Source organism: Quercus robur, chromosome 2 (assembly GCF_932294415.1).
Source record: "Quercus robur chromosome 2, dhQueRobu3.1, whole genome shotgun sequence".
In the NCBI taxonomy this organism is placed as follows: domain Eukaryota; kingdom Viridiplantae; phylum Streptophyta; class Magnoliopsida; order Fagales; family Fagaceae; genus Quercus; species Quercus robur.
The window spans coordinates 56277672-56349760 of record NC_065535.1 but is presented as its reverse complement, the minus strand read 5'-3'; the positions used below and the strand labels follow the sequence as shown (position 1 = coordinate 56349760).

The 72089-nt window shown below is 38.4% G+C and overlaps 5 protein-coding genes across 6 annotated transcripts in view; 4 read left to right on the top strand and 1 right to left on the bottom strand.

Moving 5' to 3' along the window:
* The window catches only part of LOC126714106 (tRNA threonylcarbamoyladenosine dehydratase), a 17656-nt gene extending 16959 nt beyond the window's left edge, over window positions 1-697 (top strand). The window contains exons 11-12 of one of the 2 annotated variants that reach the window (XM_050414106.1): window positions 29-131; window positions 410-697. In XM_050414106.1, the coding sequence (XP_050270063.1) occupies window positions 29-131; window positions 410-489 (183 nt within the window). In that variant the 3' untranslated portion in view covers window positions 490-697. Of the gene's footprint in view, window positions 1-28; window positions 132-276; window positions 385-409 lie in introns of those variants that run through there. The other variant, XM_050414107.1, reaches the window with a different exon arrangement.
* A 319-nt stretch (window positions 698-1016) lies between these two features.
* LOC126700912 (uncharacterized) lies at window positions 1017-2419 on the bottom strand. Its single transcript, XM_050399078.1, has 4 exons — window positions 2416-2419; window positions 1785-2274; window positions 1485-1709; window positions 1017-1428 (listed from the first exon to the last, which is right to left on the bottom strand). Exons 1-4 carry the CDS (start codon window positions 2417-2419, stop codon window positions 1017-1019), a joined length of 1131 nt encoding a protein of 376 aa, XP_050255035.1.
* A 6820-nt stretch (window positions 2420-9239) lies between these two features.
* LOC126700902 (uncharacterized) lies at window positions 9240-9785 on the top strand. The gene has a single exon (XM_050399070.1). It carries the CDS (start codon window positions 9240-9242, stop codon window positions 9783-9785), a length of 546 nt encoding a protein of 181 aa, XP_050255027.1.
* A 29623-nt stretch (window positions 9786-39408) lies between these two features.
* Window positions 39409-59516, top strand: LOC126714105 (nicastrin). Its single transcript, XM_050414105.1, has 16 exons — window positions 39409-39669; window positions 39760-39873; window positions 39979-40093; window positions 41334-41416; window positions 41503-41579; window positions 42116-42193; window positions 45222-45293; window positions 45417-45490; window positions 47506-47638; window positions 47758-47829; window positions 51215-51334; window positions 53604-53675; window positions 55094-55234; window positions 56258-56342; window positions 56467-56905; window positions 59031-59516. The coding sequence occupies exons 1-16, from the start codon at window positions 39594-39596 to the stop codon at window positions 59293-59295; spliced, it is 2016 nt and encodes a 671-aa protein (XP_050270062.1). The 5' UTR covers window positions 39409-39593; the 3' UTR covers window positions 59296-59516.
* Window positions 59517-65368: 5852 nt separating this feature from the next.
* On the top strand, window positions 65369-69636 carry LOC126714104 (CDT1-like protein b). Its single transcript, XM_050414103.1, has 7 exons — window positions 65369-65882; window positions 65973-66092; window positions 66607-66841; window positions 67559-68452; window positions 68797-68998; window positions 69076-69166; window positions 69322-69636. Exons 1-7 carry the CDS (start codon window positions 65587-65589, stop codon window positions 69377-69379), a joined length of 1896 nt encoding a protein of 631 aa, XP_050270060.1. The 5' UTR covers window positions 65369-65586; the 3' UTR covers window positions 69380-69636.
* Window positions 69637-72089: the final 2453 nt, after the last annotated feature.

Below are 72089 nucleotides of genomic sequence, written 5' to 3'. Positions count from 1 at the left end.
CTCTTTTTATGTTTTCTTGTCTAATTAGGCAGATGAGCATGAATCAAGCACACTTGATGATATCAAAGAAAAGGAACCTGAATTTTTTAGGAGAGTGACATCTGTGCTGAAGCGAGCTGAACTGGACTTTGGTTTGTAGCCATTTGTTTTTTTTGTTTTTTTTTCCTTACTAGGGTTTTTGTTACCAATGGGTCTGCGATATGTTATAGCTTTAGGAACATTTTGAGTATAGGTTTTTGCGATATGTTATACCAATGGTTAGTGTAATTTTTGCAGGCAATATAAATTCAAAATTTAGGGCGTCAAATTAGAAACTTCTTTTCACTTATGTAAGTGTGTAAAGTTATCTTCATTAAGATTATCCGATGCTGTTTCTTTGACACAGATCTCTTTTACTCAATTGTCGCAGTTAATATACAACCACATCATTTTGCTTTATTTTATTACCAGCTCCATGCGTGGGCACAACCTCACAAGCTGCAAAGATGATAGACAAATAACCTAGACGCTACTCAACACTTGATATTTTAAAGAACCTGAGATTCATTTGATACATTTTAGACTCAAATGTAGGGGTGGCAAAATTAGACATGACTTGTGAATCCAACATGACACAACATGAAATTAACAGATTATGGGTTGAGATTTAATGAGTTCATGTTATATTTGGGTTTACACGACTAACCCATTTAATAAACGGGTTAGATTAGTGTCAATCACATGGAATTCGTTTAACTTGTCTAATCCGTTTAATTAAATGATATTTTACTCTTCAAGCCCGAGGTATATAAATTTATTAGTTGTCTTGGTTTATTTTCTTTGACATATTATGATTGATTATTTATGATAATGAGATTTGTTTTAGTTTAGAATGATTATTTGTGATGCAGTTACTTGTTAATTTTAAATTTTATATTAAAAATATTTATTTGTTTGGTTTTTCATAATTCATATCAAAGTTTTATTATTATTATTATTATTATTATTAAAAACACACTGAAACTATTATTAGAACATCACAATACAAGAACATCCTGGATAAGAGCTTGTTGAATATAATAAGAAATCTCTTCAATCCAAATGATATCATTGACAAGGTTTTGAGCTTGTCTTGCTAGAATGTGGGCTGGCTTATTGCCAGTCCTGCGTACATGAGAAAAATTGACAACACCAATTTCAGCACCTAACTCATGAATGCCTTCCACAATAGCAGCAACAGAGGTGGGCGATAGTGCAGATCGTTTGACAGCATTGGATATTGTCAAAGAATCACCTTCCAACACCCCATCTCGCAACCCCAAATTTCTTGCTAGTAACAGATCTGCCTCAATAGGCTTTAGTTTCCACTTCAAGTGTCCCCAATGGAGCTTTAAATTTTCTGCACAACACCAATTCCCGCTTGCTTCTTTGATGTAAATAGAGCTCCATCTACATTTATTTTTATTAAACCTGCTGAAAGAGGTAACCAGGCCGAGTGCAGAGACCGTGGCTGTGCTTCAGGTAAGTGCAGAACCGGGTCTGATGCAACAGCAGTATCTAAATCCACTGCAAACCGTGGCTGTGCTTCAGGTAAGTGCAAAATCGGGTCTGATGCAACAGCAGTATCTAAATCCACTGCAGACCGATATTCCAGAAGATAATTTGCTGCCCAAAGAGCCAAGGCCGGACCTGTTTTGGCTTCACCACCATAATGAATCTCATTCTTGTTACTTCAGAGTGCCCATGCAGTAATTACAAGTTGTGAACATTTTTCCACACCAACTGCATTAGTCATCATGACAAACCATAGTAGATCTTGAAACGAGTCAATATGAACATCCGCAGGCAGAAGTTGTAATTTTGTTGCAGCCCAAGTCTCCTGTGCTTTAGTACAGCCCCAAAAAACGTGACCAGTTGTCTCAGCCATACCATGACAGCAAACACACAGGTCTTCAGCAATGACATTACGCCTCTTTAACTTAACTTTGGTTGGTAAAGTGTCACGGCAAGCACGCCAACAAAAGTGTCGCACCTTATGAGGAACGGGCAAAGACCAAATTTTCTTCCAAAACTTCCTCAATAAACTACCATCAGAAGTAGTTCCACAGGTTGTAGATTTAAACAAACTAGGCGCTAATTTATAAGCACTCCTAACAGTGAAATTTCCATTGGTAGTTTCAGCCCAAACAATTTTATCTGCTGGTAGAGTAGCACTCAAAGGAATACTCTTGATTAATTCAGCTTCTTGAGGAATAAAAAGGCTGTCAATCACTTCAGTTTTCCACCTTGCTGTTCCTGTATCAATCAAATCTGATAAACAGGCCGACACAAATAAAAGGGTCGTGTTAAGGTTAAGGAATCTTGACTCGTTTAATAAACATGTCAGTTAGTGTTGACTCATATTGTTGGATACTTATGAGTTGACACGACATGAACCCATAGTTTTAAAAACTGGGTTGGACTGATCGGTCAGACCGGTTCAACCAGGAGCCAGTTCGGTCCAGTTAAAACCCCCCAAAATCGTTCAACAACCGGTCAAAAATCGGGCAAAAACCGAGGTTGAACTGAAAATTTTTAAAAAAACGGTTTGATGCCCAGTTCGGTTTTTAAAACCATGCATGAACTCGACACGCTAACACAAATTGCTACCTTTACTCAAAGGTATGGTTGGATAGGAATGAGGAGACAGTTTCACTAAAATCATCCAATAAGCTTGGCGAGAAGTGAGATGGTTTTCAGCTTTGGGAAAAAGATAGTTTTGTAGTAGGTTTTGTGTTGGAGTTCAAACAATGGTTCTCTAATAAAAGAGAGTTGGTTAACTATTAAGCTACAAGATTTTTAGCAATTACATGGTAGGTAGGGTTTTTTTTTTTTTTTTTGTTGATAATTTGATAGTTATAGAGAGGGGAGATTTGAATCTTGGACGTCTTGGAAACATCATGAGGGGCCAATAAGTTGAACTACAAAGCTCTTGGATGTATTGCTATTAACATCTAATATCTTCTTCTTTTTTTTTTTTTTTTTTTTTGGAGAATCAACTTCTAATATACTTTAATTACATAGTATATTATATTTGATCAATAAGATATTTTGTATTTATTTGTCATGGGTATTTAAAATTAATAATGAAGATTTTGCCACCTAAAAATAATAATAATAATTAAGATTACGCTCACTTTCAAAAGGAAGTTGGTTAAATTCACGAGACTTCCAACTGATACCTTTGTGTTTATAGGAAATATCTAAAATAAAACTTTATTCGAGAAATTAGACATACTATTGACCATACTTGTTGACAATTTCTCAGTATGAGCTACCCTTGACTCTTGAAAAAAAAAAAAAAAAAAAGAAAAAAAAAAAGAAGGTTGATAAGACATTAATCTAACAATCACAATGCACAAACCTAGAGATCATTTTTTTTCTTGCCATGTGGCATGTTCTTATTCATCAATCAATGCATGCTACACTACAAGTGTGGCATTGGGATTTTTTGCCATTTAACAAGATTTTATTAACAATTTTGTTAGTTGGCAAGTTTTTGAAACCATTTTGTAAACTAACATTTCAAGTCTCTAAAACTCGAGTTCCATGAAGGATCCCGAGTCTTAGAGGCTCGAGTTTCAAGAAGTGGCAAAGCTGATGTGGGTAAAAATCACATGGAACTCTAAGACTAGAGTTCCACAAAGGAAAAAAATTCTCAAAGGCTAAGAAAAGAAAAGTCCATGCCTCCCATTTCATGTCCCACCGTTAAATTTGATGTCCCATCAAAACAAACTTGCCAGAGCAACAACAAATCAATAGCTAGAGGTTTGTCCTGCTTCAGCTTTCTTGGTCCCTAGCCACATGATTCACTTTTGTCTTTTTCTAGATGATAACTGACAACTCATGCTACCTACTTCAGCTTTCTTGGTCCCCCATTCCACTAATGTGAATCATCTTTTCTTGCATTATTTCTTGGGATGCTTTGTAGGAACTTGAGTCTCTAAAACTTGAGTTCCACATGAATTTTTAGTCCACCTCAACTTTGCCACTACTTTGATCTCAAGTCTTTGAGACTTGAGTTTAGTTATTAAACTGGGGCTTTAAGGCTCAAGATGCTACTTAACAAAATAGTTTGCAAAACTTGTCAACTAACAAAATTGTTAGCAAAATTATGCTAAATGCCAAAAAAATCCTGTGACATTGGGCTAAACTTATGTTCAAGAGCCCAAATAATCGATTTGGACTTTCTTGCCCAAATTCTCTTCTGTTCAACGAGCTCTTAAGTCATTCACCAATAAGCAGGACAAAATTGGCCTTTGCCCCTTTCTATCAAACAATCCAGCATTTTGCCCCCTTTTCCAAACTAATTAGGGAAATGCCCTTCTTTTGAAACTCGATTTTCTTAAAATCGAGTTAAGTCCTATAGTGGCATTTTAAGGAGCCTATAGTGATGTTTTAAGGAGCTTATAGTGGCGTTTTGGAACTTAAGCTCCATGAACTCGAGTTATAGGTAAAAAAAAAAAAAAAAAAACGAAACAAAAACTTGCATGGAACTCAAGTTCCAAGATGCCACTATAGGTCCTTAAAACGTTATTATAGGCTCCTTAAAACACCACTATAGGGCTCTAGAATTTTTTTTTTTTTTTTTTTTAACTTGATTTTGAGAAAATTGAGTTTCAAAAGAGGAGCATTTCTCTAATTAGTTTGGAAAAGGGGGCAAAATGTTGGATTGTTTAATAGAAAGGGGCAAAGGCCAATTTTGTCCCAAATAAGCATGTCGTTTGGGCTAATAAGACAACAGATCTACAAAGTCCATCAATTTTCTCACAAGTTTGAAGTCTTGACTCTCATCTACAAAATCTATCAATGGACGAAATTCATGTTAAAATCTAACAGTGGCGAAAAAAAAGGAAAAGGATGAGAGGAAAATATGAATTGATAGAAACTTAAAAGATGAAAATCATATGACTGCCGTAAGAGAAGAAGGAAAGCAAATTTAAGACTTCATTTTGTGGGAGACATTTTTGAGTCTTTTATATCTTTCATTTCATCACCCAAATCCTAACCTACATTACAATCTATATACAAAGCCCTCCTTGAAGTTTACACTTGAGGGACACGTGGTTTAAGCCATTGCAACTTATATATATGTGTGTGTGGAGAGAGAGAGAGAGAGAGAGAGAGAGAGAGAGAGAGAGAGAGAGAGAGAGAGAGAGAGAGAGAGAGAGAGAGAGAGAGAGAGAGAGAGAGAGAGAGAGAGCTAAGCAAGGAGCATCCAAACATGGCAACATTTATGAAAGAAGACACACAAAAGCATGTAAAAAGACCAAACAAGCATAAACATGCAAATAAGACTCTAATCCAAACCATTTATTAAACTTGGCTGTTTGGATGTGGACCTTGAGCAATAGATCAAGATCTACATTCTACCCATTGACAAAAGACGCAAGAAAAAGGCATAAACAAATATTCAAAGTTATAGAGCACTTAGGCATAGCATCCAAACATATAGATATGGCATAAAGAGCACAATTAAGAAACTTAGGCATATCCTAGCCCAAGAAAGCTAGGCCAACATCATCAAAGCAATAAAAATATGCTAGAGAGATAGATAATGCAATAAAACATGCTAGGGAGGAAGATAAAACAGTAAAACATGCTAGAAATTAAATGGGTGTAGATTGCAACTAAAAAGCTACATCTACACCCTGCCAACCTCAAAACCAAGGTAAATGGGTCAAAGAGGAGGAAATGGAAGCATGAACACTACCTGTTGATGTATGAGAGATGAGAGAATCAAGGATTTATTTGTGTGTGTTTGGGAGATAATTTAGGAGAAAAAAGAGAGAGCATTGCTCCAAAAAATTGCTTTAATGCCCCCCCCCCCACCTTTTTTTCTTTAAAAAAAAAAAAAATCTAAGAGCTAGGGGAGTATTTATATTGATTTTGTGACGTTTTGGCTTCCGGCATGCTCTACTAAGTGTAAGCTGAGTGGTCATGCTGATGTTAGCAATTGTGTCTTTTTTAGCTTTTACAATTCCAATTTTAGTTGCTCATTTGAAGGCCTTTTCAGACTCCGATTGACCTCATTTTGGTGGCACTAGAAAGAGATGGATGTCTAATTTTTATATCACTTAAATTTTGAAAATCAGTCAGTTGGATCAAAAGTTATGGTCTCAGGAAGCGAGTTGACAAGCCTAACATGGATTTTTAGATATCTCAACCGTTTTAAGTCCGATTTCGACTCATGAGAAGTTGTTTGAAAGGGAATTCAATATTCTTTGCAATGATGTTGGTTTTACCCCAATTAGACGTTTTGATCAAAAGTCAACTTTTGATCACCTCAAAAGTCAACTCTCGTCAAATTTGGTCAAAGTTGACAAAAAGTTCTTATAACTAAGGCATTCCCTTTCATTCTACATGTATGGACCATCTACCTCTCTTATTCAAACTGTTTGACAACAATCACAAGATTAGTGACAATATGCAGTTACATTCTATTCATGTACTGATTATTAACAACTTGAACAACAATATCACTCTACCACAAACATGTTCATGATTTAGATTTAAGAATCTAATACCTAGGGCAGCATCATATCTTCTTCAAGTGCTTCGGAATTGGAATCATCTCTTGTTACTGAACTCGAATCAATTTCTTCAGGATTGGAATCATCTCCACTTGAATCATCTTCAGCCAACTCTGATTCCTCATGATCATCTTCATTTTCATCTTCTCCTCCAAACTCATGTCTCCCAATTAGTTCGCCATCTTTCCTATATATTTAAATGATTTTCCAATTCGTATCAACTACATTGTTCCAAAGCTGGCTGGGTACTAAGGTAAGTACATCTATATACCACCCACTTGACCAGTTATTGTCACGATCATATTGATAGTATTGTGTCATGTGTAAGAAAATCACATTGTCATCCATAATTTTGTACTCATGTACGCACTTGTGCCAATGGAAGTTGGCATAATGTAATTGTGGACTGTCTTTCATACAAAAATCTAGGATGTCCAACTGATTATATATGTCCCTCAAATGTCCTTCGAACTGTCTAGGGTCCCCGGAAAAATCTTGTGGATGAACTAAGACAATGGGAGAAACTGCTATAGGATGAGAGCCTCCAAACCTAACTATACCATCAAGATCCTCTCACATAGTCATGATATATAAGAATGACGCTAAACAGGTAACCTCATCTCCCATTCCCATCTAGGTTGAATGTCACTGGAAACTAACCTATTTCTCAACCCTTCCAAATGCATCTCACCCTGGGCATTGCCTTCCAAAACTTCCAATCCTTCTTGCGGATGTGGATAAGATTTTCTATACATTTTTATCAACCTAATATTGGAATTAGGAGCTGATGGATCTGCAAAGAGCTTAAACTTCCAATTCATGTTTGTTTGCAACATGTGGTCAAATAGAAAGTATAGAATTTTATAAGCCAATACTTTGTCATTCTCATGTACGTAATCATCAACTACACAAACATACCACTCTAAATTGGCGCCATAGGTGGGAAGATTTGTGAAATCAAAAACCGAAAAGTACACAGTTTTGAATTTACCAAAAAACTTTAAGAGTTGATGGGTAAGAAATTGTGCAACATTTGGGCCTGACGGATTCGAAATCATGGGCCGACGTTAAGCAGGGGCCCAAGGTTTAGTCTCGCTTAAAATGCTTGATACGCACGTTTAAAATCGAAGGGAATCCCAGAAAATCAGGAGGTCTGCACAAGGGCAATTCTAGAAGATCCGCCTTAATGAAAAGACTCACTCTACAAGGAAATATTTGCCCATCACGTTTGGGATTTCAGGAAAAAGAGTCCTACAAGGAAAAGACTTCTAGTCCAAGGAGGAAAGACCGACTTTCTTCTACTATAAAAGCTTGAATACTCTCGTAAATCAAGGTACGCAAAAAAACACCCTCTCTAGCACTCTAGAGTTGAGAACAATTCTAACTTAATCGTCGGAGGGTATTTGGTCGACACCACACCGGTGCCCACGGCAAGATCACATTCTTTTTCTTTGCAGGTTGCTAGTTGCGGCGAGCGTGGACTGTGCGGCTCACTGGTGATTTCACGGCCTCATCAGTTGGCGCCGTCTGTGGGAATCGCGAGAAAGATTGTCGCCTCCCGGACGTAAGAGTTGCATGGTACTCACTCGTTCAATGGCCACCACCAGCAACGCCCAAGGAGACGAACCGCCAAGATCTACCACACTGGAAAGGCAAGTCCAGACCCTCATGACGGTGGTCGAACGACTCACAAAGCAGAATCATGATCTGGAGGAACAGCTACGTCAAAGGGATGCAGGACCTAACCCTCAGGAACGAAACCAGGAAGGTGACAGTGTCGAGCGAAGGGAGCGGGAGAATCCAGAGGACAGCAACATCCCAAGCCGACAGGAGCGGCCAAACGAGAGCCTTCCGTCTCTCATGGATCCTGCCCCCCCACCTATCATCGTGGAGATGCAGGCGATGAAGGAGCAGATGGAGGTCATGATAAACGCCCTCAAGGGGCGGGTATCCTCTGACCTCGACGATTTAGTGAACAGGACCGACTCACCATTCATTGCGTCCGTCAACTCATCCCCCCTGCCACCGAAGTTTCGAATGCCTCAGATCGAAAGTTATGACGGGGTCAAGGACCCCCTCGATCATCTAGAGACCTTCAAGACCCCGATGCACCTTCAGGGGGTACCTGACGAGATCATGTCCAGGGCGTTCCCGACCACACTGAAGGGACCTGCGAGGGTTTGGTTCAGTAGACTGACACCGAACTCCATCAATACTTTCAAGGAGTTGAGCGCCCAGTTCACCTTCCACTTCATTGGCGGACATCGGTACAAGAGGTCCACCGCGTGCTTGATGAGCATCAAGCAGCGAGAAGACGAGACGTTGCGAGCCTACATAACCCGTTTCAACAAAGAAGCCCTTTCGATCGACGAAGCGGACGATAAGATACTCGTAGTCGTGTTTACAAGCGGGCTGCGGAAGGGGAAGTTCTTGTTTTCCTTGTACAAGAACGACCCGAAGACCATGGCGGATGTACTCTACAGGGCTACCAAGTATATGAATACAGAAGACGCACTGTTGGCCCGCGAAGAGAAACCTAAGAAGAGAGAGAGGCAGGAGGATATGCGATAAGATAGGGGGCGAAAGGTCGCTAGAACCGGGGATCAGCATGATGAAAGGCGCTTCAGACCCCCCACAGGAAGATTCACCAATTTCACCCCATTAACCGCCCCAATCGACCAAGTACTGATGCAAATCAAAGATGAAGGAGCATTGACATTCCCCGGGAAGTTGAAAGGAGATCCCAACAAAAGACTGAGGGACAAGTATTGTCGCTTTCACCGGGACCACGGGCATGACACTGCCAACTGCTATGACCTGAAGCAGCAGATTGAGGCACTGATCAGACAGGGAAAGTTACAAAGGTTCATCAGTAGGGAAAAGATCGACAAACCGGAAGAACAGACCCCACGACGGGAGAACGAGCGCCCCAGACCACCAATAGGGGACATTCGGATGATAATAGGGGGCACAGCTGCAGCCGGGTCTTCCAAAAAAGCCCGCAAAACCTACCTTAGGACGGTCCATAGCGTCCAACTCACAAGATCCGTACCGAAGATGCCGCGAATAGGTAACCCCGTCATACACTTTTCAGAGGATGATGCTTGGAGACTTCACCATCCTCATGACGATGCGTTGGTGGTCAGCCTACAGATTGGGGATTATAATATGCATCTGGTACTCGTTGACAACGGCAGCTCAGCGGACATCTTGTACTATCCAGCATTCCAGTAGATGAGAATTGACAGGGAACAATTGTCCCCAACGAACGCCCCACTCGTAGGATTTGGGGGCGCAAAGATATTCCCTTTGGGCGCAATAACTCTAACAGTGACAGCCGGTGACTATCCTCAACAAATCACCAAGGAAGTAACATTTCTCGTGGTCGACTGCTCGTCCACCTACAACGCCATCCTCGGCCGACCAACTCTCAATTCCTAGAAGGCGGTAACTTCAACGTACCACCTAATGATTAAATTCCCGACGGAGTACGGGGGTAGGAGAGCTGCGGGGAAATCAAGTCGCTGCCCGAGAGTGCTATATTGCCATGATAGAAATGGAGGATCAACAGCAGACGATGTGTATCGGGAAACAGAAAGTAACGGCAAAGCCAGTTGAAGAGTTAGAAGAAGTAAGACTGGACGACGCACGGCCTGAACGGACAACTAAAATCGGCACGCTAGCCAGTTGGCCGGTGCGACAGACGATCACAACTTTCCTAAGAAGTAACCAAGACGTCTTCGCTTGGAACCATGAAGACATGCCGGGTATTAACCCATCAGTCATGGTCCACAGGTTGAATGTGTCACCCTCTTTTCCTCCAGTCCGGCAAAAGAAACGAGCCTTCGCCCAGGAGCGGGATAAGGCCATAGCCGAGGAAGTTCAGAAGTTACTAGGGGCAGGCTTCATCAGAGAAGTATACTATCCCGACTGGCTGGCGAACGTCGTTATGGTGAAGAAGGCAAACGGGAATTGGCGGATGTGTGTAGACTTCACAGACCTCAACAGAGCTTACCCCAAAGACAGCTACCCGCTCCCACGGATAGATACCCTGGTGGATTCAACTGCAAGACATCAGCTCCTAAGCTTCATGGACGCTTTCTCGGGCTACAACCAAATCCGGATGGATGTATCTGATCAAGAAAAAATCTCCTTCGTCACCAGCCAGGGATTATTTTGCTACAAGGTAATGCCCTTCGGACTCAAGAACGCCGGAGCAACGTACCAGAGGCTAATGAACAAGATGTTTGCATATCAGATAGGCAGGAACGTTCAGGTTTACGTTAACGACATGTTAGCCAAAAGCCTGCGCGAAAAAGATCATCTAGACGACCTTCGAGAAACGTTCGACACACTTCGATCATTCAACATAAAGCTAAATCCGAGCAAGTGTGCGTTTGGGGTCACGGCGGGAAAGTTCCTGGGTTTTATGGTGTCCCAGAGAGGAATAGAAGTCAACCCGGAGAAGGTACGGGCCATAATGGAGTTGGAACCCCCGAGGACGGTCAAAGAAGTCCAGAGTTTAAATGGAAAGATTGCGGCCCTAAACAGATTCGTCTCAAGGGCGACGGACATGTGCTTACCATTCTTCCGAACCTTAAGAAAGTCATTTGAGTGGACGGATGAATGCCAAGCGGCCTTCAACGACTTAAAGGCGTATCTCTCATCTCCACCATTGCTCAGTCCTTCCGTGCAAGGTGAAGAACTCTACCTTTACTTAGCAATCTCGCATGCCGCAGTGAGCGCAGCTTTAGTAAGGGAGGAGGACGGGATACAAAAACCTGTCTACTTTACCAGCCGTGCACTCCGTGGTGTAGAGGAGAGGTACCCCCAGATGGAGAAGTTGGCTTTCGCACTAGTAATAGCTGCTCGTAGACTTAAGCCGTACTTCCAGGCACACACAATCATTGTCTTAACAAACAAGCCACTAAGGAAAGCTATGAACAAGCCGGAAGCAGCAGGAAGAATGGCCTTGTGGGCAATAGAGCTAAGCGAGTTCGACATTCAATACCGCCCGTGGACGGCCATGAAAGGACAGGCAGTAGCTGACTTCGTCGCCGAATTTACTCTCGGGGAGGATCAATTGGCAGAAGTAAAGGAACAGTGGAAAATCTACACAGACGGATCCTCAAACAGGCGAGCCGGAGGAGCTGGAGTTGTAATACAAACTCCGCAGGGAGACACGATACGATGCATGATCCGCCTGGATTTTCCAATAACCAACAACGAGGCAGAGTATGAGGCCTTGGTGGCGGGACTAGACCTCGCAAAAGCCGCAGGAGCGGAGAACGTAATTGTCCATTGTGATTCACAAGTAGTAACAAGTCAGATCAATGGCGACTACGAGTGCAAGAACGATAGAATGAAGAAATACTTGGAAGAAGTGAAGTATCAGATCAACAGTATTGAAGTCGAATTCGTTCAAATCCCGAGGGAAGAGAACGGGTGGGCTGACCAACTAGCAAAGTCTGCATCAGCCGAGTTCGTAGTGGTCCCCGAACAGGTATTGTCGTTCGTGCAAACATCCTCATTAATCGATAACGAAACAAACATGCAGGTTGAGGACTCTGAGGGTGACTGGACTACGCCATTGATCGCCTACCTAAAGGCCGGGGTGTTACCGGATGAGAAAGGTGCCGCTAGAAAATTGAAGGTCCAGACATCACGGTTCGTGTTGATAAAAGACATCTTATATAAAAGAGGTTTTTCTCGACCATACCTGAGGTGTTTGTGTAAAGAAGAGGCGAATTATGTAATGAGAGAGGTGCACGAGGGTATCTGCGGGAACCACTCAGGGGCGCGGTCACTGGTACATAAACTGATCCGTGCAGGGTACTACTGGCCTACAATGATGAAGGATGCGCAAGCCTATGTCCAATCTTGCGACAAATGCCAGAGGTTCAGCAATTTCAACAGGCAGCCATCCGAAGATCTGACACCTATGACGGCACCCTGGCCGTTTGCGCAATGGGGACTTGACATTATGGGCCCCCTTCCTACAGCAGTCAGGCAGTTAAAATTCCTGGTCGTCGGCATAGACTACTTCACCAAGTGGGTCGAGGCGGAAGCCTTAGCCACCATCATGGAGAAAAATATCCGAAGTTTTGTCTGGAGAAACATCATATGCAGGTACGGGATACCCAGGGTACTGGTCTCTGACAACGGCAAACAGTTCGACAACAATGCTTTCAGAGACTTCTGCGCAGAGCTAGGGATCAGGAATCATTACTCGTCACCCGCACACCCACAGGCGAACGGACAGGTTGAGGTCACAAACCGATCCCTACTCAAGATAATCAAGACCCGTCTTGAAGGAGCAAAAGGCATATAGCCAGACGAACTACCTAGTGTCCTATGGGCATACCGGACCACAGCAAGAACACCCACTGGAGAAACACCGTTCCGACTTGCGTATGGGACAGAAGCTGTCATTCCTGCAAAAGTGGGGCTCACCAGCTACCGGGTGGAAAGCTACGACGAAGATGTGAACAAAGAAACTATGCACCTCCAGCTTGATCTACTGGACGAAGTCAGAATGACGGCCGAGCAAAGGCTAGCACGCTATCAGAATCTCATGGCGAGACATTACAACAACAAAGTAAGGCATAGGGACTTCAGGGTCGGGGACCTAGTGCTACAGAAAGTAATGGGAGCCGCCAGAGACTCTTCACAAGGAAAACTCGGCCCCAACTGGGAAGGACCCTACAGGATCACGTCATGGCTAAGGAAGGGCACCTACCACCTCGAGACATTGGATGGACGAAAGCTACAGCACCCATGGAACTCAGAGCATCTTCGGAAATACTACCCGTAGAAAGAAGAAGAATATGAGAAAGATTTTCAATTTCCCCTATTTATTTTTCTGTTAACTTTTACTATGTTTTCTCCAACTTTTGATACAATCTTTTTGTGCCTTTTTAAGCCCAAGGGGGCAGGCACTTGGTTTTTTTTTATTTATTTAAGTATTCACAGACAACTTAATTTTTCGCATGGATATGGATATGCTACAAGGAACATGTCCGCAAAGCGGACGGATCACCGAAACGGTGAAAATTCTTACAAGTCCATAAAATGGACGGTGCAGATAAAGGTGGTATAACCGCCACAAAGTGGACGGATCACCACAACGATAAAAGAACTGTCCGTAAAGCGGACGGATCACCAAAACGGTGAAAACTCTTACAAATCCACAAAATGGACGGTGCATTTAAAGGTGATACAACCGCCACAAAGTGGACGGATCACCACGACGATAAAAGAACTGCCCACAAAGTGGACGGACCACCGAAACGGTTAAAATTTTTTACAAGTCCATAAAATGGACGGTGCTTTTAAAGATGATATAACCGCCACAAAGTGGACGGATAACCACGACGATAAAAGAGCTGCCCACAAAATGGACAGACCACCGAAACGGTTAAAAGAGCTAACCATGAAATGGACGGTCATATTAAAGGTAAAACCACCACAAAGTGGACGGATAGTATATTCATGAGTCCACCTAATAGACGGATCCAATTAGAAGTGAGATAACTACCACAAAGTGGACGGATCCCCATGGTAGATAAAAGCTTTCAACAAAGTGGACGGATCAAAAAACCAATGCAACCCATTCGCGTGTTCATAGATTGGACGGACCCTCCAAAAGGTAAGTTTGTCCAAATTAACAATTCCCATACAGAAAGACGGAGAGAAAAATCCTCACGGATGCAAATGCTCAGTCAACAACAAAAATATGCATAAACATAGTCAAAAAAAAAAACATTGTTCAATATGAAGGCTGACATAAAGTAGAAATAAAAGTTTAAAGTGCACATTGACAGATAAGTCTACCGTGAAACTGCTCAAAATGTACAAGAAGGAACAAACCGTCCTCAAAATACAAAAATTACAAGAGATCGATCAACTTTCTTAGGGTCGGCATCCGGAACGTCCTTCGGCATGGCTGATTCTCCATCACCCTGAGCTGTTTCATCTCCAAAGAAGTCCTCCATATTTTCGGAAGCGACGGGAATAGCAGAAGTCTGGCCTTGGTCGTCAACTTTGATCATTGACACATCCAGCTTGGGATAGACCTTCTTGATCTGACGAAGCGAGTCGTCAAAGCCTTGCAGAAAAGAGTCCGCCAGCTCGCTCAACAAGGAGTCTGAGTCGCGGTACTCCTTGACGGCTACTTCTTTAGCATGACGGATCTCTTCCTTCAGTTCTTGGATCTCCTTCTCCTTCTTCTCCAAAACCGTCGATGCCTCGTCCGTCTTCTGCTCCAGCTCTTTCCTTGCTTTCTCAGAGAGCTCCAGCTTCTTCTCCATATTGGACCTCCATTTATGGAGTTGACCAAGCTCTTCCTCCGCCTGTTCCGCCTTTGCACGCACCCGGTCCAAAGTACTCTCACGATTGAGACATCGATCCAGTAATCCCTTCATCATGACCAAGGACTACAAACGAAAAGAGAGCCCGTCACGTAATGTATTAAACAAAAAAGGAAAAACAAACATAATTGACGGACATAACTCACTTGAGCAACAGCAAAGAGGCCTGTCTCTCCCATAGCCTCCGTCGAGTGATTTCCTAGGTCCTCATAATCCTCCGCCGTGATAATAGACGACAACTTCTCTAATGCGAACTTGGAGTCATCACGGAGAAGGGGAGGAGGTCTCTCTTGTTTGGTGTCCGGGGCCTTCATAAAACCCTTCCCCGTCCCATGCTTAGCTGGGGTGACGGCCTTAGCACCCTCAGCCATCAAGCCAACAACTGGTTGAAGAGAAATCTTGGGTTGTTTAAACGGACGGTTGGGTTTTGATGTCAGCTTCCTCTTCGAGGATGGAGCCGACCCCTTTGGTGCCACCTCGCCGGATTCCTTCTTCTTGACGGCATGAGATTTAATCAAAGCTCTCCTTTTTGCGTCCTCCATCTCTGCAAATTACGACGGATGAAATTAAACTAAATAGCGATGAAATAAATTGGCCAAGTAAAATTGACGGGCTTACGTCTGTGAACTCGCTCGTCGTATCTAATGGCCTTTTGAGTGGGCTCAAAACCGTCACAGTACCAATGTATGGTCTTCGGGTTCACCAACTTGGCCCAGGTCCTTTCCTCCAGCTTAGTTTTTCTGCAAATCTTTTCAAGGAAACTGAATTCCTCAAGGCTAACTTAAGGGCACCGTCTACCTGCAGAGAAAGACGATCAAAATATATATCTAAGAATGGACGGGTATGAAAGATATTACGAAAATAGGACGGGTGCATACACGATTGATTTATCACTCCCCAGGTTGTGTCAACAGGCATGTACTCCGTCTCCCCTGGACGGTTCATCCATCTGTCACCCTCCAGGAAGAAGTAACGACTCTTCCAGTCTCTATTTGAGTCTGGGGTCTCAAAGATCACCTTCAACAAAGGGCTTCGACTAGCAAAACTATACATCCCCCTTGATTTATCAATCTCATCAGGACGGTAACAGTGAAGAAACTCACGGACCGTCAATCTCCTTTCTCCATCCGACATTGCATCATAGAGAATCTCCATTGCTATGAAGACCCTCCAGGCGTTCGGAGTTATCTAGGTGACGGACAATCCCAGATAGTGCAAGAGTTCCCTATGAAGTGTGCTGAGCAGGAACTGAAGTCCTGCCTTCAACACCTGCTCGTATACCCCAACACCTTCTACCCCTTCGTAGTAACACTTCTCCGACACATAGGGTAGACGGATGGGAATGTTGTCCGGAATTTGGAAGTTGGTTCTAAAAGTGCTGAAATGTCTCTCCCTGATGACGGATGTGAACCTATGCACCGTCCACTCTGGTAACATGATGAACTACCTTAGTCCATCAGCACCTACAACAGACTCCAGTGCTTGATTCCCGTCGTCACCAGAACCCTCTATTTCAACTATCTCCACATCCTCATTTGTTGACAATAAAGAGGAGGTAGATGGACTCCTATCTTCGTCGGGACTCTCTTGGTCTTTATGACCGGACAGGTATACATCCTCGTATTCCGTCCCGTCATGAACCACCGACTGGTTACTTGACGCACTAGACATTTCCTACAATTGACGAAGAAACCTAAGACTGACGGGTTTGAAAGTATTGACGGGGGTAGTAAGCCTAACAAAAATGCAAGGACAGAAATGTAACTTGACTATGATATTAAAATAAGTACTCACCACACTTGGTAGAGGATAGTTGACGGTTGGTGTGATCTGCGGATACTAGTCCTCGACGGAGTGCTCTGACAAGGGTGACGACTTCGCTCTGACAAATGATTTCTGGTTGAAAATAGTAGAAACGGAAGAGTGACGCGCTTTATATATATGGGAGATGCACGGAAGACGAAGCGACGCTTTGATCCGATACAACGCCCATTCCGAGATTGACACGTGGCATACCCAATAAATGTTGACAACCTGTCAGCACGCATCAGCAGATTGTACCCTTTGTGGAACCATTAACTTTATGAATCTTCAGCCAACGGGTTGATCCATCTAGAAACGTCAGTTTCTCAACCGTCATCATTATGAACCTTTAATCGTCATCCCCCAAATTTATCTAACCGTCACCCTAATGCTCTGTCCATTAAAAACATTGACGGACCATAGGGTGAAGGGGGCAACTGATGGGTAAGAAATTGTGCAACATTTGGGCCTGACGGATTCGAAATCATGGGCCAACGTTAAGCAGGGGCCCAAGGTTTAGTCTCACTTAAAATGCTTGATACGCACGTTTAAAATCGAAGGGAATCCCAGAAAATCAGGAGGTTCGCACAAGGGCAATTCTAGAAGATCCGCCTTAATGAAAAGACTCACTCTACAAGGAAATATTTGCCCATCATGTTTGGGATTTCAGGAAAAAGAGTCCTACAAGGAAAAGACTTCTAGTCCAAGGAGGAAAGACCGACTTTCTTCTACTATAAAAGCTTGAATACTCTCGTAAATCAAGGTACGCAAAAAAACACCCTCTCTAGCACTCTAGAGTTGAGAACAATTCTAACTTGATCGTCGGAGGGTATTTGGTCGACACCACACCGGTGCCCACGGCAAGATCACTTTCTTTTTCTTTGCAGGTTGCTAGTTGCGGCGAGCGTGGACTGTGCGGCTCACTGGTGATTTCACGGCCTCATCAAGAGTGGTCCACCTAAGGTTTTGGGATTTGGGATTTCAGTTTGAACTGTCTCTAAAAATGGTGAAAATTGAACCTCATGTTTGTGTAGCAAATAACATTTAACTAAATTCTGATCAGAAATATGGATGGTCCAAGGCCAATCTATAGGATGAATCACATCCGGTAAATCTTGAACTTGATTATCATCCATCTAAAAATGGAAAAAGAATAGAATAATTAAAGTAATGATGATATAATGGATTATCTGCAAGAATTGAATAATAATATTTTGAGTAATAAAAAATTTCTAGTGATATTGATTCTATGGTAAATAAAAGAATTGAATTGAATATCAATATCACAATACTAGCTTACTCATCCCCATCGGTAATGATAATAGCAAACAAAATTAAACTAACATTTATAGACATTAGTTAAACTTTTGAGAGTAAAATTATAATTCTTTCAAAATTTTCTTGGTTAACAAACAAGATTTAGATCAAGTTTTGAGCAGAATTATATTTCTTTTAAAATTTTCTTGGTTAACACACAAGATTTAGATTAGAACACAAGAAGAAGAATAATATTAACAAAAAAATAAAAAATAACAAAAACAACATGACAAGAAGAAGAATATCAGAACCTATTGGCTGAATGAGGAAGAGAGATTTTACCTTAGGAGGAGAAAGTCAAAAAATCAAAATGAAGTTCCAAAAGTTTTTAGAAATATCTACACATAATCAGGGAATTATAATTCTTTCAAAATTTTCTAGGCTGCCAAACAAAATTTTATGTAGCATAGATGTAACAGAGTAACTTTTTACTATACAAACTAACATATATAGACAATAGTACAACACAAAAAAAGGCGTAAATACACTTTTAGTCCCTACATTTTGCACTTTTTCCATTTTGATCCTTACATTTTATTTTTACCACTTTTAGTCCCTAAACCAATTAACGCCTGACATTTAGGTCATTTCCGTCACCCAACTAATAGCAAAAGTTGATGTGGCTAACAGTAAAATAAAAAAATAATATAATCACACAAAATATAATGCCACGTCAGCATAACAATTTTAAAAATTAATTTTAACTAAATAAACAAAATTAAAACTCAAAAATCACTAAAATTAAGATCTAAAAAGTATCTTAAACAAAATTAAAAAAACAAAATATTTGAAAAATTCAAAAATATATGTTTTTTTCCCCAATCTTTGGTTGGAAACATGTTCAGACTATCTCTTTCTTCCAATTCCATTTCCAGTTACAATTCCTAACTAAAACCAAACAAATCCTTATAAACCAATTTCTCTTCTCTACTCATCCAAAAAAAAAAAAAAAAATTCTCTTCTCCTATCTCTGAGCTATTCCACAGTCCCCATTAAATCTCTCCAAACCTCTATCTCTACCTCTTGATCTCGCTTTCTCGACAAGGGTGATGAAAGCAGCGAAGGCGACGGCAGCAACGGTAGAGGCTTGAAGACTAAAGGTGATAGCGGCGGCGGCTTGAAGATTGGTTGTTCTGGGTTTTGCTCGCATGGGTTTTGGATATAGATCGATGCTTCTGTGCTTGTTCTGAGTTTTTCTGGGTTTCAAACCGATGCTTCGCTGCTGCTCCGCCACCGCTTAGCCCAGCACTCTAACCCCTCTACCCTTTTTTCCCTTCGCGATTTCTCTCTCACGAACCCATATTTGCTCTCTCTTTTCCAACCAAACCCAGTCGAGACAAAGAAAAATAAAAAACAACAAAAATCCATAACAATATCCACGAACCCAGATTTGCTCTCTCTCTCTCTCACGAACCCCATATTTGCTAACAATATTTATCAGCTCCTAGAAAATTCATTTTCTTGTATATTATTATTATTATTTTTTGCTGTCTTTGGGTTCAGATTTGAGCTGCTGACATGTTTTTGTTTTTATTTGTGTGTGTGATTTCCATTGTAAGATGTCTGGGAAGTGTGTTGATGTAGTTCGGATCAAATGTGTTTTTTTTTTTTATGTGGGTATCTGTAAAAATTTAGGATTATGTGGTGTCTCGGTGGTGGTGGCGGCGGCTAGCTTTTGGTGGTTGGGTTGAGTTTAGGTTGTTATTGGCTTTGGTGGGTTGGTGGTGGTGGTAATTACTGGTCGTGGGCATGATGGATAGAGAGAGAGGAAGAGAGAGACGTGTGTTCTTGAGTTCTTTGATCTAGGTTTGAGTTCTTGTGATCTTCATGTTCTTGAGTTTTTTTTTTTTTTTTTTTAAATTTTTTATTTATTTTAATATTTATTTTTAATTTAATTAATTAATATGTGTGATTATATTATTTTTTTTTTATTTTACCGTCAGCCACGTCAGCTTTTGATGTTAGTTGGGTGACGGAAATGACCTAAATGTCAGGCGTTAATTGGTTTAGGGACTAAAAGTGGTAAAGATAAAATGTAGGAACCAAAATGGAAAAAGTACAAAATGTAGGAACTAAAAGTGCATTTATGCCAAAAAAATAAATAACAATAATAAGGAGAAGAAGAAGAAGATGAAGAATTATCAAACAAGATTTAGATAGCAGAGAGATATCTGATGATGCTGAGTTGAGAAGAACAGAGTGTAAGGTAGAGAAAGAAAGCTCTAAAGGGAATGAGTCTGGGTTTGTTTATGTGTGTTTGAGAGAGACAGAGACAGAGAGGAAAAGAAAGAGAGAGGGAGGTCTAAGATGAATGAGTAATGATAAAATATGAGGCAAAGAGAAAGGTCAGTCGAATATGGGGGAGAGGCGGAGTGAGGTAGAGAAAGAGAGCTTGGTCTATGAGAAAAGTTTGTTACATGAGTAGGGCCCACCGAAAGACCCCATTAAGAAGATTCCTCTCATAGTAGATGTGGAAGTACCCTTCCTTAGCTTGATACTGAGCTTTGGTTTTCTACAAGAGTGGGAAGATGAAGTGCAATGAAATCAAGTGGTTCACAATGATAGAAAATCTTAGTATTGTGCTATTAAAGGTTAGAGATATAAACAAACTCATTAGAATATTAACGTGTATTACATACTATCACCTTCTAGCAAGACTAGCATAGAGCCATATTTGAAAGCTTAGTTTCTACATTGGTTGAATTTAGCTAGAAAACATGCCTTGTTTGATTTTGTAAAGAACCATTGGCTAAAGTCAACTATGATTACAAGGTAGACAATGCTTGGTAGTGGATTGTGAGAGACCGCGCCCCCAGCCCGTTTTATAGGATGTTGGGTTAAACCCACGTGAATGGGTGAAGTCGTGTTATTGCCTCTCAAAATAGAGGTTCGACTAGTTATATTTTCTCCTTTAGATTAAGGGTTTTACAATGGAGTCACCACTTATTTAATTATTGAGATAAATAAGAAAACCAAAATTGAAAAATTCCTCATTTTATTAATTTCAAATTGAATTTACATTGATTATAAGAAATTACATAGATTTGGTCCTAGGTACAATCTAAGATAAAGTACATAGTTTTGTTCCCTAGTTACAATCTAGAAATTGAAAATTATATGGATAAGCATTTAATCTACTAACCCTTGATCTAAGTTCGGAGGCTATGTTACAAGGTGGGAAGGTGTTAGGCACCCACCTTGCCCGATGAAACCGGTCTTCTAGATTATGAAGGCCAACATTTATATCACATCATCCAATATGTTATCAATCAATTTGCATATTGAATTTAAAGTGTGTGCATGTGATAAATCCTAATTCCATTTATTAAGCATTCATTTAGATTGAAAAAATATATTCTAGTGAATGTATGTGTATGATAATATCCTAGATTCAAGGATTTGAAAGAATTATGAAACAAACATATTTTTCATATTTGTGATATGGATTTAAGATCAAATCTAGTGTTCATGCATGACCATGTGATGAACAACCAAGAATATGTGAAGAACACATAAGAACATTTAAGAACATTCAAATATATTCAAAAGAATTTAAATAATTACTATCATACTTTAATCCTAAATTCTTATCATGGCAACACAAAAAACAAGTTAGGGAAATGGATTATACCTTCATGCAACATTCATACGGTGGAGGAGGAGACTCTTGATAGAGGTCTTAAGGGTGGAGGAAAAGAAGAGTTAGGAGAGGAAGAGTGAGTCTCACTCAATACCTTGAGTCTCAGAAAGACCAAGATATGACAAGACTACTCTACTTCACTAGAACTCAAGAGAGGAGAAGGAAGAGGGTTTTTTTGTGTCTTGGAATGAAGGAGGGGGGGTTTATATAGTAGTGGTGGAGGAAATATGAATAAGAGGTTATTTAATGAGAGGTGACAAAGAATCATGAACCTAGACCTCATTTTAGTTTTTGAGGAAATCTGATGCATTAAATGTGGAGATTAGTGAGAGTGAGAAGCAAGCAAAATTTGGTTTTCTCGTAGCTACTTTAACAGCCTGTAAAACCAACTTCGAAAAATCATATCTTACTCAATTCTGATCAGAATCGTCTCATTCTTATACTCAAATTGAAGCCCTGGATGTGTAGTTTCTGGGAAAATTAACCTCATTCATAGATTGAAAATATTTTGAGAGATATCAATGAAATGGTGAGCAGAGGTCATTTGTAAGAAAATAATTTCAGCACAATTAACATTAATAGGTCTCAAATTAGCTCTCAATTAATATTAATTGGCTCCAATCACTCCCATTTCAGACTTAATTAGTTTTGAATTTACCTTAATTAAAAGATAATTACACAAATTACTCATTGAATGGTTAATGTTTAACTATCTAGTTAATTAAATGTGTGCAACCCTACCATAAAATGTAGTCCTAACCAATCAAATTATAACACATCGTCGATCTCAAATTGATTATACTTATAACCAATTGAAATCAATTATTCATAATCACATATAGTCGGACTCAATTTGTGATAGTGCATCTTAGCCATTAAAACTTGATTTGATGATAACTTTCAATCTAGTGGTCTGATTAGGACTTATGACTAGTTGATTTGATCGTTACAACATCAAGATCATTTTGGTGAAATGAGATTAAGGATCTAATGACCAGAATCAAGATGCATATCTCCAAGGCAAAATTACCATTTTACCCTCTAGGTGAGGCTAAATGCAAGTTGCAAAATAAGGTGTCAACATGGATGTGTCTAGTGATACTTTGTCAAGGTGTTTTAATTTTCATCAATGATCAGCTAGAATCATGTTTTCTTCTTCTTTTATGGGGTCTTTGGGTTTACAACATAGATTATTATGGGATTTTAAGGACTTGTTTTTACTACATATATTGCTAATACAAATGGATCAAAATGCTATTTTGGATTGGTTATTTGCCCATTACACTTTTAAATTTTTACACTAATATAGACATTAGACAATGGGGTGGAAATTAAAAATTTAACACCAAAATAAGGTGTTAACTTTAAATTTTTAATTTTAGGATATATTTATAAATACCCAATGTATTGGCAAGCACGTGCACTTGCAGCTCACACTAGTAGACATAAATGTTCATAAGAGGTTATTTGTTGTGTAAATCAAGATCTCAAATGGAAATAGTAGAATGTCGTTTATAAAAATTAATCTCATCGCATGCGCTTCGTGTATGCATGAGGCGCCTTTTTTTTTTTTTTTTTTAGTGTTATAATTTTCTATTCATTTCAATTTGAGGTTTAAGTGTATATTTAATCCTATTATGCATTTGAGAGACATTGATACAGTCATGAGTGTATTAGGCTAGCTCTAAAAAATGAACACATTAACACACGAACATATGATTTCAATGTTTTTTGGGTGTTTATTTTTTGTGGCTAGCCTAATGACACTTTTAACTGTATTAATATTTCTTAAATGCATAATATGATCAAACATACACCTTTTTTTTTAGAATGAATACCTCAAACTTTCATTAAAAATATTAACCAAAGTCGGCCAACAGAACATTAAAAAGGTGTGGTGGAACATCCTCCATTCGCACAAAATAACCACTAACATGTCTAGCAAGGTTATGAGTTACAACATTACCTACTCTATGAATATGGGAAAAATAAATTTGAGTAAAAGAATCAATTATTGGCCTAGCAACAAAAATTAAATGACCAAAAGAAGCAAAAGACTCCTCCTCACTTGTGAATGTTTTTGATAACTGTCTTGGAGTCCCCCTCAACCACAATATTAGAAAAACCCAATTCAAAAGCAAAAGTAATTGCTCTGACTGCAGCTAAAGCTTCTAAACATCTGATAAAGGAGGGAGGTGGGTAGTTTCAAACATGGAGGCCAAAACTTGGCCATCATGGTTGTGAATAACCACTCCTATCCCAGCTCTGTTGATATCTGAAGACAGTCCCATTGAAATTTACCTTGAATCGAGAGTTTGGAGGAGGAAGCCATCTGACCAATCGAGGATTATGGGCTACATTCTGTCTTGAGGATGCAGGAAGAACTTGAAGAAAATCTTGCAACACTTGGTACGCATGGACCAAAACTTGAGCTACTGGTAATTCCTTATGGCTAGTTCGGATCATATTTCTACAATACCAAATGGTCCAAGCTATTGTGGCAAACAGTTCTAGGTTCTTTCCTTCCTTCATGATATGTTGCACTAATTCCATGAAGTTTGAGAAGTGCATGGTTTGGCAAATCAACCATTAGGAGTCTAATTCCCACATAGAATTGAGTTCATGGCATTCCTATAGTGTGTAGGACTATCTTAACACAATTTTGACAATGCTCACAAACGTCCTCTAATAGGACTCTTTTATGAACCAAATTCAGCTTCACAGGGATTGCATATATGAATGCCACATGAAGTTTCTGACTTTGTTTGGAACCATAGCTCCCCAAATTTTCCTTTAAAGATCTTGCTGAGGGGTCGGACTTCTAATGGACAGGTTAGGAGAAATATTCTCTTTTACAAGAAAATTGTAACCGAATTTCACAAAATACAATCCCGAAGAGTTAAAAAACCAAATCAATTTATCCTCTGTACGTCTATTGCTTAAAGGGATACTTAAATTAAATCAACCTCTTGATGGGAAAATAAACCACACACTAGCTTGGAGTTCCAGGATATAGGGTTTGGGTTACGAGATCACATACTCAAATGTCTTGAAAGCCCTTAGTTATTGTAGAAAGAATTCATGGGTGCTCACTGAAGGGAGCCATGCATCAACTCAAACACTAATAGAATCTCCATACCCTACTCTCCATTTGGCTCCTCTCATCAACACATCCTTGCCTTTCAAGATGCTTTGCCAATTGTAGGATCCAGATATTGAACTTGAAGCTTCCATAATAGAGCAATTTGGAAAAAAAACTTACACTATGTTTGGTTGGGGTGAAAATAGGAAGGATGGAAAATAGAGGGAGGAAAATAGGGTGGAAAACAGTGTTTTTCACTATTTGGCAAAAGAAGGAAAATGGGGAGGAAGGAAAACCCGGGAGAAAGTTTTCTCTATCAGGCCCACAATTTTCATCCTCCCAAATCGGGAGGAAAAGGCTGGAGAGAAAAGTGCTCTCATAGCACTTTTACACAAATGCCCTCTCTTTCCCAACAGTCACAGGAACTCAGCAAAGAAGAAAAAGACAATTTTCTAACCACCAACTTAGCACAACCCAACTATCACCATCGCAACCCAAAAATAACTCAAAATCAACACAAAACAACTTAAAATCAACTTAAACCCCATTGGAAAACCCATCCCAAACCCAACTCAAAATCAACCCAAAATCAACTCAAAATTAAACCATTAACTAAAAACCCATAACCCAAACCCAAAATCAAAATCAAATACAAAACCAATGGTGGCAGAGACTTAATGGATCTGAGAATTAAGGAGAGAGATGAGGGATTTCCTTATGTTTCAATCATCTTCATCTTCATCATCATCATCTTCTCTCTTCTTTGTAGCTTTCGACCTGTCAAAAAAAAAAAAAAAAAAAAGAGATGCAGAGACTTGAGGGATGAGAGAGGGGCGGAGACTTTGTTGGTTAGGGGAAAGTAAGAGTTAAGGCACTTTATAGGTTAGGTAGGGTAGGTGGGAAATAATAAAAAAAGTGAGAAAAAACTATTATTTTAATAAAAAAAATGTGTATAATAAATAAACTGATGTGAATGTTTTGTAAAAGTGATAATGTGGTAAATTTTATATTATTTAATGAGTACAAATAAATTTATTTCTTACCTATTATGTAACAAGGGTATAATAGTCAATTTATATAAATTGCATTTTCCATCCTTCCCTTTTTCTCTCCAACCAAACAACAGAGTTTTCCACCCTTCCACTTTTCCACCCCTCCAACCAAACACACAAGAGAGAAAACTAAATATTTTCCATTTTCCCACTTTTCCACTCCTCCAACTAAACAGACCCTTAGGCTTGAAAATACGGAAAAAAAGAGAATGCTTTTCATGCAAAAGTCACCAAGCTTGTTTAGCTAGGAGTGCGTTATTGAAGAGAGCTAAATCCTTGAGACTCATACCTCCTTTTTTTTTTGTTTGGCAAAGAGTTTCCCATTTAACCTAGTGAATTTTCCGCCAGTTACCTCTTTATCCCCACCAAAACTTTCTTATTAAGCTCTCAATTTCATTGTAAAGACTCAAAGGAATTTTGAAACAGCTCATTGTGTAAGTAGGGATATCTTGGACAATAGCTTTAATTAGGATCTCCCTCCCTGCTTGAGATAATAGCTTTTTTTCCCAGTCTTGTAATTTCCTCCACACCTTTTCCTTGATATAATTGAAACTATCCTTCTTCCTCCTACCCACGAAGAAGGGTGAAACCAAATATTTCTCATATTGTTTTATTTCTAGAACTCCCAAAGCATGCTTGATGTGTTCTCTCATCTCTTCTATAGTAGATTTACTGAAAAAGATTGTTGTTTTACTTTTGTTGATCTGTTGACTGGAGCATCTGCGATAATCATCCAGTATATCAAGAATTTTTTGACATTCCTGCATAAAAGCCCTGCAAAAAAAATATTCTATCATCTGTAAAGAGAAGGTGGGTTAGTCTTGGGTTATTTCTACATACAGCAGCTTAAGAAATAAGACCATGTAAACCCTCTGTGCATAATAAGAAGAGGAAAGGAGATAGAGTGTCTCCTTGTCTATTAAAACCCAACTTTCTCATTACCATCTTCAAGTAAGACCTTTCAACTCTGTCATAGGTTTTGCCCATATTAAGCTTTGTGTCCATGTAATCATCTTTCCCTTTGTGCTTCTGCATATTGTGAAGAGACTCAAAAGCTACCAAAATATTATTAGAAATAAGTCTACCCTTAGTGAATACACTCTGGTGCTCAATGATAATTCTTGGTAAAACTTTTTGAGTCTATTGGCTAAAACCTTCAAAGAGATTTTGTAAAGAACATTGTAGAGGTTAATGGGTCTAAATTTAGACATGAGTTTTAGGTTGTTAACCTTAGGGATAAGAGTAATGAAAGTGTCGTTAAGGTGGGCTGGGAAAGTAGCAGAATTAAGAAAATAAAGGACAGATTGAGATACAACATCACCTAGTAAATTCCAAAAAGTTTGATAGAAAAGGACATACCATTCGGTCCTAGAGCTTTGAGTAGAGCCATTTGTATAATTGCTTCCTGAACTTCCCAAGCTAGGAGCGGATAAGATAATTTAGCATTCATCTCATCCGTTGAAAAGGGTAAAATTATGGGTGACGGATCCATTTAAATAAACTTGACGACTCTGGATTAGTAGGCTAATGGTGGACGAAACCAAAGTGCATGGACACAAGGTGGACGGGTCTAGAGGCCACGTAGCATCCACCTGGTTTAAGTAATCTCCAAGGAATCCTAAATGGAAACAACTTGCGTCTTACAGTTAATCCTAGCTCATAGAGTCCCAATATGAATATAATTCTAACATGAGGAGGAGTCTGTAATATACACCCATTAATGATGATCTTCTCTATAAGGAAGCGCCTTCCTACGCAAGAAACGGAGGTCGGTCCTACACTACTATAAAAACCCTAAGACCTTCACAAACCAAGGTATGCATAATTCATCCCAGTTCTGGCACTCTAGAGTTGTGAAAGGTTTTTTAACTTAACCTTCGAAGAGTCTTTGGCCGATACCACACCGGTACTCTCTTAGGGTTTTTCCTTGTTTTCGTCTCGCAGGTATCGTATTGAGCACGTGGGTATTGTGTGGCTTATTGACGATTTCCACCATCATCAATTGGCGTCATCTATAGGAAGAACGTTGATTAGGAGATAAGCCATATTCATAGCTTCCCAGACAAAAAGTTACAAGGTACTTACCCGCTTGATGACAACCACCACCAACAATCAGGGCGACAAACCACAACCCACTGCCTTGGAAAGACAAATCCAAACCCTCACAGCAGCAGTGGAACATCTCACTAAGCAAAATTATGATCTAGAGGAATAGCTGTGCCAGAAGAACGTAGCGATGGATACCTAAGAGGAAGACCAAGAAGGCACCAGCGTTGAGAGAAGAAACCAAGAAGGGCCGGAAGGTAGTAACGCCTCGAGCAGGCCGGTACGACAGGACACGAGTCACCCATCCGTCACAGATACGGTTCCACCTCATATAGTCACCGAGATGCAGATGATAAAGGAACAGATTGATTTTATGATGAATGCCCTTAAAGGACGCGTGTCTAGTGACCTCGATGACTTGGTCCATCGAACTGATTCACCATTCACAGCATCCGTCACTTCATTCCCCCTTCTACGGAAGTTTCGTATACCGCAGGTGGAAAATTATGACGGATCCAAAGACCCTTTAGATCACTTAGAGTTTTTCAAGACCTTGATACACCTTCAAATGGTGCCAGATGAGATCATGTGTAAAGCCTTCCCCACCATGCTAAAGGGATTCGCAAGGATCTGGTTTAGCAGGATGACGCCCAACTCCATTGGTACCTTCAAGGAGTTAAGTGCCCAGTTTGCCTCACACTTCATTGAGAGGCACAGGTATAAGAAGTCCACTGCATGCCTGATGAATATTAAGCAGTGGGAGGACGAGACCCTGAAGTCCTACATCGCCCATTTTAACAAAGAGGCTCTCTCGATTGATGAAGCAGACGATAAAATACTCATGACTGCCTTCACGAACGGACTACGGAAGGGTAAATTCTTGTTTTCCCTATACAAGAACGACCCAAAAACTATGTCAGATTTGTTGTACAGGGTAACCAAGTACATAAACGCAGAAGATGCGTTGCTGACCCGAGAAAAAAGCTGAGGAAAAGGGAAAAACAGGACATATGGCAGGATAGGAGGTAGAAGATGTCTAGGATAGGAGAACGGTGGGAGGACAGGTGTTCCAAGCCCCCCACTGGAAAATTCACGAGTTTCATCCCGCTAACTGCCTCGATCGACCAAGTCTTGATGCAAATCAAAGACGAAGGAGTTCTGATATTTTCTGGCAAGCTAAAGGGAGATCCCAATAAGAGGTCTAGAGACAAGTAATGCCGTTTCCATCGTGACCATGGTCATGACACATCCGATTGCTACAACTTAAAACAACAAATTGAAGCTCTTATCAGGCAAGGAAAGCTGAGGTTCATTAGCAAGGAAAGAATGGATCCACCTCAAGAGCAGGCTCCCCGTAGGGAGAACGAGCATCCTAAACCACCTATAGGAGATATAAGAATGATTGTAGGAGGCACAATGGCTACGGGGTCCTCCAAAAAGGCTTGTAAGACTTACCTCAAAATGGTCTAGAACGTCCAGCTAATGGGGTCGGTACCAAAGATGGCGCAGGTCGACGTCTTCACCACTCGCATGACAATGCACTTGTTGTTAGCATACGGGTAGGGAACTACAACACGCACCAAGTTCTGGTTGACAACGGTAGCTCAGTTGACATCCTATTCTACCCAGCATTCCAGTAAATGAGGATTGACAGAGAGCAACTGGTTTCAACGAACGCTCCACTCGTTGGTTTTGGAGGAACAAGGGTATTCCCTTTAGGCGCAGTCACATTGTCCGTGACGGTTGGCAACTACCCCCAGCAGATCACTAAAGACGTAACATTCCTTATGGTCGACTACTTGTCCGCTTACAATGCCATTCTCGGATGACCCACTCTCAATTCATGGAAGGCTGTAACCTTAACCTACCACTTAATAATCAAGTTCCCTACAGATTATGAAGTAAGGGAGTTGCACGGAAATCAGGTGGCTGCCCGTAAATGCTACATAGCTATTATAGAGATGGACGACCATCACTAGGCCATGAACATAGAAAAACACTAGACGGTGATAGAGCCTGTTAAAAGGCTTGAAGAGATGCTTCTCAACGGCTCCAACCCTGATCGTACAACTAGGATTGGTACCTTCACCTGCCCGACAGTTCGCCAAGCACTTATAACTTTTCTTAAAGATAACCGAGATGTATTTGCTTAGAGTTGTGAAGACATGTTGGGGATAGACCCTTTGGTCATGGTGCATAGACTGAACGTGTCGCCCTCCTTTACACCCATTCGTCAGAAGAAGCGGGTATTCGCCCCAAAACAAGACCAAGCTATAGCGGAAGAAGTTCACAAGCTACAAGAGGCGAACTTCATTAGGGAGGTTTACTACCTTAACTAGTTGGCAAACGTGGTAATGGTCAAGAAAGCAAGCGGGAAGTAGAGGATGCGTGTAGACTTCACCAACCTGAATAAGGCATGCCCCAAAGACAGTTATCCCTTCCTGCGAATTGACATCCTAGTTGACTCTACGGCTCAACACTAGCTATTAAGCTTTATGGACACTTTTTTGGGCTATAACCAGATCAGAATAAATGAAGTAGATTAGGAGAAGATTTCGTTCGTCATTAGTGTGGGCCTTTTCTACTATAAAGTAATGTCGTTTGGCCTCAAAAATGCGAATGCGACATATTAGAGGCTCATGAACAAGATGTTCGCAAAGCAGATTGGGAGAAATGTCCAGGTCTATGTAGATGACATGCTGGTGAAAAGCCGAAGAAAGGAAGATCATTTAAAGGATCTCAGAGAAACATTCAACACCCTTCGTTCCTACAATATGAAGCTCAATCTGGGCAAGTGTGCCTTCGGAGTGACGACAGGAAAGTTCCTAGGATTCATAGTGTCTCAGAGGGGTATCAAGGCCAACTTAGACAAGATCTGGGCTATAATAGAAATGACACCCCCAAGGAACGTGAAGGAAGTACAAAGCCTCAACGGCAAGGTAGCGGCGCTGAACAGGTTCGTGCCAAGGGCAACGGATAAGTGTCTACCCTTTTTCCGTACGCTGAAGAAATCTTTTGAATGGATGCCCAAATGTCAGTAGGCATTCGAGGACTTGAAGACCTACCTCACATCCCCTCCATTGTTGAGTCCTTCCCAGCCCGGAGAAGAACTATTTCTTTACTTTGCAGTATCCTCGGCGGCCGTCAGTGTAGCCTTAGTCAAGGAAGAAGACAGGGTACAAAAGCCTGTGTACTACACAAGTCGAGTGCTCTGAGGCAGAGGAAAGATACCCATCAATGGAGAAGCTCACCTTCGCTTTAGTTATAGCAGCTTGAAAGCTCAAGCTATACTTCCAGGCCCACACTATTGTCGTCCTGACCAACAAACCTCTACGACGAGTAATGAGCAGTCCTGAAGTTGCTGGACAGATGGTGCTATGGGCAATAGAACTGAGTAAGTTCAACGTACAATACCGCCCACGTACTGACATAAAGGGATAAGCGGTCGCCGACTTCATTGCGGAGTTCACTAATATGGAAGGCCAGGGGGTAGAAGAGCCTCCTCATTGGAGCATCCACACTAATGGGTCATTTAACAAGCACATTGGCGGAATCAGTGTAGTGCTCTACTCTCTAGAGGGAGACGAGATCGAATGCATGGTTCAACTCGACTTCCCCATAACAAACAATGAAACAAAGTAGGAAGCATTACTAGCAGGACTAGACCTCGCCAAAGCTATAAGAGCAACAAGTGTGATCGCATATTGCGACTCTCAGGTAGTCACCAGTCAAATAAATGGAAACTACGAGTGCAAAGGAGAAAGGATGAAGAAGTATTTGGATCAGGTGTGGAAACGTGTCGACAAACTGGAAGCCAAGTTCTTCCAAATCCCAAGAGAAGAAAACGAGCAAGCCGATCGCGTTGCCAAAGCTGCGTCAGCCGAATAAATGCTTCTCCTCGGTAAAGTACTTTCCTTTGTTCAAATTTCACCCTTGATAAATGACATTAGTGTGTAGGAAGTAAACTCAGAAAACAATTGGACTACACCAATAGTTTCCTATTTGAAAGACAGCACACTACTCGAAGATAAAGGGGCCACAAGGAAGCTGAAGGTTCAAGCAGCGCGGTTTGTTGTGAAGAAAGACATCCTGTACAAGAGGGGCTTCTCTCGATCGTACTTGAGATATTTAAGTCCCGAAGAAGCGGATTATGTCATGAGAGAAGTATACGAAGGGATCTCCAGCAACCACTCAGGATCACGATCATTGGTACATAAACTAATTAGAGCTGGATACTACTGGCCTACTATGTAAAAGGATGCCCAGACTTATGTCAGAGTATGTGACAAATGTCAAAAGTTCAGCAATGTCATCAGACAGCAGACGGAAGAATTGACCCTAATAACAGCCCCGTGGCCATTCACTCAATAAGGACTCGACATCATAGGTCCATTCCCAATAGAAACGCGATAGCTAAAATTCCTTATAGTCAGTATAGACTATTTTACTAAGTGGGTAGAAGCAGAAGCCTTGGCTACCATTAAGAAAAAGAACGTAAGAAGTTTCGTTTGGAGAAACATTGTTTGCAAGTATGGAATCCCCAGAATCTTGGTATCAAATAACAGGAAACAGTTCGTCAATGACTCCTTCAAAGATTTTTTCTCACAGTTAGGAATTAAGAACCACCACTCCTCCCTCGCCCATCCATAGGCCAACGGACAAGTGGAGGTCATGAACTGATCCTTGCTTAAAATCATCAAGACTTGGCTTGAGGGGACAAAGGGTGTATGGCCAGAAGTGCTACCAAGCATGTTATAGGCATATAGGACGACAGCAAGGACACCTACAGGGGAAACACTGTTTCGATTAACATATGGAAGCAAGGCAATCATCCCAGCAGAGGTCGGACTCACCAGCTACAGAGTGGATAATCATAATGAGGGGAGGAATCATAAAGCTATGCGTTTACAGTTGGATCTACTAGACGAACTCAGGGCAACAGCTGAAAAGAGACTCGCACGATACCAAGACCTCATGGCCAAGCACTACAACTCCTGAGTCAAACACCGAGACTTCAAGGTTGAAAACCTCATTTTAAGGAAGGTAATGGGTGCAGCTAGAGACCCTACCCAAGAAAAGTTCGGCCCTAATTGGGAGGGACCCTATAGAATCACGTTATGGCAGAGGAAAGGCACCTACCACTTGGAGACATTAGACGTACAGAAGTTACACTATTCATGGAACACAGAGCATCTCCGAAAGTACTACCAGTAGAAGATGACATGAAGAAGTGACACTCCTCATTTCTAGTTTATTTCTTTTAGTCATATTTTTGCTTACTACTTATTAAGCCCAAAAGGCGAGTTTTTTTATCCTTTTTGAGAACAATCTTTTACTTATGCATGCGTTTACCAAAAATAAGAGAAGTTATTCAGATACAAGTTGTTTATATTTTCTCTACTGAACTACTTTCGTTATTAAATCCACAAGTGGACGAGTTCATCCTATAAGGATGCTTTGAAATTATCAAGTCCACAAGTGGACGGATATATAATTAAGTCCATAAGTGGACGGGTCTATCCCATGAGGGTGAGTTAGTATAATTAAGTTCACAAGTATACATTAGTGGACGGATTCATCCCATGAGGGGAAGTATAATTAAGTCCAAAAGTATACATTAGTGGACGGGTCCATCACATGAGGGTGAGTATAATTGAGTCCATAACATGGACGGATTCAACAACGCGTTGAATTGAAAGCAAGGGGACGGGTCCATCCAAGAAGACGATGACATGGTAAAGTCCATAAAATTGACAGATTCGACAATGCGTTGAATTAAAATTATCCATAAAGTGGACGGGTTCAACCACGCGTTGAATTGAAAGCACAAGTCCATAAGAGGATGGGTTCATTCGAGAAGATGACAATTATAAAGTCCACGAAGTGGACGGGTTCAACAACACGTTGCATTGACATTACAAGTCCATAAGAGGACGGATTCATCCTAAAGACGATTATATCCATACATAGCCATAAACTAAATGGATCTATCCATAAGAATAAAAGTAGACGGATAATACAGAATGAGTAATCTAATATTGCTGAAGCCCATAAAGTAAGAAATTTAGTTATAGAAGGCAACGGTTAAATTAAACATTAAATGTTCTTTAAAATCTTTGCATTCAAAAAAAAAAAAAAAATACTACTGCTGAACAGGGGTGTTTTCTTCTTTCTCCTCCTCCACTTGAATGTCATAAGAATGACGGATGCTATCTATGATGGGTTTAGCTTGGCTTTCAGTAGCAGGGTCGTCGATAGGGGCATCATCAGCGAACAACTTGTCTGTGCTCTCGGAGTGGACGGGTTGAACTGAGGTTTAGGCATGGGTGTCAATGTTAACATGAGATACGTCCAAGTCAGGATAAGAAGCCTTGACTTGACGAAGGGCGTCGTCGAAGCCTTTAGCAAATGAGCCTCCGAGCTCTGCTAGAAGGGCGTTGGAATCACAATACTCACGTATTGCTTCTTCCTTTTTCTGACGGAGCTGGTCCTTGGCGCCACAGATTTCTTTCTCCTTGTCCTCCAAGACCTGCTTTAATAGCTCAGTCTGCTTCTCTAGCTCATCCCTGGCCTCCTCTGATAAAGCAAGCTTTTTCTCCTAGACCGTCTTTCAGGCCTTCAACTTGTTTAGTTCATCCTTCGTCGAGCTCACCTTCGCCCTAATACGGTCTAGTGCTGTCTCATGGTTCAAGCAACGACCCATTAATCCCTTTATCATTAACATTGCCTAGAAAACAAATGGGTTAGTATAACAAGGCAAGGCGAAGGAAAGAGTAATAGGAAGGGGACGGACATGATTACCTGAGCAATGTTAAAAAGCCTCGTCTCCCCCATGGCTTCAGTTGCATGGTTGCTTAAGTCCTCATAGTCGTCGGATGTAATGATGGACGAGAGCTGCTCCAATGCATACTTTGAATCCTCATGGAGGAGGACAAGTGGTTTTTTAGTGACGGAGGGGCTCTTCATAAAACCCTTGCCCTTTCCATGGCCAAGAGGAGTGACCGTCTTCTGGGTTTCAGCATTCAACCCCACAACGGGCTCGAGGAAAGTCTTGGGCTTCTTAGGAAGATGGTCAGACTTCTTCGGCTGTTTCCTTTTGGTGGACGGGTTGGTTGAGCTCGTCCCCTTAGGGGTCTAACCCTCCTGTTGCTTCTTTAAAGTGGCTTGCATATAGACCCTTCTCCTGGCAGCGTCCATTTCTACACAAAAAGGACGGAGGTCAGGAGTTAAAAAAAAAAAAAAAAAAAAAAACATATTAGGTGACAGGCTTACGCTGACGAATTTGAAGATCATAACGACGAGCAACTGTTGTGGGCTTTGGTCCATCATAGTACCAAAAGAGGGTGTTTAAGGTGACTAATTTAGCCCACATCCTCTCCTCTAGCTTAGTTTTATTGAAATTTTTTTCCAAAAAACTCCACTACTCCAATGAGGCTTGTGGACGGTCCTAAACTGTAGAGGAAAGAGAAAGAAGACGGTTAGAGTAACGTCTAGCATAAATAATTAAAAGCTTGAATATAGACGGACGTATACCGGACAAGGGCATTATACCCCATGTCGTGTCGATGGGCATGTATTCATGGTCACCAGGACGACACATCCACTTGTCACCTTCCAAGAAAAATACCAACTCTTTTAGTTTCTGTTAGAGTCGGGGGTTTCACACACGAGCCTCAACAATGGGCTTTTGGGCACAAAGCTATACATGCCTTTTGACTGAGCAATCTCAGCCGGACGGTAACAATTGAAGAATTCTTCTACTGTCAACCTTTGTGCTCCACTGGACATGGCCCCATATAAGACCTCCGTGCTGAGGAAGACCCTCTAAATGTTTGGGGAGATTTGGGTGACGGCCACACCCAAGTATTGAAGGAGGCGACAGTGAAGTGAACTTAAGGGGAACTTGAGCCCTACCTTCAGCATCTGCTCATAGGCCCCGACACCCTCATAGTAGCACTTTTTCAACATGTAAGGTAGATGCATGGGTATGTTGACGGGTATCTGGTACTTCTCCTTAAGTGTCTTGAAGTGAGATTCTTTGATTGTAGAAGTAAAATTGTTAACCGTCCATATGGGTTGCATTATGAACTCCCTAAGTCCATCAGGACCTATAACGGATTAGACTAGGGGCTCAACATCGACTAGACCATCACTAGAATCATCCTTTGGCCTATCCATCTTCAAACCCTCATCCCTTGAGGAAGGAGAGGTGGCGGACAAATTTCTTTCTTCACTTGAAGTGTCAGGGTCTTTTTGACTTGACGGGAACACTTCATCGTAGCCCACCCCATCGCGGAAAAATGATTGGTTACTTGACGCATTAGACATCTGTCACCTACACGTGACGGTAAACCCTAAGACACTGATGGATCTAAAATAGATGACGACATTATAAAGTCTAAAAGATGACAAGAGATTTGAACGGAAGGAGAAGGCTACTTACCAATTGGAGATGAGCAGTAAAAAGGTGTAGATAACGAATACACCAATGAACGGTATGTTTGTCTAATAAGGGTGATAGTAGCGCTCTAATCGTAAAATTTATGAGGAAAGTGGAAAATGAGTGAGGAGGAGGCAGGTTTATAAAGAGGGAACGGCACGGAAGACAAAGGGATGCTTCGTTCCAAGAGATGGACTACTAAGTAAATGCCACATGTCCCTACGACATTAATGACTCTAGGCCAGCTTGTCAGGCTAGGTTTGTTTCTCAGAAGACAAATTGAACCATCACTCCACGGGTCCGTCCACTCAGAGATCACGAACCCATAGAGTAAGGGGGCAACTGAAGAGGGTAAAATTACGGGTGACAGATCCATTTAAATAAACCTGATGGCTTTGGATCAGTAGGCTGATAGTGGACGGAACCAAAGTGCATAAACACAAGGTGGACGGGTCTAGAGGCCATGTAGCATCCACTTGGTTTAAGTAATCTCCAAGGAATCCTTAATGGAAACAACTTGCATTTCACGGTTAACCCTAACTCATAGAGTCCCAATATGAATAGAATTCTAACATGAGGAGGATTCTGTAATATACACCCATTAATGATGATCTTCCCTATAAGGAAACGCCTACCTACGCAAGAAATGGAGGTCGGCCCTACACTACTATAAAAACTGCAAGACCCTCACAAACCAAGGTACGCATAATTCATCTCAGCTTTGGCACTCTAGAGTTGTGAAATGTTTTCTGACTTAACCTTCGAAGGGTTTTTGGCCGGTACCACACTGGTACTCTCCTAGGGTTTTTTCTTGTTTTTGTTTCGCAGGTATCACATCGAGCACGTGGGTATCGTGTGGCTTACTGACGATTTCCACCATCATCATCCGTAATGATATGCTGGATGGAATTGATTGAACCATTAGGCCAGTTAAGGGTATTGAAGTGAAAAGCTCTCTATAAAAATCCCTTAATGTATTAGCCATTTCCTTCAAGTTTGAACACCACCTGCCATTTGAATTCCTTATTTTGTAGATAGAATTTTTTTCATGCCTTTGTGTAGCCCGACTATGAAAATATTTTGAATTTTTATCTCCATGCATAGCCCACAATGAGATGAATAGAAAATTAAGATACTAAACCCAAAAAAAGAGCCCTATGCGCATGCACATGCGTGGAGAGGCGAGGCTAGTGTAAGTTACTATTTACCTTAATTTTTTTTTTTAAAATACAATAATTTTTTTAATGGAGAATACAATCCTCTTTATTTCCTTTAAATGGTTAAAATGGTAAATGAGGTAAGAGCACTAGCATCAGGTGGGTCAAATGCCAAATATTTGGCATTTGGCACATCAAACACCAAAAAACCACTCTTATCAGGTGTTTTAAATGCTAAAATATTTGGCATGGATGAACAATGCAATCTCAAATTTGAAAGCTTACTATTCATGAATTGCAAAACTTTTATTATTTTTTTATTCGCGGTGGGCCTAGGCAAATGTGGGAAATTTTTTTTCTTCCTTTTTTTAATCAACTCTTCCATGTCTCCTCTCTCCTCTCTCCTCTCACACCTCTGAAGCTCTCTCTCCCGTCTGCCTTTGTCTCTTCCTCTTCACTCTCATTCTCTTCCTTTCTCATCCTGAATCTACTCCGTTGACCTCGAGCCACTGCCGTGCCAACGATCTCACTTGAAGTTGCCTTGCCTGGAGCTACCGATCTCACTTGGAGTTGTCTCGCCTGAAGCCGCCGATCTTGCTTGGAGCCGCCGATTTCGCCTGGAACTGTTGATCTCGCTTGGAGCCACCTTGCCTAGAGTCGCCGACCTCTTCTCTCTCCACCTCGCTGATCTCTCTTTCTCTTGGTGCTTGTGGCAATGTTTGTAATAATGGTTGGTTGATTTTGGTTGTTGTTAGTTGGTTGATTTTGGTTAGTAGTAATGGTTTGTAACAATGGTGGGATGTGGTGGTGGGTTTGTAACAGTGGTTGGTTGTGGCGGGGTGGGCTGTGGTAGGGGTGGAAGTGAGCTGGGTGGGAGTGGCAATGGTTGGTTTTTTTTAATGTTATTTTAATATTTCTATATATTATTTTAATATATAGAATTGAATCATAGAATATGTGATGTACAGTAAATTGTAAAATGATGTGTTAAAATAATAAAATAGCCTTTTAATGTGTTAAAATTTGGGATGCACAGATGCGGCAAAATGGTCGCCGCACCTGTGTCCGACGTGACGACGTGCGGGGACGCCGCTGCCTACACGTCGAATTGCGTCCAGTTTTTAAATTTTTTTTTTAGATTTGCGTCGACTTGCGTCGATTCGGCTCTGATGCATGTCGAACCGGACCGTTTCGGATCATATTGGCCGAATATTGGTGTGTTTCGGCTTAAAAAAGGAAATCAGCCGGTAAGGAAAAAAAAAACTTAAACCAAAAATACCGGTGGACTGGACTGGACTGGATATTGATACGTCGCTATCTCCGGTGGACTGAAATCGTATATTTGCTTCTTCGTGTTCTTCTTTGCTTCATCTTTTTGAGTGAGTACTGAGTTGTTCTGTTCTTTTTTTTTTTTTTTTTTTGGGAAGAGTTCTGTAACTTCTGTTTCTCTTTTTGATAAGAACAACACTTGAAAGGCTCTTCTTTGCTTTTTGTGCCTCTCTGACCAAACGTGGGAGCCAAATCATCCCTTTTTTTTTTCTTTTTTAATGGGAAGCTACACGTGAGTGCCACCTCTAATTATTATCTATTTATTTTATTATTATTATTATCATATGAGTTTTTTTATTATTATTATATAAAAAAGTATGCTTAATAATATATAAAATATAAAAAAAATATTTTTAATAAATTTTTAATCGCATACTCTTTTTTTATTTTTTTGGGATTACTGAGTCTCGTACCTACTCTTGTACCTGAACCCGAATTTAAAAACGTACCCGTACTTTGTAAGTTAAAATGACATTTTTTTACCACGCTTGATGGTAATGCTTACGGTAAAATTCTAAAAGTTTCCCAAAATTTTCTTTTTTGATAGGATTAAATAATTTTTTCTCCCATTTAAAAAAAAAAACAAATTCATTTTTTTCATTTCCCTTGATTAGAATTTATATTAGGTACCGTCACTGTCACAGTCAGTGGGTATGGCCGGGTCAGCGTGAACCAAAAACTCCCTTCAAATTCAAAGCGACGGCCACAGAGACACAGAGTGCTGAAGCTGCTCTTCTACTCTGGTCGTCTAGGGCTTCCACAAGGATTCTTCCGATACCTAATCGAAACATAAGTAGCGAATCCGCCATGGCCACCAACAGCAACTTCCTTTTTCTTCTTCTTTTGCTCTTCAACTTTCATTTCCGCCTCTCTTTCTCCGATGGTCAGTTCTCTCCTCTATTTTTCTTCTACATCAGTTCGATGCTTTTGAAATGACCTATTTTTATTGGTTTTGAATTTTGGGGAGCCTCAGGTGATTCGAACTCCATGGAGTCAGTTCCTGACCTTCAAAAGTCAATGTACAAGGTCATTGATGGGTATCCTTGTGTCCGATTGCTCAATCTTTCTGGTCCAATTGGTTGTTCAAGTAAGTTCTACTTAATCTTTCTAACCCAGAACCCTCTATTTTCTTTGCATTCAAATCAAATCAAATCAAATCGGAGCATTCTTGCTTCTCTTTCTAAATTCTCAGATCCTGGAAGACAAGTGGTCGTGGCCCCGATTGTAAGATATCAAAATGCTACTCAGTTGTCTCAGTCCTCTTCAATTTTGGTGTCATTGGATGATTTTCAAAGTTTCATCACCAGGCACGCATTTTCTTTTATATGCTTATTGTGTATTGTACTCATTTATGTTTTCTTTCTCTTCCTTATTATGTCTCTTTCCCTTAAATTTCCATTCAAAATTTGAAATGTATTGTATGATGATTATTATGGGCGGGGTCGTGTTTCTGGGGTTTACTCAGTATTGTATGATGATTATTATTATGGGCGGGGTCGTGTTTCTGGGGTTTACTCAGTATTGTATGATGATTATTATTATGGGCGGGGTCGTGTTTCTGGGGTTTACTCCACAGGGGCAGGTGCACCAAGTGGCCCTGCCTTGAAGAGGTTCGGCGTAATAGAAAAAGAAAAGTATTTTATGATGATGCACACATATTGTGTGTGTATGTCAAGTGCTTGGGGGACTACACACCCCGGAGAATAGTTAGGCTCTTGAAGAGCTCTGGACACGCATTAAACAAAAAAAGAAAAAAAAACTTTATACTGTCATGCTTGATAATTCCAAGAACCAACCTTGTCCAATAATTATCAAGAAAAATTGATAAAAATTATATAAAGCATTGTGTATGCATGGTGCTATTATAAACATTGAAAATGAGCCAAGAGCCTTGTAGCTCTATTGATTGGTATCTCTTGATGTTTCTGATATTTGAAACATCCACGGTTCAAATCTCCCCTTCCCCCAACTATCAAATTATCAAAATCATTAAAAATAACCCACATAGAAATTTTAAGTCTGTGTGTGTTGGTTTGCAATATTGCTCTGTAATATCCTATAGACTTTTGTAGCCAGAGGCAATGGGAATATAATCATGTATTTTTAAACCCACTAAAATTTAATATGCAACTTATTTGGTATTGTTGGTGGTGCTGTGGCCCAATCATTAGTATTTTGCTTATGGATGCATCAGTAATTGTTTTGTACAAAGTAAGTCATGGCTCTACTTGTATTCAATTGTTCTGGGCCTGTTCTATTATGCAGTTACTAGCCTGATACTGCATTTAACCAAATGCTAATCTGTTTGGCTGGAAGCTTTTGCTTTTTTTTTTTTTTGGTCTCACTTTTTACCATAAGCAACAAAACTTGTTATTTTATTTAATTTTTAATTTTTAATTTTTTTTATACTTGAAAATATGCTAACTTTTTTTTTGGCTCATCTTTTTTCTTGAATTATCACTTATTTGTTGAGGATAATGTTTGTGGATTCAAGTGTTATTCGTTGGAAATTTAATTATATATATTTGATATCTGTTTATTTTTCAGAATATGGAATGATTCAAGTTTTGCTAGCAATATTGCTGGTGTTATAGTTGAATCAGGAACTGAAATTCAAAATAAGTTAAAAGGTAAAATACTTTTATTTACTCTTAAAGCAAGTGGTTGAAGGACAGTTCTTTTGTTGCTACTGACACTGGATTTTTTTTACTTGTAGGATTCTCTCCTGCTCACAAGTTTCCACAAGCTGAATTCGCTCCTTACCAAAACACCAACTATGAGTGGAACCCAATTGTATGCTAAGAAATTTGTAGTCTGATGACATTTTATTACTTTTTTACATTATTTTGTCAAAATGATTCAGTTTCTTTTACAGTTGCCTTAAAAAAAAAAAAAAAAAAAAATTCGAACCTCTTCTTATGCTTTCATTTGCACTGCTATATAATGAGCCAACTCTTGTTGGAAAATATATTTATGAATTAGCAGTAGGTACGTGAGTGTAATTAGTACCAAATTGAGAGCTTAAATTAATTGTTCATTACATTATAGGAATGTGGAGCATAGTTCTTTGATGGATAGTGATGAATTGGTTATCCAAAAAAAAAAAAAAAAAAAATGAGGATAATGATGCATTGGTTAGCATGTATTGACATATTGATTAAGGCATTATCAGGTCAGTTGAAAGTAAGAAAAAATAGGCTTATGAAAATAAAACTGTCAATGAACTTCTTGAATTTTGATTGAACTGAAAATTAGTATAACTTGGCTATGGGATATCTTTTCTCAATTTCTGTTTGACAAGCTGAAGCTTCATACTTCTGCATTTGCAGGGATCTGGTATCATGTTGAATGCCTATAATTTTCCTGTATTCTTACTCTCTGAGAGTAGCACTTTGACCCTGGAGGAGGTAATATATTGTTTGAAATCTGTATTCTTTCAAGATATTTCTGTACGGTTTATCTGTTCAATTAAGACACTTGTTACCCTGAGGTGTTGATTATATTGTTTATTATGGGAAATTTGGAAAAGCTGCGCAAATAGGTTGGAAAGATTACAGATGAACTTTTTGGGCAGTGCCTCCGATGAGGAGTTCAAGTTCTCCTTGGTGGCATGGTATACGGTTTGTTCTTTTAAGGCTTCGGGTGGTTTGGGGATTTGATAGAAAGCTTTAATCCAACCTGATTATGGAAATGGTTATGGAGGTTTGGGAATGAGACCACACATTTATGGAGACGGGTTATTGCTATTAAGTACGGGGAGGAAAGGGGTGGTTGGACATGGATTTAAAATTTAGTTAGAGGGACACATGGGTGTAGTCTATGGTGGAGCATTAGGAGAAGTTGGGACAATTTTTTGTTGCTTTGTGTGTTTTAGGGTAGGGGATGGCACCCATGTATGGGTCCTAGCATGATGTTTGGTGTGGGAATCATTTTCTAAAGGAGTTGCACCTTGACTCATATGCTTGTTCAATGCTTAACTTCATTTAGTCTTGGTTATTCAATCAAATTGGAGTGAGTGAATTCTCTTTTAGATCTCCTATACAATTACCCTTGTTATGAGTACTAGGCGCAAAACAGTAATATCATGTACTTCTTTATATATAAATAATATTTTATGTGTTAGAGTTGACTTATCAAACCCTAAACACCTTCACCTTAAACAACATGGTATCAGAGTATGAGAGCCGGAGTTCGATCCTTGTCTCTTCCACTCTACCTCCCATTTAAATTCCCATGTGTTGCGCCTCACCTATTCAAAGTTAGTTTTGGCTCACACGTGAAGAGGAGTGTTAGAGTTGTGTGGTTAAATGATTAAATTTACCATATCCCAAAAAGTTTAAGTTTTTGGGACAATCAGTAATTTAACAACCCCTAATAGGGATGTTGGCGATAGGATGAGATGGAGATTGAAAGGGAGCAATTGCTTTGATATATGCTTTTATTATGATTTGAGGATTGAGGTCCTAAAGCTAACTATTTCCCCTTTGAAGAGTAGTTGGTGTGTTATGGCCCCAAGGAGGGTCTCATTCTTTGTTTGCATGGTTGCTTGGGGGAAGATTACTATAATAATCTTATCAAGAGAGGTTTCTCTATAGCTGGTTGGTGTTGCAAGTGTTGGTGTAATGGAGAGATGGTGGAGCATTTGTTGATCCATTGTGAAGTTGCATATGCTTTATGGAGTGTTGTCTTTAGAGCCTTTGGGATTCAATGAGTGTTACCAAGGAGGGTAGATTATCTCTTGGATGGAGGAATTGGTTCTGAAAGCACATATTAAATATTTGGAACTTTTGTCCTATCATGCTTGATGTGGTTGTTGTGGACAGAGAGAAATAATCGTATTTTTGACGATATAGAAAGATCAAAGGCTCAATTGGAATCATTGCTGATTTGAACTCTATTTGATTGGTCTCGTGCGTGTGGTCTTATAAGTAGCATTTTCCTCTTAGATTTATGTGAATCACTTCACTCTTGTGCATAATTCTCATGTATTTCTTTTAGGTTACTTTGTTTTCATCATCATGAGTATAATGTTATCTTTTCTATTAATAAAATATCATGTCTAAATGCACATTTGAAGATGTGAAACCTCAATGGTTAGACTTAAGATGTCTTTTGCTAGATCATTGTTTGAATTGTCTCATGTATTGGGTCCAAATGATATCATTTCGATTATAGATTTCATAGGTTCCCTCTCATTTCGACTGTAATATATTTTTGTAATTATTTACTATTTAGGCTTATCTTATGTGACTATCTTGTATGCAGAAGGTGGTTTCTTCTGACCTTAAATCTCTTCTTCTTCATACCTTGCTAGAGTGGAGTTCTTCCTTTAATCTTTTCCCTTGTTCTAATTTTTTTAGAAATGCTTGATCTTTGTAATTTATGCGTTTGATGTACTGTTTTCCATGTTCACCCCCGGTGTACCTAGGCTTCTTTTTAATAAAATTCCGTTATTTATCAAAAAAATAAAATAAAATTTTATTACTTATAAGAAAATTCTATTTATGGTGTTATATGTGCAAGTGTAAGGGTGAATCGGTTGACCATCTTTTCCTTCATTGTCTGGTCGCTATGGATTTGTAGTCTATGGTTTTGAGTTAATTTGGAGTAAGTTGGGTTATGTCAAAGTCAGTTGTGAGGCTCCTAGCTTGCTGGCAAGGTCAGTTTGGTCATCATTGAAATGGTCATATATGGACAATTGTTCCCCATTGTTTAATGTGGTGTCTTTGGAGGGAAAGAAATAGTAGGTGCTTTGAAGATAATGAGAAATCCATATCAGACCTCAAGTTATTTTTCTTTAGAACCTTAGTGGATTGGTTGTCTGCTTTGCAAAACCATTCATTTTCTTCTTTTCTTGATTTAAATTTTTGTACTTGATTTGTTGACCCCCTTTACACTTCCTGTGTACTAGGGTGTCCCTTTTTTCATATCAATAAATCTTATTACTTATCAATAAAAAAAGAAAATTCTATTTATGGCTCTTGGTCTACCCATAAATTGATTCTTCTTTGTCCTCTCTCTCTCTCTCTCTCTCTCTAAAGAGCTGATTTGCCTGCTTGGGAGGATGTTTTTCTTAGAATGTGTTGGCACTTGATGCATCTGTAACAACTAACAACTTACAAGTAACAAGATGTTTCTAAACAATTTACCTTATAATGTGCATTTTTTTAAGCCATTCCAAATTTCATGGATTATAGTCATGTATTTTTTTTTTTTTGGTTTTGTTTTAAATAATTTTTCTACATAATTTTATTTTATTTTAGTTTGTACTCTTGGGTTTTACTCTTGTATACATTCCGTGAACTAGGGTAGCAATGTTTGATTATATTAATGAGATTTTTGTTTACTTAAAAATTGTTTTTTCCTTTTTGTGGGCAGGATGAGATTATAGTGTTGATCTGAATTTATGTTGTATGCTGTCATTTGTTAATGCAGGCAGCTACCAACAATGAGAAGAGCATGAAAGCTTTTACTGCTGATGTGGCTGAGTTTGATCTGGTGATGCAGGTATCTAATTCTTATTCTTTAAATGGTAATAATTTTGGAGGTTTAGTGATAATAATAAATAACGGTTTGCAAACTCATTTGATTGACTTATTATTGACCTGTAATACACTTGGCTTGGATTAGACAACAAAAGCCGGGACACATGATTCAGAATCTTGTTTAAAAGAAGGGGCTTGCCTTCCATTAGGTGGATACAGGTGAGGTTTTATGTTTTGAGAATGCTATTTAACAACTCAATTTGTGAGGAAGTTGGTGTACAATTTTAAAGTTGTTTTGTAGTGTAACTATCATAGTGGTAATATATGGTTTCTATTAGAGCGTCTATTCCTTTAACCACCACAGAAGCACAGTAGGATGTTTTCACGTAATTGATGTAGATGATGTTATCTCAGTATCATATTGATACTCAGCAACATGTTAATGGTATTGATAGATTGTGGAGATTCTGCGGTAAACTGATTTTGATCTGTGGGTTATTTGCTTTTTCGATAGAAGAGATTGTGAGTGAATTGGTTGATTAGTTCACTACATATAGCTTTTAAGGATTGGAGTAGCTTTGAACATTTCTTCTCCTAGCAGTAGGATAAACTGGTCTGGCCTGTTTTGTGGCACAAGCTGAGATTGCCCTTCCCCAATTTTGGCCAAGGATCATAAAGAGTTAAGTCACCTTCTTATATCATTCAGTGAGATAAGCCTTATCTTGCTTGATTGTGTGCTTGGTCATTGTTCTGACATCTAGCATCCTGTCCCATTTTATGAAGAGCTAAGTTAGAGACAGTGAATTCAATGAAGTTGAGAATCTGTATTTTTTTTTCTTCTTATACATGTAATGATATTCTGAAAGTAATTATGGATGGTGATCCTTGGTTTCTTGCTGGTAAATGCTTTTTCTTATTTGGTGGCAATCATTCCATCAAAAGCCTTGGTTCCAGTCTCATTCATGATTGAGAGCTTGAAGTTGTGGATAAATTTCATAATGGGGATAACTATGCTGGGATGGTCATTGTCAAAAGGCCAGAACTTTGATTTAAGATCTTACTTTTGAGCTTTCTCAAGGGGTTTATGGGTTGATTTTTCCTTGGTGTTCCATTCAAAGTTCCTGCAAAGTTGGTTTTCTTTGTTTAGAACTGTGGCATATGGTAAAATTCTAACAGTGGAATAAGAAAGCACAACCAGATTATAGTGCGCTATGCTGTTTGTGCAAAATGAGTGGGGAGACAATGAACTATATTTTTCTTCATTGTGTTGTTTGTTGGCATTATGGTTGCCAGTGTTTTCTTTGTCTAGAGTTTTACGGGTTATGCCTAAGTTGGTAATGGAACATTTTCTTGTTCGGAAGGTTGTTTTAGTATAGGACTACTCACTCTTTCAGGGAATCTCAAAAAGCTTATACCATAAGATAGCTCAAATCACTTTCTCCACCACTCATCTTGCACGTACAAGGCTTTATATAGCAACAAGTAAATTCCTATGGGAACTTAAATTAAAAGTAAATTTAAAAGAGCTTGTCTTAGAAATCTTTTCTTTGAACTTGATCATCTTGAAACACCATAATATTATTTCCTTTGTCTTTCAAAATTTCTTGGAACTTCACAATATTTATTATTTTGGTATTTTGCAAATTGGTCAAGGAATTATTTCCAAGATCAATAGCAATTGTGAATTCCATATGGCTACTGTCACTAGCTCGGATGATATTTCCACCTGTTGTAGAGAGTGAGGTTGTGGATTTAAAACTCACTAGGTGCATTATGTAACTTACCAATAAAAAAACTTAATTAAAACTAACTAAAAAGATTTTTTGTTTTTTAGATGTTTCTCTTCTACACTTACCATATATAATGATGTAGTCTTTTTATTTTTAATGAGATATTATCTTATCAAAATAAATAAATAAATAAAAAGACAAAAAACTCCTTTCTAGTTAATATTAATTCTGAGAGTTGAATACAAGGTAATTTAGAGAAGTGGATTATTTTGTGTAATGTTTAAAGAAGAGTCTGGTCTTGTACAAATTCAGGTGCTATACATGAGCTAGTATTTGTTATTCTTGTATACTTACCTTGGTTAACAAAAAAAAGAGAAGGCAAAAGAATATATACAACTAAAATTGAGTGGATTGCAATGTTATTCTTTTTCATTTTTCCCCATTTTCTGGACTGTTTATCTTACCTTAAATTGTAATAATTTGTTTCTCAATTGTGAAGGGCAGTGTTTGGTCATCCCTTCCTCCAATTAATGTTTCTTCCTCTGAACAATTCAAACCTGTAATACTGACGGTTGCATCCATGGATTCTGCTTCATTTTTCCGTGACAAAAGCCTTGGTGCAGATTCCCCTATATCTGTGAGATCAATTTTTTTTATTTTTTTATTTGTATCCCAATGTTTGAAATTTAGTTTAGAATTTGGTATGCTTATTCTTCCATAAATCAACGCATATAATTGTGTTTGGATCACTTTTAGGGACTGATTTCATTGCTGGCAGCAGTTGATGCACTTTCACGTGTAGATGGTTTAGACGACCTTACAAAACAGGTGTGGAAGATGAGTATGTTTTCAGACATTGTTGCTAACTTTCCTTTTAGTTCATTGACCTTCCTGGTTTTTGTGACTTTCCTAGTTTTTCTCAGCATCTAATTACATCTGTGGGAACCAACTCTAGTTTGGTTTATTTCCATTGGCTTGTGTTTTTGCCTTGGAAAAAATTGTAAAACAAAATTTAGGCCAGGTTCTAATGTGCATGATAGTCTTTGTAGAGATATATCATGTGAGTGTTACTTGTTGCCGTTATGAGCTTTTTGCCCTCAGCTGGGCAATAAGTGTTGCTACTGGGAGCCGTCCATGTTATATTTCATTTTGCTTAATTTATAGTATTTCTACATTTAAAAGGTTCATTCAAAACATGGACGGTTATTAAGGAGGTTTTTTATTTTTGATAAGTAATCATTAAGGAGGGTTATTACTTTTCTGTTTGATATTTTTAAGTATTTAAGTTTATGTATATATATATATATATATTTGTGCTTTTCATTCATATAAAAAGTTGATTTTATGATAATTTGTGGTGTAGTTAAATTGCATGTAGTTTGTACAAAATTAGGATTAATATAATAATCATTGATTTCCCCTTCATATGGAAAATCCTGGATCTGCCTCTGAACATTGGAGCAGCTGATCCATTCCTGCTAAAGTTTTCTTCTTATTCATTTTTAAAATTTTTTTGTGTTTGGTTCCTTATATGTAAAGTTATTTATCCTTTTTCGTTTCGGGGGAGACCTTTATTCTGCTTGTAGATTTTTCTGTTTTTATTCCTATATAGATTATTGTTTGTAATTTAGAATACAATGATTGTCTTCTAATTTGCATATTCCTTATTTTTTGTCTGAAACTTTGGTTTGGGATTTTATTATTGTTATTGGTAAATTTCTTGTAGTATATTTAAGTGATTTATTGATTGAGGCTAAAAATAGAAAATCCAGCTCCTAGATCATCCCTTTTTTTCCTCTCAACTCACCAGCAACATTACCCAATACTGGTCACACCTATGTGGGGTCTTGGAAGAGTTGGCTTGGATATGGTCCTACCCTTCTGCAGTTTTTGTGTGAATTGGATGTTTTCAAGATTCAAACCTGTGTACGTGGCACTTGGCTGCTTGAGAACACGAGTAAGAGCAATATACATAATAATAAGGAGAATGAGATTGTACATATAAATTGAGGCTAGCCATACAGGGCCAAGCACAGGGTTGTGTAGAACCAGCCAAGTTCAGTTTTAGTCAAGCTCCAGTAAAGAAGTGATACTAGGATGTACTCTATATTAGAAGCTGACATTTTTAGAAATTATATCAGCCTTTGAAGAGAACAAAACATGTTCTTGCTTAATTTACCTTTCTAGAAGTTGGTATTATGTTCATCTTTTGCTTGGTTTCATATCGTTTTACATGGCCTTGTGCTGCCCACAATGTGCTCTAGCTCCAATGGTGCCACTTTCTGTTGTAAGAGCAAGGTGATAGGTTCCATGCCCATTGGGTGCATGTGGGACTTATAAAAAAAAAGAGGGAAATAGGTAAGTCTTACTCTATTGGATAGAATTATTCAAAATTTTTTTTATTTTAAAATTTTGCCAACCACAATTTCAATCTTTCATGCAACTTTTTTTTATTTTTTATTTATTTATATATATGCTGAAATTTTTTAATTAATATGCTGAAATTTTTATTGAAGAAAAATGGGAGGATCCCTCCTCATCAGCCCTCTCACAGCATAACACAGAACTGGAAATATGGGACATAGGATTAGATCCCTCTAGATCACAGTTAAAAAACCACTGATCAAGGGAGTGGGCTAGTACATTGCCTCTCTAAGAACGTGAATGTGCTCCAAAAAAGAGAGGATAGAAGATCTAAAATTTCCATAGCCATAGTTTCATTGGACCAATGGAGTTGGCGAGTTGGACTTAATATAGATTGTATTGCATTGCAAGCATCACCCTCCAAGAGAAATCTGTCAAAACCAGCTTTGAGTGCTTTAGCTAATGCCTTGAACACATCAGAATCTTCTGGAACTAGTGGATCAACCTCAATTTGTTTTTCAGACCAAATAAAGTGAACTTCAGGCTGATGATTCCTCTAGACAGCCGCTAAACATATTTTACCTTCCTTAATTGTTGCATCAAAAATAATTTTCACCAGCAGATGCATGGGTGGGGACAACACTTCTGTCCATAATGACGGAGAGGAAGAGGAATAAAAAGGCTGGGGAGAGGAAGTGAGTGGATGGGTGTTGTATAGGGACGTAGAGCCCAAGAAAGGGGGTGGATTGGAAGGGGAAGTGAGTGGGTGCCTGAGGATGAGGTGAATAGTGTGAGCGAGGATGGGTAGACCCTAAAAACAGGGGTGATTGGCTCTAACGAGATGGGGAAAAAGAGATGCTACACAGAGTAGATTTGTGGATTCGGGAGATTAGAAGCATATGGGAGGTCACTTTGAAGTTGCAAAGTATACAATCTAAAGTTCAAAAGATATATAGATACTTATAAAAAAAAAGTTCAAAAGATATAAAGATAAAATGGTTTATGTAAAACAGTATTTTGGTCAAACAAAGATCCTAGGGACACAAGTTTAGGCTTTATCCTGAGCTAGCTCAGCAGCATCAAAAGTCCCAGTCCTTTCCCTCCAAATATCTCACCTTGGAGAACTGTCTTAGACATTACCTTTTATGCAGCTGATATTAGCTCTCGGTCTCATAGCGCCAATGATTGTGTCAATGTGGACATGTTTTTGTTCAAATTGGAAACATGTTGTCTTGAATCCATCCGTCTACATTAGTTTGAATCTCCTGAAAATGCCTCAAAGGGTCCCTCTGGTGAATTCCCTCTCTGCTTCTGCCCCCCCCCCCCCCCCCATCTAATCAATAAAAAAGGAATCTTGTATGGCCTAACTGAAGAGTTCTTTGCCTATCAGAGCAGCAATATCATAGTCAGTTGTGGCCTTTTTTGATTATCCATTGCTGGCCTACTCTCTTAGCCCAATGGACCCATAAAATTTTTTATATAGTCCCATTTTAAAAGAAAATGGTGGATTTTTTTTGGAAATACTTAAAAAGTAAATTTCCTTATGTCAAGTCTGTTGTATAAACAAAGTGACCATCGGTCAAACTCTACTATTTGAGAGGCCGCTTTTAATAACTCAAATATAAGAAGATTCAACTAGAAATTGTTTGTTGGAATGCTTGGCTCATGGAACACATTGTGAATGGTGTGGTAACTATAATTTGATTGATTATGTTAAGCATAGGTATATTATAATTTTTGTGGTGATGGTTTATCTTCAGAATGCTTTTCTGTGACTTTCTTTACTGCTGGTGCGCCTAAAAACTAAAAAGCTTCTTCATTTTCTGATAATTGCTTAATTTGGTTGCAGCTTGTTTTTATAGTTTTTACTGGAGAGGCCTGGGGTTACCTTGGTAGCCGGAGATTTTTACATGAGCTTGATCTGCAGTCAGATGCTGTTAGTGGTCTGAATAATTCATTAATTGAGATGGTATTCTTCTTCTCTTAGTAAATTTGGCTTCTTAAAATGTAATCTGGGAATTTTGTTATCTATCACATAGTATTTTTACTTCTTCTCATAGTATTCTAGTCTGCAAAAGTGTTCCCCAAATGATCCTTATGACACTTCTATTCATAGACCCTGCCTTTGTTTTCTAAAGCCTAAAGGTAGATAATATCTGCTTTCCAACTCTGTAAAAAATTCTGAATTTCAAAACCTTTTTCTTCATTATTCAGTCCACAAACATTCACAAGATAATTTTGTAGCTGCATGATGGTGACAGCAGCTACCGTGCCCTACTATATGCCCTACTATTTACTGTGCCACTCTCCTCCTTTGTTGTAGTTAACTATAAATACAAGATTTTGCAATTCTCTGACTCCCCACTTCATGGTTTTTTGCTGCTTACATTTGAGTGTGTTCTTGTGTGTTTCCTAATTTGGGAGAACAAACTGATGGTATCTTCACAAAATCATCCATAGTGACTCCATAAACCGGCTGATCCACCTTGTTCTCTGCAAAACCTACTCCAACACTTCCTAGTTTCTCCCCTCTCAACCTCATGTCACCCAAATTTGAGGTGGCTTATGGACTAAACTCCTAAGGGTCTTCATAGGGCACGATGACCCATTTATTTACCAGTGGGCTCAATAGATCCTCACCAACCAGCTGGTTGCACCCCATTGGAACAGCCTCAATGGCCCCATGGTCCACCCAGTCTTCGTCATCCTTCCCGCTACAAATTGTAAGAGACTCATTGCTTTTGTCCCAGCGCTGTTCCCCAGATTATGCTTGCTGCCTTGGATGTGGAACCAGGTGGAACCCCACCCCATACTGAGGTCCTTTTGTAATGAACAATAAATAAATAATAAAAAATTATGTTTCATTTGCTTTCATTTACACAAGAAGATTGGAATCGGAAATGCTACAACTCTTATTATTATATTCAGCTTTAAACCAAAAATAAATTTGTATTTTACTATTATATGTTTCCCTCTTTCTTTTAGAAGAAATATTCTCTTATAATCACATTCATCATCAGATCATCTATAAATATAATCATTAATTGATAAAATGAAGACATAAATAGAAATGTTTACATTTTAAAGTGTCATGCTCAAGAAACCCTTCCCCCTAAAGAGAATAAAAAAAGAATAGAAAAAAAGGACAAGACAAAAAAGAATGAGTCTTTTGGTTGAATATTGTAGAAAACCAAGTTTATTTATGATATGGGTACTGTTTAAACTTATTTGGAAAATTGAGGAGAGAAGCGAATTTCGGCAACACCATTGCCAAAAATTTGAGAAAAAAGTAAGAGAGAGGAGAGAGAAATGATGTGATGGAAGTGGGAGAGAGAAAAAAGAAATTTCAGCAATGGTATTGCCGAAATATGTGTCCAAAAAAACCCTTGGGGATTGACCTGACCGAAATTAAAAAAAAAAAAAAAAAAAAAAAAGAATTGTGGCAATTGAATTGCCGATTGTGACAAGAGTAATGCTACTGTCACAAATTATTTTATAATATTTTTACAAATTGTTGTTAGGCCAACTTCTTACTAGTTCTTATCAGGGCCCACCAATAACATCACTTTTTTATTTATCAATAATCACTCACCACATCAGCAGTTTGTGAAAGTTTTTGTAGAAAAAAAAAATTGGTAATCATCTACTTTAAGCAAAATGATAGAGATACAATTTTTTTTACAAAAACTTTCACAAACTGCTGATGTGATGAGTGATTATTGATAAATAAAAAAGTAATGTTATTGGTGGGCCCTGATGAGAACTAGTAAGAAGTTGGCCATAACAATAGTTTGTAAAAATATTATAAAATAGTTTGTGACGGTAGCATTACTCTTGCCACAATTTTTTTTTTTTTTAATTTTGGTCAGGTCAGTCCCCAATTTCAGGTAGGTCAGCTAGGTTTTTTTGGGCACATATTTCGGCAATACCATTGCCGAAATTTCTTTTTTCTCTCTCCCACTTCCATCACATCATTTCTCCCTCTTCTCTCTTACTTTTTCTCAGAATTTCGGCAATGGTGTTGCCGAAATTCGTTTCTCTCCTCATTTTCCCAAATAAGTTTAAACAGGACCTATATCACAAATAAACTTGGTTTTCTACAATATTCAGCCAAAACACTAAAAAAGAACTGCTGTGTAATGTGTATTTTAGTTTTGTAGTAAAATAGATAATGGGATGACCAGTGATTCATCTGGATTAGAGGCTGACTTTTGGATCATTGGATTATGTTATCACAGGTCATGGAAATTGGATCTATTGGGAAGGGCTTCAATCAAGGTGTTAACAAGTTTTATGCTCATAAAACAGGGGTAAGAAACTTGAACTCATTTATTTCGTGAGTTTAGAGCCAATTTGGCATCAGCTTTTAGCTTTTAGTTTTTATGTACAGCTTTTTAAAATCTCTCTTTTTTCTGCTTTTTCTCACTTTTTCAAAATTTTTCAAGGTATAAGTATACTTTAGCACACTTTTAGCAAAAAGTTTTCAGCAAAAAGCTAGATAAGCTGTTTCCAAACGGACACTTAATATAACAAGTTTTATGTGACTTCCCTTATGCATAGTTCATTTGGATACTAGAAGTTCTTATTATGTACATTCACAAATATCAATGCCAACATATCATGCACAGTTGGTCATTTTTATATGGAAGTATGTTGAATAGGTGTAGTTTACGGTAGAGGTAATGGGGGTTGTGGCAGTGGTGGGTATAGTGTTGACTTTTAATTATTAGTCCCAAGGTTAGGTTAGCAGTGGGTTTGCCAGGCATTTTTATGGGGAAGTGGTGATGTTGTGGCAGTGGTGCAGTAGCAGTTCAGTTGGGATGTCAGGACTAAGGTGAAGGTTGTGCACAATAATGTTTTCTAGTTATTTGAGATTACTAATCAGGTCTGTTGATGTCCGCCATTAATGTATCTGTCAATTTACTAATATTGCAGAAGGATGGGAAAATTGTTAATTTTGGTAAAATTGGTAAGAGTACTCTTTGTTAATACATGCTCTAGCCCCAATGCTTTTTTATGGTACAAATGGTAGCATGTGTGTGGGGTTTTTGATATCCATTATGGTAGAATGACATTGGCAAAAACATTGAAACTAGTCATTGGAGTAACAATTAAGGTTAGGTTTGAAGGTGAATATCAGGTTTGAGATGAATTTGAAACACCACTATTTGGGATGCTAGTCTGCTTTACTAAAAAAAAGAAAGTGATGCATATGGTGTGAGAGGAACACCCATATGTTTGTAAAAGTGGAGCTTCCTTCATAGTTGAACTTCTTGTTTCTGTGGTCATGCTTTGGTTGGATATTGTCTTTGAAATGCTTATTTTGGAGGGTTCTTAGATGTTCTAGATATATGCAAAACTTTCAATAAACAATTCTGATATTTGTAGAAAAAATAATTTCACTCGTTAAACTGGGCATTGGTTTGGAAGCCCACATCTGGGACCATCTTATTGTTTTGCACTTTCATTTTGATGCTCCTAATTTTTCTTGAGAATTTTCATGAATATATTTCTATATTTAGGATAACTGAGTCCAAATTACTTGATGGCTCCCTTTGAAATATGGGGGAATAAGGATTTTTCACATTCAGGGGCCTTTAAAATACAATGAAGTTTAGCAACCAAGCTACAGGGATTCCTTTGCCTGCTCTCCCACATATTGTACATATTATACATGCAAGTTACATTATTTCTTTGATTCCAAGATCAGCCTTGGTGATTCTTGTAGGCTTCATCTGCCACAAATGAGACATTGGATGCCCTAGAGCAAGCTCAAGATTCACTGAAATCTGAACACATAATCTGCTCAGTAGCAAATGCTTCAAATCCCGGAATACCTCCATCATCATTGATGACATTCCTGCAAAAGGTTTTGGACAGTACACTTGAAATCCTTGTTTTCTTTTTCCATCCACAGCTTTACTGTTTTTCTTTTTCTCTCTCTCTCTTTTTTGGGTTGTGGGGGTGGGGGGATACAAGCACATATATGGTACAAAGTCTCTGTTTTGATTTTTTTGGAAACAAAGACCTCACATTATATCAACAAAGAATTTATTTTCAGCGTTGCCATCTGGTTCCTTGATTTTGTCGTTAATAGTTTGTTTAATTAATTTCTATGTTGATGATGATAAGGGTGATGGTGACATTAATAGAAGCGACAATGAAACTTGATCATGGTCACCATTATATCATATTTTATGGGGAAAAAAGGCATGTGAGTTTTGTACAATATTTTGGTTGGACTGTTCTTCCAAAATAATGCATATAATAAATGCTTCAAATACAATGCATCATTCAGTTCATGCACAACACCCCTTAGATTTTAATATGTGGATCAGGTTTTGAAATTGTCTTCATCTGCAGAGAAACTTCTTGTTTTATAAACGGAGATGTAGAATGTCACACATCTCTAAGGGAATTTTCATTTTCTTGAATACAACAAACTCTTTTAACTTAGGAGACTTCAAAAATTAAGGAATTCGATTGGCAGTTTCACCTAAATCAAATTTTCTTTATAATTTATCTTTCTTTTAATGGTTCTGTTCAGAGGTCTCTCCAAAATTTTTCTTCTTTTTGTAAATGGAAAAAAAAAAAAAAAAAAAATTCTGGACACAAATTAGGAAGAGTGAAGAATTTATATATAGTAATGAACTAATGATGAGAAAGAGAAAGATCAGTGTATCTGAGGGTTTTTATTTATTTATGTATAAGAAAAGAAATCTTTCTACATGTCTCTTGTGCACTTCCCTTGTACTAGGGCTGCGTTCTCTTTTCTTTTCTTTTTTTTAATAGAATTTTATTACTTATGAAAAAAGTTGTAACAAACAGTTAGTTTCATGTAACTCTAATGGTTTGGCTGCTTCCTCCACCCCCTTGCCCTTTTCATTAACAGAATTCTCATACTTCCGGGGTTGTTTTGGAAGATTTTAATAGTGTCTTCAGCAACAAGTTCTACCATAGCCACCTTGATGATACATGTAAGTTGGTTTTTTTTTTTTTTTTTTTTTTTCCTTGAATGCTTCTGTATTCCATGATTAATTAATCTGTGTTACACTGCTATACCAGATCTCTAGTTATTTCTCGTTTGTGTTTTTGGTGCAGCGAACATAAACTCTTCAGCCGTAGTGGCTGCAGCTTCCCTTGTTGCCCGTACCCTTTACATACTAGCAAGTGACAATAATACTTTAAGCAGTTCAGCTTTAACTGCTATCAATGTAAATGTCTCACTCGTTGAAGAACTTATGGGTTGCCTATTGGGCTGTGATCCGGGTCTTTCTTGCAATCTGGTGAAGAACTATATATCACCCACTAATACCTGTCCAAGCCATTATGTTGGTGTTATCCTTGATGAGCCTTCCTCCACACCTAATCTTGGATATGTAGATGATGTCTCCAGATTCTTGTGGAATTTTTTGGCTGACAGAACATCTATTCCCAGGGAGAATTCTAGCTCTACTTGTTCAAAAGGTTGCAACAATGGTGAGGTTTGTGTGAGAGCTGAAACAGAAGGAAAGGGAGTGTGTGTTATCTCCACAACCAGGTATCTCACTTGCATGTAAATATTAATTTATAATGGATGTTGCAGAGCCTGCATAAGTATGATTGATTAAAATTTAGGTCCATTCTAATAACCTACCAAGGCTCATGACCCTATAGGGATGAGATTCATGCATAAATAATGGGAGCATTGAGTGGTTAGTGTAAATACTCAAACAAAGTGACCCAAAGTCAAGACAAGCAAATGACCCTTATATGGGTAGCTGGGTAAGGTAACCCTTCTTCACCAAAAAGGTGCTACTAGCATTCGGTAATGCTTGGTAGACAATAATGTTAATTAACAAGCTTAATATTAATTAGAGATGTGAAGTAGTTTGTTTAGCTCATTAACAAGGTTGATATTAAGACACACGTACACACACAAGATCATCGTTAATGGAATAAACTATTTTGGATATTGCCTATAAATTCCTCACTTAGTTTTGGTATATAGTGGTTAGTCTATAAACAATAAAAGAAGACATCTTCTAAATTTTGTTCGAATTGGTGGCTAATATTTATTTCTTTACTTGAATTTTGAATGGTTGATATGGTTAAAGAATTGATTTACTTGTCAGAGAAAAGGTAAAAATTGAGCATCTCTCTTTCTTATAGAAATAAAGGTGCTCAATTCATATTTTTCACTTTGTATCTTTTGTATAGTAATCCTTTATCTATTGAATATCCTGTTGTTACCAAATAACCTTATATAGTTTTTTTTATTTATAAAATAATAATAATAATAATAATAATAATAATAATTTACCATGAATTTTGAGAGGAGTTTGTGGTGTGCCTTTGTGTTACAAGTTAGAACCCCATCCCCTCTCCCCTGTGTGTGTGAGTTTGTTACTTAAAAAAAAAAAAAAATTAAATAAATGTTCTTTTTAACTTTTTTGAGTTCTCATTCTCAGTAGTAGTGTCCTACCTTCTTTTTCTGGTTTGTTTGGTCAAACTTTGGCTTTAAAGAGGCCTTCTGATTTTTCAAAGTTGACATTTAGGCATGCTATGACAGTGGTCTTTGACCTTTTCAGTTATTATGGTGATGCTTTTTTATGTTTAAGTGGTTATCATGCCTGATTTTTAAAAAATTTTGGGTTCGTCAAGTAGCTCATTAGCTCATCAAACCCTATGTTGAACCATGTTCAAGTTTTAAATCTTGAAATGAATTTGAAATGAGCTCATCTATTTTTTAACAAGCCAAGCTTGAACATGACAAATCTTGGATTGGCCCAGCTCATTGGCAGTAGCCTTATTAGAGCATTCACATCATTTCGTGCAAATATTTCTGTCTATTTTAGCATAAGAACGAACTGTTTTTTTTTACATAACCACTTTTCAAAAACATTTACATCAAAATCATCTATTTTACACTACATTTCATTAAAATATTATTTTATTCTCTCTCTCTCTCTCTCTCTCTCTATATATATATATATATATATATATATATGAGTAAAGAAAGTATCAAAAAATAGATTTGATGTGAACAGTAACCGTGTATATTTACACTGTTATTGTAACAACAATCTAAATTTACAGAACTCTAGCTTAACTGATGTGGGTGATTTTTGGCGTTGGTTTGCAAAATTTACCCCTTATTCTATTATACATTGACTGATGTGAGTGCCCTTACATTCTTCTCTTTAGCTGATCTGTTTATGTTGAAACAGAAAACCTGATGGTACCTTAAATCAAGACTGTGCTGGACATAACTTTAGTGCAATATGTCAATTCATAGCTGTCTCTATGCCTCCGATTATATTTTCAATCTTATCTAGTGAATTTGGACGATCAATGATAATTGTTACTTTAATTACTTTAAGATGCAAATCATCTGTAGAGTTAGCTAATTGGGCCTCCTAGATCAAACTGAAATTTTGTCATCTCTTGATGACATCATAAACACATTCTGCCTGCCTAAAATGCTCTCTGGGCTTTATTGTCCTCATAGCCAGTGTAGTGGGCAGCATGCCTTGATTGAAGCTTTCTGTTTTGTCAATGGCTCAACTTGATGATTTGATAGATGATGTACATTATAGATCCATGTTTAACACAATTATGTGTTGCTAAAGACTCTGGAAGAATTATTTTCTTCAAGTTTTAAGGCATATGGTCTATCATTACAGGTATGTTCCAGCATATTCAACAAGGTTAAAGTTTGATTCTGAAGCTTGGATTGTCTTGCCCCCAAATTCCTCTGACCCAATGGGAATGGTGGACCCTGTTTGGACGGAGAGCAACTGGAATGCAATTGGGCTCCGGGTCTACACGGTCCAGAATGGTGCCTATGACAATCTTGTTTTGCTTGGTGGTATGGCCATCACAGTCTTGGCATACCTTGCAATAGTAATTACGCGAGCATTCATTACAAAATCCTTGAAGCGAGACTGACAAGGTTTAAATCAACATAAATTTTGAAGCATACATGTGTGGAAATGTGATGGTAAAATACAGGATTTGATCCATTGATTAACTTGTTATAGTGTTTAGATAGTTGAGGGGATGTTGCATTATTTGAGCTTCATCCTTGTGCCATATGAACTTCACTGAAATTAGATCAAACCTTGTATTGTTATCTTACTAATGTTAGAAATGTAAATGGGGTTGCCTAATTGGAAATGGAGCACATTTTATCCACTCGGAACAGGTGATAAACTTATGCAGCTTTAAACGTAGCAAATTATCTAGACTGGTTCTTATTTCCTTCATGCCAGTTGGTCTGTATGTCTATTTGGGATTTGTGCCCATGTTACTTGGATTAGAAAAAATCTATAGTACATAGGCGCCCTTGGCACAATTGGCTAAGGCATCCCGGATGGCAAGGTTCTTTGCAAAGGGTTTTGATTACTAAAAAAAAAGTGAGAAGTATGTTATTTTATGCTTGCTATCCACGACACAACACCAGATGATTAAACTCATGAATGCGTGGTGCTCATGGGGTCTACACTAGGCCATTGTGACACTTATGATACCATATAGGCAAATTAAGAAATTTCAAACTGCCCATCAGATTCTTCTCTCACTAAGAAGCCCAAAGACACCTATATTAAAAAGCCATATTATCATTAAAAAAAGATTAAATACAGTAGGTTAAAAGAAAATTCAAACTACACAAAATTAGGACATATTTTTAGTTAAATTGTAACGAAACTCACATTCCACACCTTGTGTGGTACCCCAAATCCCCTTGGTTTTTAGTTTGAAAAAAGCAACTTTAACTCACTTGGTGGAACCTACTAGTTAGAGCGGCTACTATCCATTCTCGTAAAAACCCATGTAAAACAAATTGTTGTGTGTCTTTCTCCCCATTAAAACCAAACCCCACAAGAACCGAAGAAGGTGACACCTAGTAAAACAAACTGTTGTATGTCTTTCTCCCGGTGAAAATGGCCAAATACCAACCTTTCATAAAATTTGTAGCAAAAAACACTGTTTCGGAACTAAATGAGGATTTATCACTTTTTCTAGTACTCGAGCTCACTAAACTCAAGTTCCTTATTTTCTATTCCACCGTGGCACGTCTGACATGGCATCTGGGTATTTAAAAATTCCACTTGGCACTTGAGTTTCATGGGTTCGAGTACTGTATGTGTGGTATCCGAGTCCACTGAACTCGGGTATCAATCTGTATTGGACCCAATTTCTAAGTGCAAAATGCCCATTGATACTCGAGTCCATGAAACTCGAGTACTGTGGTTAGCAATACTTGAGTCCATTAAACTCGGGTATCAATCTGTATTGGCCCCAGGAATTATGCCCATTGATACTCGAGTCCATGAAACTGGAGTACTGTGTTAGCAGTACCCGAGTGCATTAAACTCGAGTATCAATCTGTATGTGTCCCAATTTTTGGAGTGTAAAAATCATGCAACTTAAAATCTTTACGTCCATTTGCATGAAGTTGCTTATTGCTGTACTCTTAAAATCTTTATGTCCATTTGATTTTTTAGTGAACATTTTTTTTTTTTGTTTGATAAGTTAATTTTGGTGAATGAAGCCAGAACTTCATGCAAATGGGTTGAATCTGCTTGATGGACAAGAGTCACAAGACACTGCCAAAACCCATGAAACAATGCACAAGGTTTCCTCCATAACTAAAGATGGCTTATATTGAAACAATCAAAGCGACCACCATTTTAACAATTGCAGATTTGCAACAAACAATTTCAAAGTTGGTACAACTAACTTCAAATTAATACTAAAAGATATAAAAGTCATTTGTAGCAAAATTCTTTAATCCATCGATTGAACTTGGCATGATACAATTATTTGTGAACAACATTATCAATTTGCAGTCAGTCCTTACAGTCTAGTAGTCAACAATGTGGAAAATAACTCATCATTGAGCATTAAAAACTAAAAGAAGTAAAGGAAACGAAGCAAGTATATTTTCTTTTTCTATTACGTTAATTAAATTTTATTGACGTTTTAAATAAAAATATAATTTCATCTCAATAAATTTCGGGATTTGATCATTTCATTTACTTTTGGGAGGAACGAACAAACATAGGGAAAATGCGAAATAGAATGGGGATTTCGTTCCTTCTCACAAAACTCTCAAACGAAATATTCTTTATAAATCCATTTTATTCCATTCCTCCCTACCAAACAAGTTGTAAACATTTCAGGCACGTATCAATCATGGCATTTCAAAAATTATTTATTTATATATTTTTTTTACATAAAGGCTGATTTTAAATTTTAAACACAGGCTATGCTTCATTCTCCATACAATGATAAAGTCGCCAAGCGAAGCGATTGACTTTAGCACAAAGAATGTGAATATCTTATGTGAATCAAAGAATGTGATTCTCATTCAGACTTGGATGTGGTGGGGTTAAGTGAAATAGGCATTGTTGTTAGTGATGGCCTTAGGACAAGGTACAACGTCGGACCTAAAAATGGTACCGCTGATAAGGGAAGAAGCCAAGAACCTTTATCAAACCTGTGATTAGCATATGAATGTTATACTACATAAACTCTTCCAAAAGAGGATTTCAAAGCTTAAAATGAGAAAGAAGCACTAAAGAGTTTCCAAAAGCTCACCATTTCCTGGCAGTCATATCGTTGTAGACCTAAAATGGAGCAAATGCAGATAGTAGAGTGAAGGTCATCTCACCATGGGGCAAGTGGAATGAATGCGTCTCCGGCTGCCATCTCTCCACCAACGCTGTGATTAATGCATGGTCAAGGTTCATATGTGGGACCCGAAGTAGCCCATCTAACCCTGCATCTGTGATATAAGCGGCAATCCGTGGATCTAACCCATTTAACCCACCTTCAAGCAGACATTTCTCTCGGTGACGACAAGTTAGTACACCTGGCACTTCCTGCAAATAGAGCAGCTTAGTATTAATAATAATCAGAGTAGCATGTAATAATTACGCTTCAAACTTAAATGCCAAAAATCTTTCTACTACATATATTGACTACAATTTTGGACAAGTGCATATCTCGCCTTCCAAAGGAGTATCCCAAAGCAAACTTGAACGATGCATAGCCTGCCTCATCAAGACAGTTTGTATAGAGGGTCCCGCTCGATGTGGGTCCATATCTGGCATTTGGTGACAACAGCAATAAGGGGAAAATTCACTTCAAATACATAAACTTTCTTCTTTTTCTTCTTATTTATTTATTTTTAATTATAAACATATTTGACTGAAAATGGCAATAATATATATCTAATGCATCCTTCACTGATTTCATAAAAAAAATGAATTAAACTTTAGAATGTTAAGTGGATTACATCATATTCAGCTAATAGAAATAGAATACATCAACATACAAGATAAAACATTTTCACCCCTAAATAAATAAATGAGAAAGCCACAAGTTTCAAATGGAAGAAATTTCTAAAATGAAAGTCTCTCTACATTATTAAAATCAACCCTTACTTTAATAGTCCAAGCATCCTACTCATTATTCAACAACATCAATCCCCAAAAAAATTTAGGCTCAGCTATGGATCCTCTATATATTATAAGCAACCTACTCAGTCTCACAAATCAAATATGGCCTCAATGAGAATGCTAAGTGTGTCCTACAATGATTGATTGCTCTAATAACACATGAAAATGTTCAATTAAAAAAAAAAAAAATTACACCACAAATACCCAATATTCAAACAAATATTGAGATAAGGAGACATACCTTGTGATTCCAAATTGAAGATGCAAACCGAGAGTGAGAGTAGAGAGTGTGAGCAAGAGGGAGAGTACAGAGCGAGACCGAGACTGAGAGGGAGATCGAGAGTGAGAGGGAGATTGAGAATGAGAGCGAGAGCGAGACTAAGAGGGAGATTGAGAGCGTGTGGGAAAGTTAGAGTGAGATGATAGCGAGATTGAGAAAGTGAGAGTGAGTTGATAGCAAGATTGAGAGAGTGAGAGGGAGGTTGAGAAAGTGAGTGATGAAAGAGTAAGCTGAGTGGGATCTAAGTGTGGGTAATAGGGGTTCAGAGAGTTTAAGTGTGGGTAACAGGGGCCATACTCGGGTTTAATGGATGTGGGTAGTAGGCTAGAACAGTACTCGAGTCCAAGAAACTTGATTACCAAGTGAAATTTTTAAATACCCAGATGCCATGTCAGATGTGCGACGGTGGAACAGAAAATAGGGAACTCAAGTTTAGTGAGTTTGAGTACTAGAAAAAGTGGTAAATCTCCATTTAGTTCTGAAACAGTGTTTTTTTTTGCTACAAATTTTATGAAAGGGTGGTATTTGGCCATTTTCACCTCTTTCTCCCTATAGAAACCAAACACCACAAGAATTGAAGAAGTTAAGACCTAGTAAAACCCACATGATGCTCACGTGAGTCTTCTACCCCAAACCCACATATCAATTACCGTTTCTTTCTTCCCAGACAACAACCATTTCTCTCTCCCTACGGTGTGGATTTTCTCAAATAAGTACTCTTTCTTTCTCATTTAAGGGTTTGGTGGGTTTCTTGCTTTTGGGTTTTGTGTGTGTTGGGAGAAGATTGCATTGTTGTGGTCTTGTATTTGGAGAAAAGATTTGTGGATTTTGGGAAGATAAAATGGTTGTGGTTTCGGCTAGAGTGTATGTGTTTGTAGATTTCTTTTTCTTGTATTTGGTAGGTCTATGCTTACTTAGCTAATTCACACACACCATCTGAAAACTAAGAAATGAAAGTAAGATCGACAAACTTGAGTTGAGATTAACGCGAATTTGCTGGACCAAGAAAGATGATAGACCTAAAGGTTGCGAGGAATGACAGACCGATAAAGATGAAGAATGAGGCAAGTGTGTGTGTGTGTGTGTGTGTGTGTTATTGCTTCTAGACTAGTGTGTTAGTAAATGAGTTCCTAGTGAAGGACTAAAGAGTTGTCGGATCTCATTATTGCTTTTTTGACTTGAGTGAGAGAAGTCTTCTTTTTGAGCCCTATTAGTAGGGCTGTAAACGAGCCGAGCTTTGTTGAGTAGTGCATGTTCAGGCTTGGCTCGTCAGGAAAAATCAAAAGCTTGAGCTTGGCTTAAGCTTGTGACAAGCCTAAAAATAGTGTTTGAGCTTGAGCTCGTGGGAAAGCCAAAAATCTTGAGCTTGGCTTAGCTTGGCTTGGCTTGGCTTGATTAATTAGTCAAGCCAAACTCAAGTTTAATATCAAGCTCAAACTCGAGCTCGGGACAAATTTTTGAGCTTGAGATCTAAAAAAATTATATTATTAAATACTTAAATCTCTAAAATTAAGAAAAACGAAAAAGAAAATAGTATACTCATTGAGCAAGACTTAGGTACTGTACTTAGGTGCTGTTTCTTAGGTTCAATTTTTAAGATTCTGCCGTGTGGATTTTTTCTCATGGGAAGGAACTCAAGGAAGTGTATTTTTTAGTTAAGTAGTCACATGACAGAATTTTTAGAGGGGAACCTAAGGAACAGTACCTAAGGTACTATACCTAAGTTTTATCCATACTCATTTTATCATGCATCTAGTTTTACTTATGATTAGCCATTATTCAAATTAATAATTTACATAATTAAATTCATTCATTCATCATTCCTTGTCTACAGTTTTAGCAATTTTTCAAAATACAATTTTTACGTTCATGTTAAATGGTGAAGGATTAGAAGAATACTTGTTTGTAACTATTATGAATAAGAAAATACGAACGTACTTCATAACTTTACTTTAGATGATTGATAGTGAAGGATCATATGTAGCTTACTTAATTAATTAATTAATTATTTTTAAATGTGACTATAGTCTAAAGTGGTTTTTGATCAGTTTAAAGGGAAGAAAAAAAATTAAGGTATTATAGGTAGTGGTTTCATGTTAGTCATGTCATTATTACGATATGTGTAATGAGTATATTTAGCTAACATGATTCATTTATAGCCCTACCCATTAGGTGTGTTTTATTACAATTTTGCCACTTAACTCATCAACTTAAAACCCAGAGAGGTTTCCATTCATTTCCCTGTCAGCGGACAAGACTACTCAAGCTCAACTGCCTGACTCACTAGACCTACTTCCCAAACAGACCCGAAAGAAATTGCGGGAAGCAACGGGTCATTTTGGCGGGAATCCAACCAAGCACGCCTTGCTCCAGCACAGCTTTCCCTCCAAAGAAAAACCCTACAATACATATACTCTCTCTCTCTCTTTGTCTCTCCTTCAATCCACACTACATTTCCTCCCTCACAAATCGCTCTCTTTCGCTGTGATACCAATGGAGCTTTCATCTTCATCAAAATCTAAATCCAAGAAACCCCATTCAAAACACTTCAACGCACCCGACCAGCTGAGCTCCAAAACTCCAGAAAAACAGCCCACACAGCTCCCCCGCAACCGCTTGCGCAACCGCGGCGTCGCCCTCTCCGTCAACGAAGTCAGAAAAGTCGCCGAAACCCTCCGCCCCAACTCCTCCGCCAGAAGGCAGATCCAATCCTGGCCAACTTCCCCAGAAATCCCCGAGCCCCATAAGTCCAAGAAACCGCTTCCCCAGCCCACTAAGCTACCCGAAAAGTATTAACTTTTTTTCTTTATACGATGATTTGATTGGTTTATTTGTTTTAGCTTTTAATAAATGTTTCTGGGTATTTGTTCTATGTGCAGGTATGAGATTCTTGCTCAGTTTTTTGATAGCTTGGATAGTTCTATAAGGTTGTTGCGGTTGAAGGGTTCCTCATCCTCTTTTACCAATATTTGCCCCAAAATTGAGTGTTTAACTGATAGGTAAATTTTTAACTTTTAATTTTTTTTTTTTTTTTGGGTTTTGTTTGGTTTCTAAGAAAGTAAAATTTTGGTTGGGAAATGTTTGCATTCTGTGTCTTATTGCGATGATGATTGGTATGAAGTTATGAAATTTGTTGGTTTTGGTGGTGAATTTGGAGCCTTGTTATTAATTTTGATGGATAAGATGTTTCAAATTTGTTTTCCCTCTTTTTGGTTGCTTAGAAAATAGAACCTTAAACGTCTGTTTGGATTTGGGAAAAGCGTGTTTTTAAAATGTAATTCCAGCACTTGAAAACAAAATAGAAACCCATTGCCAAAAAAGTTTTAAGAGGGAAAATGTATTCTCAAAACACAGATTTTTCAGTTTTTTTAGATCATTTTTCAAAAATTGCTACCACACTGCATATTTGATATTTCTTAAGCAACTCACCTGATACATTTACTACACTTAGCTATATGAGATTAATGAATCTTATGATTGCTTTGTATGTTTTTAAAAAAAATATGTTTTTAGGAGGTTTACACACAGGCACTTGGCTCAATTGAAGTTTATTTTGCGCGATGCAATTGAGATAAAGAGGGTACTTGTGTTCGATGAGCGGACGAGCTGTATGAAGCCGGATCTCCATGTTTCCATCAACGTTGATGCAGTGGAAAATGATAGAAAGTTGAAATCTGAAAGCGGGAATATGCATTTGAGGAAGGTGTTACGATCGCGGCTTGCAGATTTTTCAAAATCCTTTCCTGAGGTACTCGTGTTCTGTACTTTCTGTATATTACATGGGATATATCCTTAAATTTTTGTTAGTTCTGTATTCATGATCACATCTAGAACAACATTAGTTGCCAATCATTTACATTTTTTATACGTATATATAAGTTACTTTGATTCTCTGGTTATAATGCCTTCCTTGCCAATTGAAAAGGGGAGTGTGCTTTGGAATATAATGCCCAAAAACTGTTGGGCATATATTCTCTCTTTTCTTAGGACATTCTTGCAGTGAGATGCCTCTGTTTCATCTGTTCCCTCCATTCCTATCTATATATAGTTGTTTTACACTTTATGTATAAACTTTAGTACAAGATTCCATCTGCCACTTGTGGCCACCTAATGAGACTGGGATAAGATAATACCATAATCTAATATAATTTTGATTAGGGTCATATTCTATGGTTTCCATTATAGAAGTGTTCCTTTTTCATACAATTGAAAATCAACTTTATGCTCTAGCTGCTTTTGACTCTTTCACTACAAATGTTAACCATAAAGGTGGCTGTCAGCGATTCACTACCGCTTAAAATTGTAACTAACAATATTGATTTGAGATGAAAAAAATTGTAATTAACAATATGGATTTGATATGAAAAATTATTGTCAGTTTACTCATATATATTCGATATGAAGATTTCTGGTAGTTTTAAGCAATTCTCTAGACTGCACCTTAAGATTTTTCTTCTGCATGCAGGTGGATGAAATTCCAGAGGAACTGTTGCCTGAACCATTCAATCGTAAAGAGCTAGACGTCCATTCGAACATGAAAACACCCACCTCATCATTTCCTATTAAGACATCAACTGTTGCACTAACAGCTCTGCAATCAGCAGTATCAGAAACCTGCATTCGGGATGATGAAATTGCAGAAGGAACAGAACAAGATCTGAATTCAAACATAAACAATTCTCCCAACATGTCATTTCCCCTCGGGACATCAATCGAAGCACATAGAAAACAGCAACCAGTGGTAGCATCACATCTCTCTCGATCTTTCCACAAGCGCTTTTCACAGAAAGTCATTAGCCATGAAGTACAGAACTATCCTCTAAACTTATCAAAGATGGATCTCCAATCTTCAGTTCTTCCAGTTCCAGAGTCACCACTTAACAAAAGTTCCTCCAAAGAGAAAAGTAGTTCTGCTGCTGGTACTCCATCCCCATCAAAACTGTTGTTTGAATCAACCAGCAATGAAAAATGTCTAGCAGTTCATGCTTCCCCTGCTCATTTGCCACAATCTTGCCCACCGGCAACCCCAAGCAAAGAGATAGATGCCATGAAAAATGAGAGTGGTTCTCCTGCAGAAATTGCTAATATCCATTCAACTCCTGCAAAACATGTTCTCACTCCAGCTGGGCTGATGAATGTCACGCCAACATTGTATCCACCAAAGAGATGTTATATGAGCCCAGAGGATGATTCCACTAGCTCACCAAACAAGTTAATAAGGCGTCCACCCCGTTCAAGATCGTTAAAATTTGACACTCCCATAAAGAATGGAAACATTGGTGATGAAATGGATGACACTGGAGGTGTTTCAGTTGATAATGATGTTTTTGATATTCTTCCTGAGAATATTTTGCAATCGGTAAGCCCCATTGTGAATTCCTTATGCTTTCATCCTTACCAAGCATGTTTCTATGTTCTATGTTCTATTTAAAACAATATGCAAGCTATCATTTTTTTTTCTTCTAGTGTTATTTGACTGCAATAACCAACATATAAATTTCATTTTGCTTCAAACGGAAATTAAATCAAGGATAGGATATCAGTGTATAGTCATTATGTTTGTATTTATCCTAGCCTTATTAGTTTACAACATGAACATACCTAAATATTTGTTTGGAGGTGAACATATTGAACCTGGACAGAGACATAAAAGTTTGTTCTGATTGCATCATTAAAATTTATAACTATGTTTTCTTGCTGCAGATAATGGAGAAAGAGAGGAAGGCAGTAGAAGAGAGAAATCCGGTGATCTCACGGGCAAAACGGAGGCGACAAATGATTGCTAGCCTGCCTAAGCTCTTCAACATGATTCACTTCTTATTTCAGTCTATTAAGCGGTCTGTTATCACAAAAGAGGAGCTTATACACAAGATAATTGCAAGCCATTGTGATATTGTTGACAGAAGTAAGCATTTGTACCACACGGATATAATTCCCTTTTCTCTGGGAGCTTTTGGTGATCCTCTTCATTTGTGTTTGCAGGAGAAGTTGAAGAGCAGCTAAACCTCTTAATAGAATTAGTTCCGGAATGGATTTCAGAAAAGTTGGCATCTGGAGGGGATTTGCTCTTCTGGTGAGCCTTGTTAATATGTGATATGGTTGTGGATGGATCCATTTTAATTGTTATGGAGAACAAATGGATATTTGTCTTTAGAAGATCATAAATTATTCTTCAAGCAACAAAACTTATTCAAATTGTTTGATGTCATTATCTGTTCTTTTTTGCAGTATAAATAAAACGTCAAGTCCTGAGTCATTACGCGCACGGCTTGAAGAAGCAAAGTGAGGAGAAACATGAAATAGATTTTTGGAAATTACTGTAAGAAGCATGTGGAGGAATGGTTTAAAATTGTCTTTGTAAATGTTAATTCTTTGTTGTTAGCTGATGATCGTAGAGTAGATTTTGGAAGTAGACTCAGGAGCTTAAGATGAAGTCTATGTGAAATAGGTTAATTACATGGCAAGATTATTGGAAAGCGTGCTTTTTGTATGATCAACTTATTGTCTTAAAGTTAATATATAAAAGTTCCTATTTAAGCAGCATCAACAAGCATTCTAAAAGTCCTTGGGAAGTTTTCCCTTGCGTCAATGTCTTAGTATTTTGTGTTTTTATTGATTGGGACCAGTGTAAGCTAGATGATTCCCTAAAACCTGAGTAAATGCTTATAAGCTGACAAATGTTGTGTATGGCTATGTGAATTGTGATGTGTCTAGGTATGTTAGGAGACTAGCATTATATATGAAAGGGGCACTATACATTGCTCTCCCACTGAAGTACCCGCACAATTTGAGCACCAGCTTTTTTTTTTGGTTAAACGGTTGGATAGATAAATAAAATAAGCAGTCACAACAATTACAATCTGCCCACTGCAGCTAAAGTATTGGCAATAAGCCTATGATAATACAGCCCATTTTTATCTACTTCAATCAGTACATTCAGATCAGCAGAGGGTTCATCAAAAAAAAAAAGATCAGCAGAGGGGGAAAAATCAAAAACAACAAAATTTTCTGTCACGGAGCAGCCCCTTTTAGCCAAAAATTGATTCACTTCTCTAAACACATGCCCCACCTGGACCTGCACAAGCCTTGCTATGAGAGACCTGCAGTCATTCAACAAAGGAGAGTAGATTCGGTTAGGATTTTCAATACCGTTGAGCATCTCCACAATCACCTTAGCATCAAGTTCCACATCTAAATGAGTTATGCCCAATTGAATGGCCAAGATCAGCCCATCTCGCAATGCCCACCACTCAGCCAACACACTAGTGGCATATCCAATTGCTCTTGAGTACCTCTTAACCCAATCTCCATGACAGTCTCTAATTACTCCTCCACCACCCGTCTTGCTAGGATTTCCAATAGAAGCACCATCAATATTTAATTTTAGCACCAGCTTTGGAATGGCTATTGTAGTACCATCAATTTATGTCTCAGCAAAGGTTGATTTTTTTTTACTCATTTGGTACACTTTTTCATAACATTAAAACTTCATTGAATGAGAATAATCAACTACAAACTTTCTCCCTCCATCTGATCCATCAAATTGGCAATTTCTCACAAACTCAATTTTCTTTTTCTAATTTTTATTTCATGTGGTAGTGGACGTGTAATTTGATTTGAAGTGGCATAAAAATAATTTTTATATTTGATAGTTAGCCAAATAAGCATTTTCCATCGACCATTTAATTAATGACAAATACCATTTTGATTCAATAACAAAAAGTTAGAGACTAAATTGACACATTTGAAAGGTCGAGTACCAAATCGACACACAATGTAAAAGATTAAAAACCAAATATGTAATTTACTCAAGTTTAAAATCATCTCAACATTACTTTTAAAAAAATCACTAGTGAACAAGCACAAGCAGAACTACTAATTATTTGTCTATTTTGTATCATTTCGGTAAGAAGCATTCACCTTTATGGAATTCATATATACATACGTTATAGAAAACACCCGCTCATTACTCACATTCACCTAGCATTTATTAAGAGAAAATGGAGTATCATCTCATCATTTAGCAAATAGAAGAGTTAAAATAGAGAAAGATTTAAGAGGGCCTTACAAAGAGAATAATAGAAAGAGAGGTCGTGCCTCCACATGCGCACACATACATACATCGAGAGAGAGAGAGAGAGAGAGAGAGAGAGAGAGAGAGAGAGCTTGTTGCTCTACTTAGATCTGGTGACTGGAGCCTAGAACGATATTGTGCAACTTACCTCTAATAGGTCTCACTGCCTCTCTTGGTTAGTTTTTTTTTTTTTTTTGGGGGTGGGGTGGGGGGGGGGGGGGGGGGGGGTGGGGATGAATGTATAACGGAATGGTTTTGGAAATCTGCTAGAAATGTGATTAGATTGTAATGAAAATAAAGATGTCTTTTTTTTTTTTTGTTAAAAACAAAAAGAAGATAATTAAGCTATATAAATAAAGTATGAATAGGTATATATCTTTCATTGATCGTATATGTTACATGAAAGTGCCAAACACTACAGTTTAGTGCAATCAGTCGGCTTGAAGGAGACCATCCTTGTTTCCAAGTCAAACCCAATCAACAAGTTTGCTTGAACATAGTTGCCATATAATCCTTGGTCACCCAAATCTGCCAGTGCAGTATTAGTAAATGCAAAGCAGTAAATATCATATGCATGAACCAGTCGATTGAAAGTTAGTATAGGCTTGAACTCCACATCTGCACCTTCAAAATGGACAGTCAATTTTGGTCCATTTTCATTAGTAATTTCAGTTCTATAGCAAAGCCGTGTCCCTGTTAGAGTTTCATTTTTAATGGGATCAATTGAAATCTGCTTCTTCACTTCCACCTCTAAGCGATTATAAAAATCCGGTGGCAAAGTCAATGGTGGTGATCCTGAATCGATACAAACTTTGCCCTTAGAAACCTTACCTAAAGAGTTAAAGGGCACATATGTGTCTCCCACACTAATTCCTTCTAGTGTCACATAATATTGATCTTCCACAGCTACAAATGGTGTTGA

Bases quoted from the DNA above. Each gene is read 5' to 3' on its own strand.
- LOC126700912 (XM_050399078.1), bottom strand. The intron at 1,710-1,784 runs GTTTGTCATGAT...GGCACTCTGAAG, and splicing joins TCGTTTCAAGATCTACTATG to TAACAAGAATGAGATTCATT. The intron at 1,429-1,484 runs GTCTCTGCACTC...AAATAAATGTAG, and splicing joins TTACCTGAAGCACAGCCACG to ATGGAGCTCTATTTACATCA.
- LOC126700902 (XM_050399070.1), top strand. From the start codon at position 9,240: ATGCAAATCAAAGATGAAGGAGCATTGACATTCCCCGGGAAGTTGAAA.
- LOC126714105 (XM_050414105.1), top strand. From the start codon at position 39,594: ATGGCCACCAACAGCAACTTCCTTTTTCTTCTTCTTTTGCTCTTCAAC. The intron at 39,670-39,759 runs GTCAGTTCTCTC...GGGGAGCCTCAG, and splicing joins CCGCCTCTCTTTCTCCGATG to GTGATTCGAACTCCATGGAG. The intron at 41,580-42,115 runs GTATGCTAAGAA...CTGCATTTGCAG, and splicing joins ACTATGAGTGGAACCCAATT to GGATCTGGTATCATGTTGAA.
- LOC126714104 (XM_050414103.1), top strand. From the start codon at position 65,587: ATGGAGCTTTCATCTTCATCAAAATCTAAATCCAAGAAACCCCATTCA. The intron at 65,883-65,972 runs GTATTAACTTTT...TTCTATGTGCAG, and splicing joins CCCACTAAGCTACCCGAAAA to GTATGAGATTCTTGCTCAGT. The intron at 66,093-66,606 runs GTAAATTTTTAA...ATATGTTTTTAG, and splicing joins ATTGAGTGTTTAACTGATAG to GAGGTTTACACACAGGCACT.